This window comes from Grampus griseus (genome assembly GCF_964374135.1).
Source record: "Grampus griseus genome assembly, chromosome: 3".
Taxonomy (NCBI): Eukaryota; Metazoa; Chordata; class Mammalia; order Artiodactyla; family Delphinidae; genus Grampus; species Grampus griseus.
In genome coordinates, this window is record NC_139019.1 from 71,178,124 (window position 1) to 71,250,212 (window position 72,089).

At 35.7% G+C, this 72,089-nt stretch overlaps 1 long non-coding RNA gene across 1 annotated transcript; it reads left to right on the top strand.

Moving 5' to 3' along the window:
* The first annotated feature begins 1,012 nt into the window (after positions 1-1,012).
* Positions 1,013-9,320, top strand: LOC309820306. Its single transcript, XR_014296500.1, has 3 exons — positions 1,013-1,148; positions 8,039-8,090; positions 9,150-9,320. It is a non-coding gene; the product is annotated as an uncharacterized lncRNA (long non-coding RNA).
* Positions 9,321-72,089: the final 62,769 nt, after the last annotated feature.

Genomic DNA, 72,089 nt, shown 5'->3' on the forward strand with positions numbered 1-72,089 from the left:
TCAATCTCACTCTTTATCCCCTCATACAAAGCTGTTTTAAATGGACTATACCAACAGAACTAGAGGTGCTAACTAGATCAAACAGTTAATTCTGAAATTTTTGAAGGCTTTCTGTAACATTTTTTGGCTTTCTCATTTAGTTTCTAGGAAAATTTCATCACTGTTACAGTTAATTCAAATCCCAGCAAGACCTGGTAAGCAAATAACTTGCCAAGTTTTAACTCAAAGTACTCCTTAGCCTTTACCAAAAGAAGGACCAATTTGAGGTGTATTTCTATAATGGATGAGCCTTCTGCCTGAGCATCCCATTACCTCATTCATTTTAAAGTCAGTTTAGAACTCATGGACAGTGCCAAATTTACAGCCCTGAGTCCAGAATCCCTTTTTTAGTCTACAGAGAAGGCACTGCATAAGTTGTCTTGCTGCAAGTCTTCTGAGCTAGCCCCACTCCATCACATCCTTATTCTTGAGGGTACAAAAGTTTCAGACTCCTAGTCTATCCAATAATGTAAGTACCATTAATGATCAACAAATCTAGCTGCAACCTTGACTCCCCATCTGATGAGACATTATTGTATCACTAACAAAATGGGTTGGCAAAGGCAACCAAGCTCTAAAATACCCAAGATTCAAGCCACTGAATACCTTTGTGTTCACTCTATAACATATTAGTAATCAGGAAGTTCATAAAATATTTAATTATTTTAGATGTTCTTAAGAGCTATTCCCTGAGAGACTTGTACCCCTAAATGTGCAGAATCTAGGTTCAAGCAATGATAGGTTAGACCATCTTGTCTAAGAAGAAATGATGTCATGGTTGTTTAGGGAGTTAAGTCTATTTGTGTGCATACCCTGTCTATAATTAGCGTTTTCTGAGGGATGGGCTAAAACATTGCTGGGGTAGGATTACCTGTGCTATTTCACAGTATCACTGCTATTGTGGGGCTGGTTACATCATTCTGTCAAATGTCCTCATGCATGAGGGAACAGAGAGCTTTGGCCCCATCAGATGGCTTGCTTTTTGTCACACAAGTCTTGATCTTTGCTGTCTATGTTTTTTGTTTGTTTGTTTTTTCCTATCATTTTCTCTTCCTGAAAATATTCAAGTTCCCTCAAGGTGTTCAATGTGAACTTTGCAGGGACATCAGGTGGGTGATATCTGGGGTTGCTGTGCTTTTGTAAACAGAGTTAAAGCCATGCTCAAGGGGAAGTTCAACATTGAGAAGGACATCTATTTTCAAGTGTAGGGGCAAGCAATGGAAAACTAGGTCAAGGAACCTGAGATTTGAGAGGGGAGTACAATCCAAGAGTCCAGGAACAAATTTTTTTTAAATGTGAAGGGTGTCCAAGGCTCATTTTTAACAATATAGAATAGCATACTTCAAAGAGGTATCAGTCTTCTTGGAAGTATAGAGTTAGGACAGCCAAGTATGCCTTCCCTCTTTTCCACCTACCCATGCTGTTTTCATCCTTCACAGCCCAATTCAAATATCATCCATCTGAAGCCTTCTGAAACTCTCTTTCCTCTCAGGAGAATGAATCATTGCCTCTTCTGAGCTCTCTCAAGACTTGTTCAAATTGCTTACTTTGGAACTTATCATTTTAATATAGTTAGTTATAGATGTATCTTCTTGAGTAGAGACTAGGTATGGTATTTCTTTCCTCTTTATATTCCTAAAACCTAACCAATTCCTAAGATAGATGCATAATTTAGATTAGATGAATTGAATTCAAATGTTACTTGCATCCTCATGAGATCAGGTTATGCATATAATAGATCACAGGAGCTTTACTGAACCAGAGTTTATTTCCTACTTGATTCATTCCACTACTACCATAAAAGATGTGTTAGCATACCCTTGGACAAGATGAGAAATCTGTAAACAAACTGGATACAAAAAATACAACTAAACAAAAACATTACTGGAATTATCCTGGGTATATGGATCAAGTGAGGTGAGTTTCTGATAGAAGAGAAATTTACTTTCTGCAGCTGACTCGAGGAAGAGGTAGTAGGATGATGGTGGAAGAAATAATTCCATTGAGTCACCTACTGTGGAAGAACATTAAATATCTATGATAATTGTGACACCAATAACTTTTTCAAAGGCAAAGAATGGTATTTATATTACTATAGTGGCATCCGTGAAACATTTGGATAATTTTAGTTCAAGGTTTTAATCTTTCTGATTTTCAGAGCTTTCACAGTTGCAGTGCCCTGTCATGTTCGGGAAGGAGTGCTTATTCATAAAAAGCTGTATCTTCATTCTTTTGTCATTAGTAAAAATGGGTCATAGATCGTATCATGTTGCCTGTAACCTAGTTATAATTCTGGCAGGAGGGAAGTTTCAAAATCATTTCATATAGGAATCTTTAAAAACTCATTAGCATTTAATAATTATATTAATATATAAAGCATGAAAATCATGGAGCTAATTTCTGCAAAGATCGGCAGTGAATGTGCTCTGGAGAAGTTTTCTCTTTCAACTTTCTGGGAACAAAAGAGAAGGCAGTTCAGGCCTCTAATATGACATCCTATTTCAAATGCAGAAGAGAGAGAATTTCACAGAAGCCTCGCATCGTGAGTTAGCGGATTCTAAAATGAAAAGCAAGAATATTAGAGCAACATCTCAAAATGTGACTCTGGGCACTGGAGAAGCCTCTCCCCTTTGATTGATTTGCATTTCTGCCTATGTCTGAATTCATATTCCATAAGCACAGATGGAGGTGTGATAGATTTTTTTTTTTTTGAGCACATCTATTTATTCAGATACCGGATTCAGTCTCTGAGTAGAGAGATGGTAAAGGCTGCTGTGAGCAGATGGCATATAGGCACTATGACTTCAGAAACAACATTCTTTCAAGATAAGTGGCACATAATAATAATAATACTTAGCACATATATTACACCTTTGGTCTGCCAACATTAACTAATTAATCTTCAGTAGACCCCTGTGAGATAAGTAAGTACTTAAAATTATCTCTATTATGCAGTCAAGTCAACTAAGAATGTGTCTGCACATACTGTGGAAGAATTGGCCCAAGTTAAAGACCGGGTGGATCCAATTTGCATGGCTCTTTAAGATTTCTGCTCTCATAGCAGAGACTAGTATTTCTAGACATCCTGCTGTTTGAGGCACCAAGTAGATTTGAAGCAGGATATCAACTGCAAGACATATTTCATTCAGAAGGTTTCTGCAGCAGGGATCCGAAATAGGCCTGAAAAAGTTGAGTCATTTTTCTAAAGCTTGAGAGGCCACGGCTGGCCAGAAGCAGCTATGGAATTACAGAGTCTCTGCCTACTTCTCTTATTTAAAGCAGGCAATCTGACTATCCATATCTTTCAAAGACATTCTTTAAGTGATTGAACAAAATACAGAGCTCAGAGAACCCTGAAGTTTTCTCTTAGTATCTGCTGTATCTGAGTTTTTCCTACCATAAGTGCATTGAGTGTGCCCTATGGCTTTGACTAGGGGTTAATAACCCACATGAAAGGATGGTGAGCTTCTTGTGACACTGAATTTCTTAGATTTGAGGTTTTGATGCTGCTGACATAGAAGAGCAAAAGTGTATGTCCTGCGGGTCTGAAATTTGGAATTACTGGAATATACCATGATATCAAGAGGCCCCAGCCTCAATTTGAAATGTGTAGTAAAAACCTTTGCAAAAGTGGGAGTATTAATATCATACACACAAACTTATTACGAAAATTTAAGGAGAAAACATATGGAAAATGTCTCTCAGTACCTGACACACGATAGATAAACAAGTAATAGTTTAATCCTTAAACCACTGCTTCTTAGCAGCATGACTCTGGGCAAGTTACAATCTTCTTGACTCATTTTGCTCATCTACTAAATGGGGCTAATCCCACCAACCACAAATAACTTAAAGTCCCTAAAGCTATTTTGAGTTCTCTCAAAAGCGTAGAGGAGTCTTCATGACCTCATGATCATATTTTAAAATACTTTCATGTTTTCTATTGTAATATCTGTTACAGCATTCTTTGCATCTGAAGGAACCAACGCTTCACTTATAAACCTTGGGAGGTGATTGCCTTTGAGCTTCTACTTTCCTCCTGTCTATTTTAAACTTGTTCTTGTTTTATGCATGGGGCTTCAATTTCAAATGTCTTGAAAGGGTGGGGAGAGAGCATTAAGATGTGGGGCTGTTAAACATACAACAATAGCCAGTGATGCTGCCTAGAGGCAAGCTGCAACTGCATGCCCTGATTGTAGATACACAAATTGAAAGTCATTTTTAGCAAACATCACATCTGGGGCACAAGTATATTTCTTGGGTCATGAAAGATATTTCATTCACTGCTGACCATGCTCTTCTGTTCCCTTGGATTAGAATACTCTCTCCCTTCTCAATTAACAAGGTCCTTTCCATCTTTAAAAGCTCAGATTATATCAAAGTCCTCGCACGAAGTCATTCTTGACCTTCATGGTTCATAATGATCTCTTTTACTCACAATTCACAAGTTTCATCTTCTGAATTCTGAGCTTGGCATTCAGAATTTGGCATTAATGAATGACAATTCAGTTTGACATTAATGAATGGCATATGGTACCTATTTTTTATCCTACAGTACATCTTTGCATCGTTATCTTTTTAGGCTATGCGTACCTATGAATGAAAGGTGTTTATATAAATTAAATGAGCAAAAGCACATTGAACTGAGAACTATGTTGGGCCACACACAAACACAGAAAAAAATAATAAATATCAGTTAGTATAATTATTTTATCATTATGATACCTTGATCCTCAACTAGACTTTTTTGCCTGGCACAGAAAAATGATTATAAAGATATCTTACATGTTTATAACAACTTACAGTTTACCAAGCTATTGGTCAACCACTTAGTCCTTAGAAAATAATTAGAGGTTAAGTAATATTAGCCATCTCTGAGGGAGAAAGGAATTAAAGTTCGGAAAAAGTTATCAAATTAAACAAGGAAACTCAGCTAGAATATGAACAAACAGGAAATTCAGGGCTCCTGATTCCAAGACCAGTCCAGGGAAAGAATTCATCAATGATGGCAAATGTGCTCATTCAGCAGCCCTCTTTAATATAATCCCTAAACTGGCCTTTTTTTCCTTCCTGAGTCATGTGAGTTTTACAATATCTGAACTGGTCTGTAAATTATTTACAGGTCATATGTCTTCTATTTAGATTATAATTTTCGTGAGGGAAGGTGTTACACCAGGTATTTTTAACTTACCCCTAACCACTTGTCAGAGCACTCAGTACCCTTTGAATGTTCAATACATATTTTTAACACTTAGGACTTTAATTTTACTTTGACTACTAATTTGTCATGTTACCATTAAGGTAATCAGGAAATAGTTATTGCAAACATATTATCTGGATACAGTTTTTAAAAAGTAATTGCCAATAAAATGATGAACTAAAATATATAGTCTCTTGCGTTTTCATGAAATCTATTCCATTTAATCAGGTTATTTTCCTTAGGTTGAAAAATTATTAAAATATAAGTGAAGCACATTGGATGGTAGCTCTCAAACTTTCTCTGACAGCACAATCCTTGGAAATTATGGGATAACTTTCTGAAAGTCTACGAATGATTAATTCCATCTCGTTCAGAGTAATTTAGCATGAATGCTGGTGTGTAGCCTTGGAGATTTTACTTTGCTTATTAATATTAAGTTTAAATTAAAAGCGTAGAATGCAAAGTACAACCAAGACTACTGGTGTCCATCCATCAAAAGCTGGTATTTATGCAAGCATTGATGTGTTTGTACTTTAATATCTCTCCCTTACTTGTTCATTCATTGTACTCACTAGAATATGAGTTATTCTAGATACTAAACACTGAAAAATAATCATGAGATTAACGCTAAAAATAGGGGATATACTAGATAACAGTTTGATTATTCTCCTGTAAATTGGGAGAAAACAACTACTGCTCAATTTTGGTAATGAAGCACCAATTTTGATGCTCAAAGTTTGAAAACTCCTGCAACAGAAATTAAGGTAAATCTGAATTGTCGCTCTAGTTTTTCCTTTATTTGAAAGGAATCAATATACCGACTTGTTTATTTTTTCATTTACGTGTCACATTTTTCTCTTTGAATGCAAACCATGCACATTTCATAGAACTATAATTCTTTAAGAACATCTCCTTTCTTTTTTTTTTTTTTTTTTTTTTTTTTAAGAACATCTCCTTTCTTAACAAGTGGGATATAGGCCTGGGGGGTTACTAGAAAACTGGAGGTCATGACAATCATATGAAGGCCGTGGTCGATCTAATTTGCTATTACAATAGCTACAGTTGGGTGTAAAATTTTCATGTTTGCTGGATGTTAAAAATGTAAATCACATAAGCCCATAGATTGTGTCCAGAAAAGATAACAATTGTGAAGTTAAAGGCTCAGGTATAGATATAGATATAGCTATAGACAGAGAGAGAAGGGGAGTGTAATACAAGTCAGCAAGAATATTTTTCTTATCGGCCATAAAATGTATATATGAACATTCTACTGCTATTCTGACAGTGACAGAAGGAAGATTGGAGAACAAAAAATTATGATGCAACTAAAGGAGCACATTTAGTTTTCCCTCCTTTTAGAAAATGTCCCTCATTCATTTTATCCATCAGTTCTAGGAAAGCTTTCTTTTCAGAGCATTTGTTCTCAGCTTTAGTGAAGCTATACAGGTGGTGCTGCCTCAGCAGGAAACTGTCTTCTTGCTGAGGGGCCGCCAATTATTTGTAGTGAAACTAAAACAGAAGAATAAATATTACATGTTGATGGATACTTGTCAGGAGAGGGAATGAGGTGCTTTCAATGGGGCTTGTCAGACACAAAAACCTTCAGCAAATCTGCATTTTCAATGGCAAAGTGGCTAGAATTCTCCAGCTGCTCCACTGGTGAACCTCAAGATTTATCTCATAAATTTAAATTATAGATGACATAGCACTGGAATGGAAATAGATGACACCTTTAAAAATAAATCTAGTGTAACATTTGGGAAAAGGAATCACACATTTCAAAGGGGAAAAAATAAATTTCCAATGTGCCAAAACAGAGCTTTTATTTATTGTCCTATTTACTATTCTCTGTCTAAAATTAGCATCTCTCTTACTTTTCCTTTCAGTCCCCTTTATAAGACATGCTGTGGAGAAGCTCTGGAAGTTTAGTGCAACTCAAGGAGTAAGCCGGCTGTAACTATAACAAAAAGCTTGCCAAGGTTGAGAGCCAAACTGGCAAGGTTTTCTGTCATGTCAGCGTTTAAGTATTATTGCAATGTTATCGTATCACTGAAGAAAGGGGAGCATGGAAACAGCAGAGCCAAATGCAAAGGAACATTTGAAGGAAAGTGTGTACCTAGCTTCAATAGAGAATTTGGCAGTAGTGGACAGGGTTTAGCCTTAATAGGAACCAGTCAGTTCAACTTTGATCATATGAAATTGCACTTTTAAAATTTATTCCAGGAGATCTTGATTCCAGCAGTCTTTCTGAATCAGATAGTGGTAAAGAATAATAAAGAATGTAACTCTGAAAACCTACAACACCAGATGAAGACTTGCCTGTGTTAAAAGGAAATTTCCACTGGTCAGAGCAGGAAGAATAAATTTCTCTTGAAGGGAAATTTCAGAGCAATACATTTGAGATGTTTTTCCCCCTTTCATGTATTTATTCACATGACCAGGTAAAAGTCAATGAAAATTTGGACATTTGTCCTGAGAAACCACAACAGAGTTCATGATTTGAGCAAATATTTTACCAATATTAGAAGAGTCAATTGAGAAAAACACAAAGGTGAAAGCAAGCGCCAGAACAAAATGAATAACCTATCACTAACATTAGCATGTTTACCGAGGTAGGGGGGACTTTCAGCAATATTTTGATCATTCCATTCTAGGTATTATGAAAGATGTGCTGCACTAGATTGGAAACTTTTTTTTTAAAAAAAAACTAAGTGAAATTCAGAGGGCGAGGCACAGAAACATGAGCTCTCCGGAAATAACTTTTCCTTCGACTATTGATGGTTTCTCTTTTCTTCTCAGGTCAGCCATGGAAGGACACATAAACGATTCAGGGGATTTAAAAATTGAAGCGGTGAGTTTAATAGCTTTACCCACATTCACTATTTGCCTCTCTTGCTTTCCAATTCCCTGTAGCTAGAGTCAAATACATTCTCACCCAGTGATCAGTGTTGGTTTTCAAGTGACACACTGCATGTGGAGCTCAGGAAAACCAAACACCTACAGGAATGTGTTGAAGAAATGGGATAGCAAGGGCGCCAAGTGACTCAGTCTCTGCTTCCATTCCCTGGGGTTTATCAACTTTGTTAATGGGGCATATGTGCTGAGAATTATGTAACGTTAAACATGGGGAACATTTCCTGGAGACATTTTTCATTCTTCCTCAAAGCCAATTCATTGATAAGTCTAGTGTCCAGGTAAAACACCACCCTCTAGTGTACGTCTCTAAATAATGCTGCTGTGACTCCTCGGATGATAGTAAGCATTACAGTGAAGGTCATTTCCTATTAATTAATCCATAGGGCAATACACACAAGGATGCACTGAACAGTAGGTGATATATAACTCATTGGTGTGGTCAAAGTAACTGTTGGTTTGCAGTCAAAATGAAGCAAACAGTTGGCTAGATAAAAAGAATCCAACAGAAGCTCATCAATTTCACAAGTATTTAGTGAGAATTTGGTATGGGGCAGATGTGCATGGTATGTGTTCAATGACACAATAAGGATGATAATCGCTTAAACTATGAATTGGAAGAAAAGTATTCCAAGAGTTGAACATCCTCTGAGAAATCCCCATGATGCCTGCTCTTTGGGAAAATAATGTAACTTGCTGGGGTCAGGGTGGCAATCAATTACCTAAAGAAAATTAAAATGTACTAACAGAAACATAAAATTGTTTCTCAGAAATCCTCAAAATAATTGATGACTAAAATGTGAATCATCCTAGTTTATAAGGAGAAAAATAAATTTATAAAAGTCTAGATTAGAAGCTTTTTTGATGTTATATAGCCTGATTCCATGTGAAAAAAGGAGTAGATGGAGCAATTAGAAATATTCTACAATCCTCTGGCATGGAAGATTACTAGAAAATCCTGTGAATATATTTGACATTATTCTCTTCTCTTAAACAGAACTCAAAGAAACTGAACTCTTTTGATGAAAATATCCGTACCTCCTTTCTACACTCGTGAACATCTCAGGAGACTTTTTTTCTTAATATCTTCCAGCCTAAACTGTTGAAAGTGGATCTAGTCCGGTACATAAAGATGTTGAGCATTTGAGAGTGCTAAAAATTCTGCCCACAGGACATGGAATATATCAAATTCATCCACATTTTCCCATATACATTTCCCATTCCCAAAATGCCTTATTAAAACTCTTCTCATTGGTATTTCCCAGTGGAATCAGGGAAAACCTAGTATCTCCAACTAACAAAAACATCATTGTTCATCAATACCATCTTTCAGCTATCACCAAGTTATTTAGACTTTTTGCTACCCGAAAATCTTCCCTCACATACCCACAACTGTGATCTAATTGCCTCAGAACATTCTTGGAAGAAGCTGGAATTTACTTAAAGACCTGTATGTGTGTGCAAGTGCACATGTTACCCAAGTTTTCATCAGCAGAATGCAATGTGCTCATGTAGAAAATATCCCCCCCAAAGAAAAAGATAGTGACTTTGTCCTAGAAATTGTTTTTTTTTTTTTTTTTTTGCGGTACACGGGCCTCTCACTGTTGTGGCCTCTCCCGTTGCAGAGCACAGGCTCCGGACGCGCAGGCTCAGCGGCCATGGCTCACGGGCCCAGCCGCTCCGCGGCATGTGGGATCTTCCCAGACCGGGCACGAACCCGTGTCCCCTGCATCGGCAGGCGGACTCTCAACCACTGTGCCACCAGGGAAGCCCTGTCTTCTTTTATAATTAAGAAAGAAACACAATTAATCAGCACACTGGAAGCCAGAAGACCCAAGTCCTCATCCTGGCTCTGATTCTAACCAGCTGTATGAGTTGAGAAAAATAACTTTACTTCATAGACCTCAGATTCCCAGTTCTAACAATATGTGGATAGGACTGAATGAGTGCAAAAACCCTTTCAAGTCGTAACAGTCTATGACGTATAAGTAGTTTAATAGTTTATGACTTATAAGTATTAGTAGTTTGGCTCTCTAATTAATATTAAAATTACTTTGGAAAATTTTAAGTTAATACTGGCTATAGTCAGCATCAAATTATGTATAACATCTAAAAGAAAAACCTTTAAATAAATAATTCCACCTAATGTTGATGCCTCCTTCTGTTGGTCTAATGCTGTGTAGCACTGCGGTTAGTAGGACAAGATATGAAATGAGGTTGCCTGGATTGCAACAGCAGCTCTACTATCACTGGCTACATGACCTGAGTTATTTCACTTCTTTGTGCCTTAGATCTCTTACCAGTAATGTGGACATAACATAGCACCTCCTTTACTTTATAGGGTTGTTTCGAGAATCAAATGAAATTAAACATATAAAGCTGTTAGCAAAGAGTTTACACAGATCGAGAATCCAACAATTTTTAAATTATTACTACTACTCTAAAAAAGACTAGAGAAAAAGATGAGAAAGGAAAATATACTTCAATTATTATTTTTAATAGAATTTTTGAAGGAAAATTTTTTGTGATTTTTTTTTAACCACATCAAATGGTTAACAATTTTTAATTGTATCTCTACAATGCATTATCAGCGATTAGAAACACAGGTAGCATCTGGCCAATATTATAGTTCGTACTATGTAGGAGAGCATGTTTGAACTCACGGGGAAGGTTCATTGAGACATAGGTAAGCTGTCAAGTATAGGTAATGGATAATAAATTAGCTATGAGGGCATTCGTCATAAAGTCAACCTTTCTCACTGCATTCTCAACAGCACATCAGTAAGAGTAATTTTGAACAAACAGCAGCCACACAAATATCTGCTACCACACATACCAAATGAAAGTGGGAAGAAAGGAACATTATAACTGTGGTGAATATAGCAATCTACCCCAGGAAAACTATATTATTTAATTAATCCACCGATGTAGTTTGACAGGCTCTTTAAAAATAAACAAAACAGTGCATTCTGAAATTTATCAAGTGATTTTTTTCAAATAAATATCCATGCTGTGTTTCAATATTCTTTAAATCTTGACATTTATGTTGAGTTATAAACTTGCTATGAAAATGGAAATTTGGATTTCTCAAACGAAAGCCTTTTGGAGTTGATAAATAATTCTCACTGCAGCTTCATAGATTCTCTCCAAACTTCAAGTCCAAATGTCAGAGCTAGAGACTATGAAGACTGATAAAAGTAGAGGTTTTGTTGATGTTTTCTATCCTATTACTGTTCTTATAAAGGTTTTTGTTCCAACTGAATACAGCACATCATATGGTCTCTAGTTAGCACTGGCAGAGAAAAAATGAATTCTCAGAGTTCAGAGAGACTAAATAGAGATAATATGGCATGAGGATATCAGCTTCTGCACATCTATTTCTTATATTCAGTAGTGTGCATAAAACTAAGTGGGATTTGAGTAGATAACATTATCTTAAAAGGGTGCAAAAACACCCTGAAACTAAATTAATATTTTGAGAACTCTGACAAAAATGAGGAACAGAGGCCAAACCAACACTACTTAGCAATCAACAAGAGTTGTCCTCGTATTCATCGGCTCTACTGGGCACATTTAGCACGATTGATCAGGCTAACTTTGAGAAGGATCATAAGGATATAAAGACTCCTCCAAAGCAGTAGGAAAATGAATAGCTGAATGGAGAAAATTGTACCACACATCTTCTTGCCCTATTACTGTTAACGCCAGCAGTCACAATCAGTAGTTTATTGTATAGGGCAATCTTGTTGATTAGAAACTGGATTAAACTTCATCAAAATGGAATGGCATGTAACTCAACCCTACTATTCCTACAGAAATAACTTATGCATCTTTAGAGACATTTTTATTTGCAGCACTATATTATGTAATAAAAATTGGCTTTGGGAATGTATATAGTGTCTTGTCAATCACTTCTGCCATTAGTTTCTTGAAGGAGCTAGATAACAAATCAGCAAAAAAAAAGTTTCACTTTGGCAAAGGAGACATTTCTATGTTACTTTTACTTAAAAGTTTTGAAATATTTGTCTTGAAGTCCAATTGCTTTGTCATATTGTTTGCACTATCTTCATATCAGGAGGTAGACACTTTACTAAAGCCTCCTGTATATAATTCTTAATTTAATGATCTAAAAGAAACTACCCTAAAGAAGTGGAATAATGCGCTCAAAGTTACCCAAGAGGTCACTCTGTGGGAAAACAGTGCAAAGCCAAGAAGTTTAAAGTTCAGGCTCAGCCACTAACTCCTTTCTCTGACATGAAACATCAGTTCATTACCCCCAGTCCTGACCCAAAGAGCAGAGGATAAAAAAATTTAGTTGCTTAGCAACAGGATTGCAGAGCAAATTTGTTTTAATGCTGCTTCTTGAGCTGATCACTTCAAGGTCCTTGTAGATCATGCAACCTCTAAAACCAGCAACTCTCCATAAATACTAACTTAGATCAAAATAATGTTGATATTCAAATACTAAATACAAAGCCATTTCAATAACAATATTATAATAATTATAGCAATTATTATTTAATGAATATTGATATATGACTATGTTAGATACTATTTTAAGTGCTTTGTATATCTTAACTTGTAATGTAGAAAATGGAGAAGAGATAAAAATTGTATATTGTAAATATACTGAGTATTTAAGAAGAGATGGCATATATGCATGAAGAAATATATATTAAAAAAGCAAAAAAAAGATTATTGGGTTAATACATAAGGGAAAGAGTAAGACATCAACAAATGTATATACCTTTTCATTTAAAAATATATATGAACACTTATGTAAGCTTTCCTTTCAATGATCTTAAAGCATTTAATTACACTTTCTCTTTCAAGTTTTTTGAAGGTTGAACACATACAAGTATGTTTTTCCTTATATAAAAAAGTAAAAATATCCACTTATGATAGAAAACTCTCCAGAAAGTTGGCATAGAGGGAACATAACTCAACATAATAAAGGCTATATATGACAAACCTACAGCTAGCATCATATTCAATGGTGAAAAGCTGAAAGCATTCCCTCTAAGATCAGGAACAAGACAAGAATGCCCACTCTCACCAATTTTATTCAACATAGTTAGGGTAGTTAGGGAAGTCCTAGCCACAGCAATCAGAGAAGAAAAAGAAATAAAAGGAATCCAAATTGGAAAGGAAGAAGTAAAACTGTTACTGTTTGCAGATGACATGATACTATACATAGAAAATCCTAAACACACCACCAGAAAACTACTAGAGCTCATCAATGAATTTGGTAAAGCTGCAGGATACAAAATTAATGTACAGAAATTGTTGCATTTCTAAACACTAATGATGAAATATCAGAAAGAGAAATTAAGGAAACAATTCCATTTACCATAACATCAAAAATAATAAAATACCTAGGAATAAACCTACCTAAGGAGGCAAAAAACTTGTACTCCAAAAGATGAAAGAAACTGAAGACAAAAACATATGGAAAAATACACCGTGTTCTTGGACTGGAAGAATCAATATTGTTAAAATGACCATACTACCCAAGGAAATCTACAGATTCAGTGCAATCCCTATCAAATTACCAATGACATTTTTCACAGAACTGGAACAAAATTTTTTTTAAAAATTTGTTTGGAAACATAAAAGACCCTGAATAGTCAAAACAATCCTGACAAAGAAGAACAGAGCTGGAAGAATCATGTGCCCTGACTTCAGACTATACTATAAAGCTACAGTAAACAAAACAGTATGGTACTGGCACAAAAACAGACACATGGATCAATGGATCAGGATAGAAGCCCAGAAATAAATCCACTCACTTATGGTCAATTAATTTACAACAAATGAGGCAAGACTATACAATGGAGAAAAGACAGTCTCTTCATTAAGTGGTGCTGGGAAAACTGGGTAGCTACATGTAAAAGAATGAAATTAGAACATTCTCTAATACCTTATACAAAAATTAACTGAAAATGGATTAAAGACCTAAATGTAAGACTGGATACTATAAAGCTCCTAGAGGAAAACATAGGCAGGAGCACTCTTTTACATGAATTGCAGCAATGACTTTTTGAATCCAGACTTAAAGGAAATAAAAGCAAAAATAAACAAATGGGACCTAATTAAACTTGTAAGGTTTTGCACATCAAAGGAAACCATAAACAAAATGAAAAGGCAACCTACAGAATGGGAGAAAATATTTGCAAACGATGTGACTGACAAGGGCTTAATTTCCAAAATATACAAACAACTCATACAATTCAATATCAAACAAACAAACAAACAACCCAATTAAAAATAGGCAGAAGACCTGAATACACATTTCTCCAAAGAAGATGCACAGATGGCCAAGAAGCACATGAAAAGATGCTCAGCATCACTAATTATTAGAGAAATGCAAATCAAAACCACAATAAGGTATCACCTCACTCTGGTCAGAATGGCCATCATCAAAAATGTTGATAATAAATGTTGGAGAGGGTGTGGAGAAAAGAGAACCCTCCTACACTGTTGGGAATGTAAACTGGTGCAGCCACTATGGAGAACAGTATGGAGGTTCCTTAAAAAACTAAAAATAGAGTTACTATATGATCCAGCAATCCCACTCCTGGGCATATATCTGGAAAAGATGAAAACTCCAATTCAAAAAGATACATGCACCCCAATGTTCACAGCAGCACTATTTACAATAGCCAAAACATGGAAACATCCTAAATGTCCTTTGACAGATGAATGGATAAAGAAGATGCGGGGTATGTATATATACACAATGGTGTATTACGTAGCCATACAAAAGAATGAAAGAATGTGCAGCAACATGGATGGACCTAGAGATTATCATACTGAGTGAAGTAAGTCAGAGAAAGACAAATATCATATGATATCACTTATATGTGGAATCTAAAAAAATGATACAAAGGAACTTATTTATCAAACAGAAATAGACTCACAGACATAGCAAACAAATTTATGGTTACCAATGGGGAAAGTGGGGGAGAATTAATTAAGGAATGGGAGTAACAGATACATACTACTATATATATAAGATAAACAACTAGGACCTACTGTATAGCACAAGGAACTATATTTAATATCTTGTAATAACCTATAATGGAAAAAATCTGAAAAAGAATACATTTGTATAACTGAATCACATGTATATATGCGTGTATACTTTGCTGTACACCTGAAACATTGTAAATCAAATATAATTAAAAAACAGTAAAAAAGGGAAAGCTTAAAGATCATAAAGTCATTGCCTCTTCTTAAAGCAAAAAATTAGTCATATAACTAGCTCATGAGTTTCAGTTTAATGTTCCTTTCAATTTGTTATATTTACAAACCAGATGTTATGTGTATGAGCCTGCGTGTGAAATTTCAGCATCATAACTCAACTAGTACAATGGTAACATTGCAGAGACAAATAAATTGTATTAAAATCAAACTGCTAAGTAGTTATTTTACCAATCCAGCTGTTTAATAACCATCAATTACTTGGGGCTCACTCTGAGGGTTTTGATGACTGAGTTTCACAGAGAAAGGACAAGGAACACAGCCTCCTCAATTTTCTTACTCAGAGAAGCACAATGTAACAATAGAGCACTAAAGACATTCAAGAAAAATGAATGAGTACAGATATATCAAAATTTAGCATTTTCTATTTGTAATTTTAATGTTGATTTACTTATTTAAAAACATGAAATTATTTCATCATTGCTAGAAAGACTACCAACTTCATTTATAACTTCTTTAAGTCTAATTGGTTGTCCCATTAAAGGAAGAGGGTCCTGTGGTCTTTAAGATCCTGTAGATTTACTTTGGGGAAAAAAAGTTCACTGTGAGAACAATAGTTCCATACACCACAGATGGAAATTTAAATGTGGTGTGATACTGCACATCAGGAGCCAGCTAAGGTAACTGTGTTGCAATCTGCGAGTTACTCTTGTGAAAGGATCCCTTGGCATTTTCTTAACAAGAGCAGAGTGTTAATGCCAGTATTTTGGCTTCTTTCCATTTTCCAGTGTGTGAGCTGCAACCACCAATACTTTCTATATTTCACATCTCAAATGATTTTAGGGTTATATAATTCACATTAATATTTTTTCTCAGACATACACTTCAGTGATGGCAACTCAGACCATATTAGGTGTTTATGAGATTCCTAAGGAAAAATTTTGTTCTGCTCTTGAGCTACAGTAACATCAGTCTTATGTCTTTTTTTTTTTTTTTTAACCAAGGTCCTGATTTCATTTTCTCACATTATCCAGCACTTAATCAACTCAAATGCTTTCATGTAATTGAACCAAATTCAAAACAGGTACAAATAAAAGCAAAATAGAGGAGACTAGGTAAAAGATCACCCACTGCAATGTAACACAATATCTGGTAGCACACTGGATTATTTATCTTCAATTTTTTTTTTTTTTGCATAGGAAAATAAAATGTATAATATATACTTGTACACTATAAAAATATAATTTATTTTGTCATCTTATCAACACTTTCAATGCTCTTTAATGAGAGCAAGCAAATCATTGACACAATGATTTGTTTAGCACGTAAATTTCAAAGATAAAATGTTTTGAAGATTAAATCTGAAAGTCATATTTTTGAGTTAATTTTAAATATCAGTAATAAAAAAGCTCAAGTAATATCAGAAGTTGATATTAGGCTTCCACTCTCCACACTGGCTTGTAAGAACTTTGGAAGTCACCATTTCATCCTAACCACAAGTGAAAAGCTGAACAAACAAAAATCAACAACTCTTTTTAGATCCATAAAAGAAGTGATGTCACAGGGAAAACCACTGTCCTAAATATTAGAGAGATAGACACACAAAACCATAGTGTCACAACCCACTGGAGAAGAAACCCGAGAGCAAAATATCTGTAGGAACCAGTGGGAGGTGTGGAGAGGGGAGGGAAACCCGACCTGTAACTGACAAATTACTGGAGGCTCAGTCTGGGTAATTCAGAATCAAAAACTCCAGGGGAACCCAGTCATTGGGGTGGCCCCTCACTTCTGTGGGTTGTGTCTCCAGGAGTTCAACCTGGATCTCTCTGTGAATATTTGAGAAAAACCCCCTCAGGCTTCCAGCAGGGAGAGGAAAAAGGACCATTTTGAAATACACCAGTGCATTCTGTTCTTCTTAAGGAGGTCTGCCCTAAGGCGAAACTGTTTAACCAGAATCTGACCTGCTGGGGTTCTATCAGGGGCTAACCTGACCTGAAGGTAGGGAAATGCCCAACTCCATCCAGCTGTAGCTGGATTGTTTAGGCAGTGAAACTACTTTGTACTACAACGGTGGATATACGTCATTATACACTTGTCCAAATCCATAGAAGGTACAACCCCAAGAGTGAATCCAAATGTAAACTGTGATCTTTGAGCAATTGCAGTATGTCAATTTATATTTATTCATCAGTTGTAACAAATGTACCAGTCCTGCGGGGGATGCTGATTATGGGGGCAGTTATGCACGTGTGGAGGCAGAGGGTATATGGGAAGTCTCTGTCCTTTCCCTAAATTTTGCTGTGAACCTAAATCTGCCCTAAAAAGTAGTCTGTTTCTAAACAAATTTGATACAGTCTTAAACTTGCTTTTTAGTGATTTTGTTATCCAGTCATTCCCATAGTTATATTATTTGATTATTCTCTTTTAAAATCAGTCTATTTATTTTATTCTCACTGCGTTTTATTGCTATTATTTATTTACTGAATGCTCACTTGTGTTTAGTACCTAATGCACATAATACCATTTAATCATTCACATTCACATGTCGAAGTAGAAATTATCATTGCCCTTTTACAGGTGAGGAATCTTAGGTTTAAAAATTTAGTTAACTTGTTTAAAACACATAGCCAAGAAGCAACAAAGTCTGTTACATCAGAGTCTTAACCACATTATACGGTTATTAGTAATGATAAACTATATCAGACCAAATCCCATGAATATTTTTTTTCTGAAATAATTCTTCAGAATTGTTTGCTATACCTCTGTAAAGCTACCTTCCCCAGAACTTCTGAATAAAATTATTAATTTCTTTTCTAGAATAAATTACAGTTGAATCAAGGGTTTCAAAAGCTGGGTGAAAGTTTCTCATTTTTATTTGACTTGTTATTGTTCAATGTTTCCTGCCAAGATTTTGGGACAGTCAGGGGCTATATTTAAGGGTATGATGATATCTAGACTGCTGGTTATAGGCGTTAGATAATCTAGAAGAACGAGGTGATACTATTTAAATTATAATTATTGACAAAAAGTTACCCAAATAGTACATTGTCATAGTCAAGGGACAGAAAGAAATTAAAGAAAGTAGATCAAGTCAAAGCTGGAGGACATGGATATACATACACACACGTAGATGTGTACAGATAATAGATAGATAGGTAGCTAGATAATAGATATACTTTAAGATGAACAGATACTCTAGTCTTCTGGAGTGAAGAACCATTAGCATAGTCATAAATTAATAATCTGTTTATATTTATTTTATAAGGGAAAATAGTGAATAGCATTTAGAAGACTGTATGCCATTGTTACAAGCATCAATATGGGAAAATATTGACTCAGTCTTTTCCATTAAATGCTTGATTTGGTAAATTGTATTATAATTCTGAAAATCAAACCAGCATTAAAGACTACAAGGAAGTCTTAAGTCCAGACCAACAAATGACTAGTATTGATAACCTGAGTATTATTGAATCATATTTTGTTCCATTTATAATTTGTTATCCTTACTAAACACATGGCTATGGCCCTTAGCTATGACAGACATAATGAGGCAGATACAGAGTAAAGAAAATAAAATTTTTCTATTAAAAAATGGGAGAAAGAAGAGAGGGATATGGGAGTTCAGGTGGCTATAAAATAATCAGATTTAGGTTGGCTTCAACTTTTTTAGTGCTTTCATTTTGTGGACACAATAAAATATACTGAAAATAGTATGGCATACTTTGAAAACACAGAAGCATTGTTGCACATTCAGTTCCAAAGAAGCAGGGCAGGATAATTTAAGAAGAGGCAAAACAGTTACATTTTAAAGCCACAGGCACCCTAAGTTTATTCCTTATTAATGGACTGAAACTTCTTATAGAGAAAAATAAAAGAGGGGGCTGGCAAACAAGAGGTTTAAAATAGGCATTTTCAGAATACTACCATAAAGAGAGAGATTGCTATAATTTAACCACTGAGTTGAAATATGAAATCCTTACAAGTGCATTTTTAGGCTGCTGATCCTGATCTCCTACAGACCAATTAAAGCTAAATAACTGTTGGTATGACAACCTCAGGGAGAAACAAAAGACTTCACTTTATTTAACTGAAGCCTCAAAGTTGTTCTTCAGAACAGAAAATAAGCAGGGGTGGCTATAAATTGTGGTAGTTTATCAGATCACGTTGGATAATGCCATGTTTTCTTCTAATAATGTTATTAAGACACAATGGGTCATGGAGGGCTAACCCATGCACATCATTGATTTTTGCATTTCAGCTGTCTTTAATCCAAGAATTGATTATCAAAGCCAAATTGATTATTTCATTTATATGAATAGTCAGTAAGGCATTTAAGCACCGTTTCAAATCCATATATTTCTTATGTATAGCTTTACTTTTATGTCTCAGAAGGAGATGTGTTCAAAGGTCTGATGGACAAAGCCCATGTACATTTAATTTAAAAAAAACACACTTGCAAATGGTCACATTTGATCTACGTAAAAGCTGCTACTACTGATCATATGGAAATTAAGGTGTCTGTAGTCTTCATTGCTTTAGTACAGATATATTACACTTGATTGTACTGAGATATGATTGATGTACAATAAAATGCACATATTGATGTAGAATTTTACGAGTTTTAACATGTATACAATGTGAAATCACCACTGCAATAGAGGTAATGAAAGTATACATTACTCCTCCCAATTTTTTATGCTCCATTGTAATCCAGCCCTCCATTCCCTCTCCCTGACCTGCCATCTCTAGTAAACCACTTACCTGTTTTCTGTTATTACAGATTAGTTTGCCTTTCTAGAATTTTATATAACTGGAATCAACAGAGTAAGTACTCTTTTTTGTCTGGTTTCTTTCACTCAGTATAACTATTTGAGATTTATCCATTTTGTTGTGTTCCTTTTTATTACTGAGTAGTATTCTATTTATGAATATACTACAATTTGTTTATATATTTACCTGTTGATGATCATTTGGATTTTCTGTTTTTGCCTATTACAAAGAAATCTGCTATGAACATTTCTGTGCAAGTAATTACATAACTATGTGCCATCATTTCTCTTGGGTAAATACCTAGAAATGGAATGGCTGTATCATATGGCAGGAATACATTTATTTTTTTTTAGGTTCCAAGCTGTTTTTTAAAGTGGTTATACTATGTTTTATTCCTAATATTCATGTATAGAGGTCAAGTCATTCTACAGCTTCACCATCACTTGGTGTGGTTTTTCTTTCTAATTTTGACCCTCCCAGTGGGTGTACTACTATGTCTAACTGCAGCTTAATTTGCATTCCCTAGCGACTAATGATGTTGAGTATCTTCTTTAGTGAATTGTCTGTTCACATCCTTTGCCTGTTTTTTAATCTGGTTGTTTATTTACATATCATTGAGCTTTGTGAATTCATCACCTATTCTGAACACAAGCCCTTTATCAAGTATGAGTTTTGCAAATATTTTTCCATGTCTATGGCTGGTCTTTTCATTCTCTTAAGTGTCTTTTGAAAAGTTGAAAATTTTAACTGTGATTAAATCTAATTTGCAAATCTTTTATATTATGGATTGTGCTTTTGTCATATGTTAGAAATATTTACTTAACCCAAGTGACAATGTTTTGCTCCTGTTTTCTTCTAGCACTTATACTTTTCCCTATTTTATTTAGGTCTACAATACATTTGCATTAAGTTTTTATATATGATATGAAAAGTAAACGTTCGTTCTCTCTCTCTTTTGTTTTTTGGGTGTGTGTGTGTGCGCGCATGTGTGCTTGCATGCATGTGTGTGTGTGTGTTTTGATCATGGCTGTTCAATTCTTCCAACACCATCTGTTGAAAAAAATGATCATTTACCCTTTTGACTACCTTGCCGTCTTTATCAAAAGTCAGTTGACTATATATCCGTGGGTCTACTTCTGGATTTTATATTGTGTTCCATTGATACTTCTGCCATTACCACACTATCTTGATTACTGGAGACTTACGTTAAATACTTTTATCAACTAGAGTATGTACTCCATTTTGTTTTCAAAGTCGGAAAAGCCAAAGTCATTTTTAGCTATTTTAGGTCCTGCATTACCAAATAAATTTATAACGTTTGTCAACATCTTCAGCCTAAGCCCTGGCACCATTTGTCAACTGATTTCATGAAATAAAAAGGATGACAATATGAATTAACAACTTTTAATGTTATTCATCTTGACCTGACTCCACTTTGCTAATATGACTTATTTTATTATGCCTATTGTGATGTCCAACTCATAAAATTTAATCAAAATTGTATGTTGTTTCAAATTAAGGAAATGTTGTGAATATAAATGTAATTTCTTTTTGCTTACCTGAAAAAAAAAAAGCATCAAAGTATAATCTTTTCAGGTAACATATAACAGCTAATGGCAACTGGGATGTAATAGCAACACCACCATTCTTTTCTTTTTTTAACATCTTTATTGGAGTATAATTGCTTTACAATGGTGTGTTAGTTTCTGCTTTATAAACACCATCATTCTTAATTGGTATCACAGGGGGCTGACTTCTCAAGCATAATTATATGTTATCTTAAATCCCCAAACATAGAAACAGTCAACAGATTGCACCCATGTGCTGTTAAGGTTTTGTTTTTTTTTAAGTTCCCCTTAATTTACAAAGGTATAGATGTTGCATATAATACAGGTTAATATAAAGGAAAACTGCAGACCAGCTGTCTCACTGTGGTATGGTATATACTACAGGAAAAGCAGCCTATAGTTATAACTTGAAAATTACATTTTAAATCGTGTTACCAAACAATTATAATTCTTACTCTGGGGAATTATCAGGAATTTTTAACCTCTTAACATGTCAGAGATAAATGGCCAACGACAAACAACATCCATGTTTTCACCAGTAACATAAAAAAACTTAAGTTCTACATAATTTCTAAAATAGCTAAACAGTTTACTTAGATAAAAGTTAATCCTCATATTTTACATGAGGATTTAGACAATTAGCTAGAAACTCATAAACAGAATATCTCTGGGCCTGCTAAACATTATTCTGAAAATGGTCAGAATAATTGCAATTTAAGTGTTTTTCTTAAAGCAATGTTGAATTCTGCTCCATAGAATTGAGACCTTCACTATTCTAGACAAATCTTTTGATTGTGAGAAAAATAAACCTACTCAGACCACTTTGAGGAAAAGGGAAGTGGAACCAGGAAGCCATCGAGGATCAAGGTCACTCTAGAGGCCTGCTCCTGTTTGCCATGTCTGTCTGTCTGTCTCTCATTTGCCATATATTCTCACTCTCATGGCTTCTTAGATTCCCTTTCTAGACATTCTACACTGTCCTCTCTACTTTCTTAGAGCCTCCAGATCTTTGCTATTTATTTTATTTGAACATGCTCTCATGAATGTTCAATGACCCAGCTCTTCTTCCTCAATAGTATCCTTTACATTAGTGAGGCAAGGGTTATAGGGGAAAATTATTAGACGATATTATGTAAAAATAGGTAACAACAACAGTACATGTAAATCTGCATTGTCCTCTAGAAGATATTCTAGGTCATTTCTTGAGTATCTAGCATCTATATTAATGGGGGAAAAATGTAAAATGCAGGGTTTGGGATAATTGTCATGTCACTATTGCTAGTGAAGTGGTAGACCAAAATAAGACATCAAAATATGTAGGACGTGTCAAAATTTCCATAAGGTCCTGAATGAGGTGTTTTAATTAATGCAATTTTATATGTCTATATAAAATGTATTGATTCCTTTAAATTATTGATACTACTTAGTGTTTCAGGCATAACACTTAAGATTAAAGAATGAAACTCTATACTGTTACATATGCCACATGAGTGGACACACTGTCCATTCTGAGGTGATCTAAAAGCACTGAAACTGTATGCTTCAATAACAAAGATCATGTTTGCTGCATATCTTTGGGTGACTTTATATGATATCATGTTATTATATGCTAGATTTTGTTTTATCCACTTTGGCTGTCCATGTGCACAGGACACAACTTGTCCCCAACTAGGTTTAATTGGCTGCTGCTGATTCACTACTGTTCACAGACAGAAAGAGATACTTCCAAGGTGGCTTCCTATGAAAGATTGTGGAAACTTTAAATTTTCCCTGAAAGCAACTGTCATGGCATAATTATGGCATTCATAATAAAGTAAGACGTAAGTAGAAGCAAGGCCTTAAAATTCTAGAATGGTACCCAAGTATTAAATTAATGCTAGGCAGGAAAGTCAAACCCTGTATCAAATATTTTGTACTCCTGTTGGCTTAAGAAAAAGTGACCTCTCTTAATAGCTATAAACATTATCCCCATGGTAGTCAAGACCTAGGGTCTGTTCAGGATTTTTCTATTACTCCTCTTTTAAAACACAAGGTAGGAACAATTCTCTCCCATGTCTGAGGTTAGGCAATATCATGTGGCTTGCTTTGGCTAAAGAAATGTGAAAGGAAGTGATGCACATCACAGAAAGAAGCTGCAAGAGCCATGGAGTAACTCACTTTGTTCCGTTTTCCTGACTCCATAGTAAAGTATGTGAGGACAAAAAGTCTCCATTAACTGGGTCTTAGAGAAACTGTGATACAGTCTCCAATTAACCTGAAGACTTTTGCTTCACTCTGTTGAACGTGTAGTATGAGTAAGAAAAAAACGTTTGTTTTGTTTAAGCCACTGAGATTTTGAGATCTAGGGGCTACTGTTATCACAGCATTAGACTACTGAATCATACCACATAACCTCACGCATACCCTTCAAGGACATTCATCCAACAAAATGGAAAGACACTGTATCAAAAACAAAGATTCCAATAGAAGAGTAAACTGAAAACTAAAAGTACATCCTGGCTTAATAGGTAATGCAAGAATATTTGAGAAATGGAAAAACTACCTACATTTTAAAACAATTCTTAATCTTTCAGAAAAAGCTTGTGGGTTAAAAAAAAATTTTTTTTCATTCTTCGTGAGTACCTGGTACTCAACACTTTAATTTCTTAACAGTGACACTGAATGCTGGAACCCACGTACTTCATTTCTGGGACTACTTACATTTATCTTAAACCAAGAATCAGGCTTAAAAACAAATAAGTAAATTAAATAAATATACACAAAATATTGTAAAATACAATTCAAGAAGTGTCTCTCCACAATGACTCCTAACACATTAGTTATTTGTCCAGACAGGTAGATTTACCCATGTGGTACCTTTGAAAATGCCAAAAATCACAGGTCTGGCAGTCTCCTCCACCACTTGTAGAAAGTACATATTAGTTCCATCAAATAATAGTGGCTGCTCATACTGCTTGGCACTAATGACCAATCAGTTCCTTACCCCCTTATAATCTAGGTCATTTCTTAGACTTTCAGCCTTTTATATGTTTTAATAATATAAGTTTTGAAGTTTTATAGCTAATTTTGTGATCTACTTAGCTGTTCTATGTTCGATAAGAACACCTAAAAATACTATTAGAGTAAATAAAAGATAGAGCAAGAGATATATAAAGCAAAGATATCAAACACCTCTGCCCAGATAGTCTTCAGATTATGCAAGAGTTTTGCCACCTACTTTGAACTCTACATATTGGGGAAAGGTAGTTAAAATTTTTACAGGCATTGATCAGCACATAACTTGTTTTTGTTGTTGTTAGTGGAGTACTGCAGATAAATTCTAACAAAATAACATATAGATGATTTTCAAATAGAATACTCATCCGTTGTTCTTAACTATCGCATCTGTACATCTTCAGAAGCCACCCAGTGGTTGTATAGTCTATTCTAACCCTTAGGCATGACAGTCCTGAAAGCTCTCTGCCCATTTTAGTGAGGATATAATGATTTTATTCCTTTCAATGTCCTAAGTAATGCTTCAAATTAACAATACATTTTTCCTTGCGGCATCCGAGAGTATACTGTTACAAATCTTTCTTCACTACCCTTAGAACTTAAACCAGAACAAGTAAAATTTCTTCTATTATGTTCTTTTCACTTGTCATGTAGTAAGTGAATTTACTTTGCAGCAACATTAAACCATGGAAAGAGCAGACATTAGTGAGAGTATGTCCAAAAAATGTTTCCAGGATGTGGATTAATATCCAAGAAAACAATTAAAGCCTGTTTCTAGAGGTAAATTATACATGTACTATGCTGAACTCTGAAGAGGATGTTACTTTTAATGAAATGCATAGAAATCATGATATAGAATATAGTTTTAAAATTCTGAAAGCTCAAAGTCTTATTTGTAAATCAAGGATTGAACTTGATTATCATGCCTTTGCCAAATATTCTAGATTTGGTAAAAAGCCCCATCTCATTATAATTTCTTTTAATGTGATTTCTAATAATTTAAACAGTGTAACATCATACATAATACATGTCAATATACTGTGCCAATATAGGATGTGATATAGCTATACGCCTCTTTTATATTTAAGATGTTTGAACTCAATACATCCTGTTATCCAATGCAGCCAGGAAGACATTTGTGAAGAAAGTTAACTCAGTACTCTTTCCCTCAAAAAAAGAAAAAAGAAGAATTCTTCCGTTCTTTGGGTTTTAAGAACATTACCAAATGTATTAAGTATTTTCAATATAGCCACTAGAGGAAAAATCGTATCAATTAAAAGAGAAACATGTATTTTATGATAATAAATGTATTAAATTAAAGGTCAATTCAGTAAATAAGGGAAAGAGTAAACAGCAAAAATTGAAAAGATCTATGTAAAGATACATAGTATACATCTTTTCACTTATAAGTAAAATAATGATGATGACAAATATGATAATACTGATGATAATAACAGAAAGAAGCTTCTAGTCCTTTTAGGAACTTACAGTGCCTCTGGGGAAGAAAACCCCAAAACATTGCAATCAAATTTTAATGAGACTTCAAACCTTCAAAACGCTGTCAAAGAAGCTGCTCCCTTTCCTTACTTTTTAAAAAGGAACTGAGAAATGTGAAAGCTTAGAAAAAACAAAATATAGGCTGGCAGGAAGAAATTCCATCTTGTTGGGTCTCTGAAACAGCGGAGGACTGAACACTTGTAAACACGGTACCTTGAGCAATAGTTGCCTTATGGCTTGTAGTTTGAGGCCAAGAATAGCATGATAAACTTAGAATGTGTTTATCTCTTGGCAGCTTCATTTTACTTGCAAGCTGGGAGGGACAAAGACCAACAATTTTCCACCTACAAAGTGCATCTAAGCTGGCAGGCAGCTCAGTGAGTAAGTCAACTTGAACCTCCAGATCACAACTACTCTCAAAGACAGATGGACAATTTTGGAAAGGGGATGATTCAGCCAATATCTCAAGGCATTTATGGCTACAAAGTCCTGTAGTTGGGGGTTCTGGGGGGAGCTTTAATTTGGAGACTTCACATAAGTTTAGTGCTGTTTAAGAGACATGGTATGTGTGCACATTTTTATAATTCCATGTTCATTGCTAGTTGAAAACAGGTAGGAAGGTGGCAGCATTTTAAGAACCTGTGTTTACTCTCCAAAATAGAGAAAGCTATGCATTTTTTCCAAATACTGATTTTATTTTATTCCTTTTTTTTTTCACTTTCATAACAGTAAAAAGCACCATGTCTGTTTTATTCAACGGCTTAATGTCAACTGTTTAATGATTGATTATAAACCCAGGTAGACTTTTATGTTTTATCTTCAAATTACTTAATTTAGGATTAGTGTTAATTATGTGAAGTGTGGTTGGGAAAAGAGGTGCTTGGACGCTGTAAATTTGAAGACTGAGCAAAAGAACTTCTTGTTACAAGGTTTGAGACATCTGCCGAAGTTGGGTTATTTGTGTAGTAGGGGTGTTATGTTTCAGATTATAGAGATATTTTGAGATCATAAAACAAAACTCTTTTTTTAACCCACTGGATTCATATTTTTTGCTCTCCATACAATCCTCTTTTGCTTAAACACACAGCTGATTACCCAAGATGATCCTGAATCCTTGCAAAGTGCAAGTAAAATCTTTTGGTGTAGGGAGAGCCATTTTATGGATTCAGCATGGTTCTGATTTGACAACAAGTTGGACAAAAATTATACTATCAGAAGGAACAAAGAATGATCCTTCTCCTCTTCGTGAAACATTCCATGATTGAACAGAAAAGACCAATAATTTCAGAATGGAAATTAAATATGATCAACTGTTTATTCAACTCAAGAATATCTGTTAGAAATTTGTTCCATGTGGAATAAAACAAAAGGATTTTTCATACTTATCTTTACAAGTTATTAAAAAGTAGATTTATGAAGAGAAAAAGCAGTGACCAAAGCAATAAGCACTTAGAAATGTTAGAAGTAAGACTCTTAAGTAGTTCTGTAAATGACTCATCATGATTTCTTCCACAGTGGCAAACTAACATATTTTACACCCAGAATGAAATTAATGCAGTTGAGCCTACCAAACTCAAATTCCTTTGCCGTGCCACATGTCCAGAATAACTGTTTCCCCCAAAAAAGGTTCCCTGTGGACCTCCACCACAGCTCATGGGTAGTTATTTTTTCAGTTGCATCTTGCAACCCTTAGTTTGTTGAAGAGATCCAGCCCAATCCAGGCCAGTGTTATCTTTTTGCCTTTTACTCTGTACCCTGACTACTTTATTTGCTCTGTTTGAATAATACCACTACATGGAAAACTAACTTGATTAAATATTTTCTGAGAGTAGATTTCTAACTTTTACTAGCATGTCATTGGTGAACAGATATTTTAAGAAACTGATTTTTCTCTTGAGAACAACTTAATACATCTATTCTTTAAATTTTATAAGGATTTTAAAGCTTCAATTTGGATTAATAAATGGTCACAGTAGGACACATGGGATGCTGCTGAGTCCATTGCAATTGTGAATCAGAACTGGCATAAAGCCTTGCTGTTTAAGGTGAATCAGTCTGACCCAGAAAGCAACTATGTTTAATTGAAATTTGTCATTCCCATTGTCAAATCATCACTCTTTAAATATCAGTGTTTGAAGTACAATCAAATCTATTTTGTGGAATCAGAACTGCATGCTTTCTGAAAGAATTTAGAAGGTACTTCTGTCTTATTTGGTTTCCCCAGCACTCTTTGCCTTCCTTTCCTTTTTACCTCTCTATCCAAATACTGGAGAAGCTACAGCCTCAATATAAATAGGACTATATATCCAAAGGAGAAACTGTTCAAAATGAGTGAGAACCCAAGGGGAAAAATAAGGCAAGGTAATTCTAAAAAGAATTCTCAAAATATTTATCAACAACAAAAATGCCAGAATTTTAAGAAGGGTCAGTAATTTCACCCCCATACAGATATTCTAAATGCCCGAATGGATGTGTTCTCACAAAGGAAGGAATGTTGGTGATGATTCTAATGACCCCACAGTCCTTGAGGGCATACATTATAATGAAGAGACATAGAGAATCAGGAATTAGTAAGGAAAAGTAAAATGAACCAGAATAGGAAATAAGTGTTTCTCTTCTTTGAAAAAAAGAGGGCACACATGGATACCGTCATGGCCACTACACATTGAGAGGAAGAAGGAAACATTGCCCATATTCTGAGAACATGCAGTTCTGTCCAGGGAGAGAATATAAGAAGATGAAAAATGAGAAGATGCATTATCAAGGCAATTAATGCCAAAAGGATCCTGACCGCTTAGCAAAAGTGGACTTCTTTTATCTACCAAAACCTAAAATAATTTGTTGTTTCTAGCTTTTATTGTCGTAAGCTGGAACATACACAAAAGCTTTGAAATCTGAAAACAGAAAGAAAAATTTCCTTCTCTCCTCTATGCCAGGGGAGACATTCTGCCAACTACCTCTTAACTTAAAAGGGAGAATCCAGTCCAATGAGACTAAGTGAGATGACTGGAATGTAAAACATCACTGTCCAGTACAAACAGCCAGAGAACACTTTCCATTTAAAAGTGTCTTGCTGCTGAACAAACATAGCTAACTCCCTTGAAGATTATTTTAGGCCACACTGCCTTTGCACAAAGATTCCTCATGTTACATTGAGATGGTCCTTTCATTACATTGAGAACAGCCTATCTCTATTTGAGTGTGACAAGAAAATTAAGCCACTGAGGCAGATTCAAAGTTTGGCTCTGGACCATGCCATTGGAAGGACGTTCAAATGTTTACTAATGCTTTTCCTTGGCTGCGCAGTACCTGCACCTGTGTTTTATGCTAAGAAAATATTTCTGTCCCCAAGAATATTTAAGCTGCTTAAATTCAAAACACAGAAGACAACTGTAACTCTCTGTTAAGGACCTGATTATTCTACCTTTGTAGAGAATTCCAATCCAATTTTAGCTTCTTCCCACCCACTTTTTTCCTACATTCTCTTCCTACTCTTTCTCCCACCCACATTTTGGCTAATCCCCTGACCAGTAGGATTTCCACTGGAGCAGCCAATAAAAAAGAGATAAAGCAATCCAAGCATTTCATACAGAAATATATACCCTTTACGATTATGCATAATGGCCCCAAATTAAAGCAATCCCAATTTAATATTATGAATTTTGATTCCTAATATTAATTAGGTTCAATACTTTTCTCTGGACTCAAAATTTATCAGGCCAATCCCTGAAAGCTTATTCACTACAAGCAAATTCAATAAAGTTAATTTGTTGAAGGCTTAGTACTTTTACCCGCTAAACTTTAAAAACTAAATTATCACAGTCCATATTAGAAAGGATAGTTTCACCATCCCTACAAGATTTCTGTAAAGTTTTTAGTTCATCTTTCAATTTGTCTTTATAACAGCATCTTACGGAATATTCAATTCCTCTCTGCCCCAATACAAATATATATCCACAAAAAAATATCCATCCGGAAAATATTTTCATGAAAAACATTTTCATGAGGAATACATTTACATATTCATAAAGAATATAGTTTTGAATAGGCATTTGAATATATTCTTACACAGAAATAGATTTTGAATACAGTCTTATGAATGTATTCTTGTGACCCTCAGATTTTTCCCTCTCTCTGATCTGCCTCCTTTATTACATCTTGTTATTTCAATCTCCTCTTTCACTGCACATCAATCTGCCTCTCCATTCGTCACCTCTAAATCCCTTTCCAGTTTATCCCCTAGGTAGGATGACCAGACATCCTGGCCCAGAACATTCCTGTTTCTCCGCTTGTGGTAGGTAAAATAATACCTGTTAAATATTTTGGTGTCCCCTTTCCCTCTCAAATGATTTCTGGTTTGAACAGTGTCGTATGTGGCTCCTCTCTTGAGTGCTCCATCTCTTTCCTCTCCAGTCTGAGATTTGTTGTGTGATGGTAGTCCTAGCTCTCAACAGACAGCCTCTATTTTTTTGTTTTTGTTTTTGTTTTGCGGTACATGGGCCTCTCACTGTTGTGGCCTCTCCCGTTGCGGAGCACAGGCTCCAGACGCGCAGGCTCAGCGGCCATGGCTCACGGGCCCAGCTGCTCCGCGGATGTGGGATCTTCCCGGACCGGGGCACGAACCCGCGTCCCCTGCATCGGCAGGCGGACTCCCAACCACTGCGCCACCAGGGAAGCCCCAGCCTCCATTCTTTATTTCAGTTCCTTCCAGTTATAGAACCAAGTAGTCAAGGAGAGACAAATTAAAATTACTGAAAACACTGTGAGGAAAACAAAATGAAAACTGGCAGATAAAACATTTGGGGAAATATCAATGGTTAATAAAACTACTCCATGTAGTAAAACTTACTGTAAATGTTTTCAAACAGTTAAAAGAAACAAATAAATGTATCTGAGTAGATTCTTTAAATCCAATTGACATTTAGGAAACTGTCTTTCAGGAAATGAATCTAGAACTGAATAAGGAGAAGTAGGACAGGAAGAACGGGTAGTTTTTACATAACCCTTAGCATGACTGTGATATGCCCCTCTAGGAAAGTAATATCTCTATCCAACTAAGAGTTACTGCTTTAAAGCCTCTAAATTAAAGATACACAAGGGGTATAACATAAACTCATTCAATCTAAGACATCAATACCATCATTTAATGAATGTTTATTCTATGCTTGGAATTATGCTATGCAATTATCTTACTTAATCTTCAAAGCAACTCTTCCAAATAGATGTTACTATTTTCATGAAGAAACTAATGTTCAAGGAAGTTTTCTAACTTGCACAAAAGTGACACCCATACTATATGATGAAGGTAGGAAAGGAACTCAGGATTGCTGAACTCCATAGCTGATGCCCCTCACATTATGCAAAGAAAATCTAAGAGAGCTATGAAAAAAGCAATACGTATACATGAGGTATATATGATAAGTAAGTATGCTATGCAAACTTTAGCATTCATTTAATGATTAGAAAAATGCAAGACTTGCAGAAAAATCTTCATGAAAGAAATAAAGTAGTTTGTGGGTGGGTGACATTTTTGGTACTTAGAAAATGGAGGAAAGGCAAAGAGAATTAAGCATTTCTTCACTGCTGTGAGGCTAATAAAAATACTTAAAGCTCTTAGCACATTGTCTGGCATATTTTGAACACTAAAATATATAATTTAAATAATGTTTAAATAATATTAAAGTTTACTATATTAATATTAATAATACTATGACATAGTATGGGCTGGTAGGAAATATAATTAAGGTGGTTAGCATTCCCCAATAAATGTATTCTTACAAAGATTTGCCAGCAGAGTTTTGATGGAGTTACACCTCTTCATTTCCACAGGAATAGAATCAGGCTATATAGGCTTCAGCTCTTACAGATGTGAATAGGTATTTACTGATTAAAAGTGTTGTGACAAGTATTTTCCCATGTGATTTGTATGTTTTCAAACTCATGAAACACATGAATGTGTTTGTAGACACTTGCCTACATAAGTGTTAGGAATAGAGAAACTTTCATATTCAGAACCAACTTATCTGGGAGCAAGGAGAAGAATTCTTATTACTATAGCTTTATCTCTATAGTAGGTTAAAAAAAAAGAGAGTTGGGAAGATTAAAATCACCAGGAGCATTAAAAACAAACAAAACAAAACTTGAATTTAGATATTATTTTACGATTTGTTTTCAAAATTTACTGGGGAATTAAAGAGCTATAAGTTTTGTCATGTGATGTGTGCAAAAGTGGAAAACATGCAGTAAATATTCTGAAAGGAGTCTTTTTCACAAAAATATTGTATATATCTGCACACAATTGCTTAAAAGCAGAATGGGACTTATGGACTCTAACTTTACTCACCCAGATAAACATATTTAACCCCTTTTAAACAAGGGTAGGGGTAAATATTTTCTCTTAACACCTAAAAAATTTATTCTTCAACATTAAAAGTAATTCTGGATCTTCCATAAGATTTTGATTTTCTTACCATTAGTATGATAAAATAACCTGATTTTTAAAATTTAAAATAGCCTCTTTTGAAAACTCTAAAATTTCTCTTTAGATATCAAGTGTCTCTTCAAATCAATATTTTGATAATTTAATTTAAATGAATCATAAACATATGGATTAGCTTTCACTGAATGACACATGATATTAAAAATCAAGGCAAAATGTTCTTGGCATAACATAGTTCTGTTTGAGCTTATAAAAATGTTTGAAAAATACTAATTATGTATTTTTCAATATTATAAAATATATCTGGGTGTCTCCCAAAGTGTGAACAAATGAAGTTTTCTTTTTCAATTCTTTTAAGTATCAAGAACAGTCTCAAAATGTAAATTCTATAAACATTATATTTTTACATTCAATATTTCTCTTGCATCTTTGAGCTGCATTTTTTTCAATTAACTTTTTTTTTACTTTACTCGTTTAAGTTAATTACTGAATTTAATTATTCAACTAATAAATAGCATTTATTGGTTTTACCCCAAAAGGTTTACAAGAGTGACTACATATTTGATGCAGAAAACTTTAAATGTTCAAACATTTGAGAAATGTTAAGAAAACAGAAATGTTCAAAGAAAGAAACATAACATCAATACTGAACATCTAGGTAGAGGTAACCATTGTTAACATGTAATTATGTAAACATCAAATATGTGTGTCTTCCAGACAAATATACACATATAGTGTCCAGTCACACTACAACTTACAGGAATATTACTATAGGTACTGAGCAAAAAAAGAAAGAAAAAAGGTATCAGAAAGGAATGGCAAGTAAAGCAAGGAAGTAAAGAAGTAATAAAAGGGAGGAGAGAAAGAAGGAAGAGAGGGAAGGAGGGTGAGAAAAAAATAATGGTTTGCCAAGTTGAGGTAACTGACCTGCCATTCCCCCTAAGAGCATTCCTGGAATAAGCATGAAATGGGAGAAACCAATCCATAGTCTTAGATTCTGATGCCCACTCCAGGGAGCTGTTGTTTATGCTTTTTGTCATTTAGTAACTTGCCTGGAGCAATTATGTAGAGTCTGTCTCTCCCATAATGTGCCACCACTGAGGATTGTCTGGCGTTTCTTAAATTATTGTTTTTATTCTTAAGTCTGGCATCCTAGAGATCACCCCTATGTCAGCACGTCTTAGTGGTCAGCCAATTATTGCTCAGACTTTGTGTTTGAATACCTTGGGCCTGTAAGCTTTCCACACTTTGCCATTAACCTGTATTTTTTAATTTCTTATTTTCTGAAGCCAATATACTATGCTTATTCACATAAAGATTCTAAATAAAACATTAGATTGACAAATGGAATATAGTAATATATATATACGTTTGATAAATCATTGAGTTATACAGCTCTATTTTGTATACTTGCTGTATGCTTATGTATTTTACAACGAAAAAAGTTATATTTATTACCCTGACTGTAGTAATGATTTCATGAATATAGGTATATACATGGCAAAATTTATCGTTATACATGTGATACATACACAGTTTAATGTATATCAATAACAAATAATGCAATGTCAATGATAAAGCTATATAAAAAAGGCTAAGATGTATTATTTCTTTAAAAGGAGCCAGTACTGTGTGTTGGGTGATAATCATATGATTCTTCAACTTTAAGAAATAAACTTCCTGGCCTCAAAATAGACTTCATCTCCCTAACTAGTTTCTGCTTTATTTTGTAGGTAGAAAAAACTTGAACTGCACCTGGAAAGGCTGGGGTATGCAATATTTTTTTTTAAAGACTTGATTAACACCTGCTTAAATATTTTCTTCCAATTTTTAATTAAACAGTTAAGGTAGGACTTCATTTCCAGATATACAATCAGACCAAGTCTGAATAAAACTCTACAGCTGCTAATTTCCCTTTCCAAAGAGAGAGTTAAATACCAAAAGGTTCTTAACTTTCTAAAAAGAGATTCCTTCACTTTATAAAGGAAGCAAAAACCTCAGAATAGAAAAAATATGTAAGTAGAGAAAATAATCGCAACCAACTTTTGATGCTGAAAATTACAAACACATATTTTTCCACTCATTCTAGGAGAGTTGTCTAAAGATTCCAAAATAAAATTTAGTCAATAAAATAAAGTGAGCAGGTTTTTCCCAACATATCAACTATTAGTACTACTTTAGAATACATGGTGTTTTTAACACCTAAAAACAATAATATTAATAAATTAAATTGCAAAATTCTAGTCTAGCCATCATTAAGGACTTTATTATAATTCCTCAATTAACTTTCAGCATCACTCAGATTCTAGAAGGCAAAGTGAAAAGATATATTAAGGCATTTATACTTTAAGTGTACAATACTTAAGTTGATATTTATAAAATAGTTATAGCTATAATATTTTCATAAGCATATTATCAAATTTCTTGCCTCACTTTCTGATTTGCAGAATTTTAGGCATTTTTTCAGTCCCCTGACTAGTTAATTTTCTTTTTAAATAGTGTATACCTGTAAAGAAAAAGAGGAAGAAAGAGAAAGGGAGGAGAGAGAATGACAGAGGAGGGAGGGAAAAGGGAAAGAATAAGAGCACCTATGTGATATCATCACAGAATCCTAGCAGTTTTAAGGCTAATGGTCCTGGTTTAGTTAGAAGAACAACTCTTTGCTGGTAATTTTCAATGCACATAACAAAGATCAGTACTAGCTACTCCTTGTGTATATGTAGATTGTCACTTGGGAAGGAAGAGTAAGATTAATGCTTTTGTTAGAGAGGTGGTCCACTCAATTCCGAAGTCAGATTGTGTGTTTGAACTGTGGCTCTATTTCATACTTGCTATGTGACCCCAGGCAAGTCACTTAATCACCCTGTGAATCAGTTTTCTCATGCATAAATTTGGGTTGTTAACCAGGCATACTTCATAGGGTTGTTATGAGGATTAAATACGTTCATATATTGAAAGGGTTCAGAACATTGCTTGGTATGTTTTACATGAATTTCTGTACTATTAGTTTTTTATTATTATTATACTTATGTGAGTATTTTCATTGCTTAAGTACAAAAATCCGTATTTTTATTTATGTTGAGTGCCCATTTCCTTAACTTTAAAACTTCATCTATCCTACCCACGAGAGTTAAATTGCTATATAGCTTCATGAAGCTGCATCACAACATACAATTTATACAGGAGTTATTCCAAGAAATAGCAATTTATTCCACTATGGCACTCAAAACGTATACATTAATCCAGATCCAAAATTCATTGAAATAATAGCATAAGAGTCTTATAATATTCAAAATTAAAGCAACTTCAGTGAATCACAGAAGAGTTTATAAACATATCAAATCTTTCATCAAAAGTTCTTTTCAAGATTTCTAAAATAACAAATTAATGCCATCCTAAAACTTATTTATATAAATACCCTCCACTAAAATATTAATTTTTAATGAATTTCAAGTGACATAATAGTAAATGTTATCATATGTTATCAGTACAATAACCATCTGGGCAGATTACGAGTTACCAATATAATGCTTTAGTGAAGAGCAAAGAATAACACTGGAAGCCTAGAGAGGTCATGAAATAGTTGGGACTTTCCAGTCATCATCCATTTACACTAATTTCAGTATTACTCTCTAGTAATCTGTGAAAATGAAGCTTAGAAAAGGTTAATTTTTTAGGAATAATATAGTAAGAAAAAATTAGGACATTAAGCAAAATAAGAATGGCTGAAGAAAGGAAAGTATTAAGCATACCAAAATGTGCCTGATTGCTTCAATGAAGACTGCATAGAATTTTAGTGAACGATGCCAGTATTCTACCAAGATTCATTTAGTGGCAGGCACACATATCCCCAGCTGCTGGGAATGTTAGCTACTAACGGCTCATGGCTGCCTTCTTCTCTGGAGAAACAACCTTACCATGTGAGAGCCATGTCATCAAAGAGGTGCCCTCCCACACCTCATATTTAGCACATGGCACATCTAAAATCAGGTACAACATGAATCCTTTTCTTAGGCTCTGCTTCTACAGAAACCAACATAAGAGACCAACCATTTTCATTTCCTCCTTAAAATCAATCAAGAGGAAATATATCTAGGATTTAGGTAAGCTACAAGAAGCATTACTTTATGATCATTAGTCCCTACTAAAGCAGTAAATCAACTTTTTCTATCATTATTATTTCAACAAGAATAAATCTTTTTGTAGTGCTGGAACACATGAACTCCATGGCCTTCTATGCATGGAAGTCTAAGAGTGTGTGTGTGTGTGTGTGTGTGTGTGTGTGTCTGTATCTGTGTGTTTATGTGTATATGTAATATGATTTCTGTACCAGAACTGCGTATAATATACACATGTGCATGGCATTTTGCTGTGTGGTCCACTGACTGATATCAACATATTTAAGTGCGGAAATTCAGAAGAAAATGAACTCAGAGAAGTGTGTCAGCATTACTTAAAGCTGGTTATTTCAAAGAGTTAATTTTCTGTATTTGCTATTCTTAATGGATCTAAGAATTTTGTAACTTGGATAGAATAAATTAGGATATATCTTTGTCATCCAACAAATATACCTGGAGGAATGTGGCACCCTTTCCCAGGACTGGTAAAAGATCCAGAGATATTTTATAGGTATCAAGTCAACTCTCTATAGGGCTAAACTTAAAACTGCAGTTCTTTTCAGAATTTAAAATAAATTTTAAGGATAAATTAAATAGACCTTTCCTCTTTTACTACATATTCTGCTGAACTGTTAAAAATTGAGATAGTCTTAATCTGAAAAGTTATAATTCTCAAGGAGCTTGACATTTTTGACATTTTCTAAGATTCATGTAGGTAAATTCTGTATTGATACCTGTATAGATTAACTTTCCCCCAGGTTACTTAGGATGACAGAATAGATATTAAGAGAAGCAAATTCTGATCATGTTTTTTGATTTGCTTGTCTATTGACTCAAGAAATGATAAGAAATTGCTATGCTGTCATGAATATAACCTCTCATATCTGCACTTATTTCACCTCCCACAGGATTTTATTAAATGTGGCACATGGTCCTGTTGGTATACACTGTCAGTTAGACAAGCAGTTAACTGATAGAATTCCTCAAGACAATTAGGGCCTGTAGGATATGAGAGTGAAAAACAGGCAGAACGCTTGTGGCTGTTTCCCATTTGGCCAAACCAGCATTCACTCCATGTCTCTTTTCTCTCAACACATTATAAACAGAATGCTATTGTGTATGTATGTGAAGGGAAGAAGGGATTATTGGATATTCAAAGTGTTCTAACTTCACTTATTTTTGGTCCAACCTGCAACTGAAAAATGTCTAGCAGTTTTCAAACTAAGGATGCTGTGGCTAAGGAAGGACTATTTAAACAGAAATAGAAAAATTCTCTTGATTCTGAAATGGGATATTTGGAAACATGAGGATAATCTATGGAAGCTAGTACACAGACAGGAAAAGAGTGGTAAGGGAGGACGACAGAGAAAAGGGAAGGAGATTGAAGGTGAGGCAAAGAGAAGAGGAAAAAATCTAAACTATGTCTAAAAGTGTTGAGGCACATGATATTTACTGTTACTGAGTTCACTGAGGAGTACCACTGAGGAGTACCACTGAGGAGTACTGTGTTAAAAATTAACAAGACAGGTCTGACTGGATTTCTGGAAGGCCCATTAGATGAGTTAAAAGGGGAGGGGGCTTATAGTTTTATAAGAAATATCAAGCTTCAAAAATTCAAGGAAAAAAAGGGATACAGATTTAACTTAGAAGTCATATCATACTTGGCAAAAAAAAAGCAAAGAAATATGACAAGTTCATTAGTTTCAAACAAAATTCTCCATCAAATTCCCTCATTTTGGTAACATTTTAAGAATTAAACATCATTTAAATTCATGACCTTAGAATTTCTGTTTAAAAGGGTTTAATACTCATGAGGTACCTTCTCCAAATTCTCTAAGGTATTAAAAAATACCTAGAATATGTATTTCAAACCTTGAGATTTATATATATATATATATATATATATATAAATATATAAAATAATCACAACATGAAGCCCTGTGTTCAATCTATTAGCAGAGTTTTTAAGGACTCTGCACTAAAACCAGATGGATGGAGAAGGTTTATAAACAAGTACAGTAAGCTGTGTGTGTAGCTGCTGCAAAGAGAGGAAAGCTGCCCAAATGAAGTAAGGTTAGAAAACTTTTCTCTCCCTCACCACACACATTCTACTTAACTCTGAAGTTAAGTTCAAGAGAATTATGACCTGAAAATTAGACATCCATTTTTCTAATAAAAGATGCTCACCCTTAGACTGAAAGTGAGGGGATAGAAAAAAGTATTTCATGCAAATGGAACTTTAAAAAAGCCAGAGTAGCAATACTTATATCAGACAAAGTGACTTTAAAATAAAGGCTGTTACAAGATGCAAAGAAGGACACCACCTAATGATCAAGGGATCAGTCCAAGAAGAAGATATAACAATTGTAAATATATGTACACCCAACATAGGAGCACCTAAATATATAAGGCAAATATTAAAGGGCATGAAAGGAGAAACCATCAGTAACACAAAAGTAGTAGGGGACTTGAACACCTCACTTACACTAATGGACAGATCATCCGGACAAAAAATCAATAAGGAAACACTGACCTTAAATGACACATACTAGAGGCTAAAACAACATTATAAAGCAACCATACTCCAGTAAAAATTAATGAAAAAAAACCTGACACACAGGACCACACAGACTTAATAGATATATATAGAGAGAGGATTCCAGCCCAAAGCAGCAGAATACATGTTCTTTTCAAGTACACATGGAACATTCTCCAGGATAGATCACATGCTAGGCCAGAAAACAAGCCTTGGTGAATTTAAGAAAACTGAAGTCACATCAGACACCTTTTCTAATCACAATGCTATGAGACTAGAAATCAACTACAAGAAAAAAAGTACAAAAACACAAACCCATGGAGACTAAACAATACGCTACTAAACAGCCAGTGAATTACTGAAGAAATTAAAGGGGAAATCAAAAAAATACCTAGAGACGAACAAAAACTAAAACACAATGATTTGAAATCTATAAGACGCAGCAAAAACAGTTCTAAGAGGGAAGTTTATAATGATACAAGCTTACCTCAGGTAATAAGAAAAATCTCAAACAACCTAACCTTACACCTAAAGCAACTAGAGAAAGAAGAAAAACAAACCCCTAAGTTAGTGGAAGGAAAGAAATCATAAAGATCAGAACAGAAAAAATAAAATAAAATATAAACTAAAAAAACAATAAAAAAGATCAATTAAATTAAAAGCTGATGTTTTTGAAAAAACAAAATTGATAAACCTTTAACCAAACTTATCAACAAAAAAAGGAAGAGGGCCCAAATCAATAAAATCAGAAGTGAAAAAGGAGAAGTTACAAATAACACCACAGAAATAGAAAAAATCATAAGAGACTATTATAAACAAATATATGTCAATAAAAAAGGCAGGGAAGATAGCAGAAGAGCAAGATGCAGAGATCCCCTTCCTCCCCACAGATACACCAGAAATACATCTACACGTGGAACAACTCCTACAGAACACCTACTGAACGCTGGCAGAAGACCTCAGAACGCCCAAAAGGCAAGAAACACCCCCACGTACCTGGGTAGGGCAAAAGAAAAAAGAGAATAAACAGAGACAAAAGAATAGGGACGAGGCCTGCACCAGTGGGAGGGAGCTGTGAAGGAGGAAAGGTTTCCACACACTAGAAGACCCTTCGCGGGTGGAGACTGCGGGTGGCGTAGTGGGGGAGCTTCGGAGCCGTGGAAGAGAGTGCAGCAACAGGGGTGCGGAGGGCAAAGTGGAGAGATTCCCGCACAGAGGATCAGGGCCGATCGGCATTCACCAGCCCGAGAGCCCTGTCTGCTCACCCGCCAGGGTGGGCGGGCGCTGGGAGCTGAGGCTCAGGCTTTGGTCAGAGCGCAGGGAGAGGACTGGCTGCGTGAACACAGCCTGAAGGGGTTAGTGCACCACGGCTAGCCGGGAGGGAGTCCAGGAAAAAGTCTGGACCTGCCGAAGAGGCAAGAGACATTTTCCTCCCTCTTTGTTTCCTGGTGCAAGAGGAGAGGGGATTAAGAGCGCTGCTTAAAGGAGCTCCAGAGACGGGCGCGAGCCGTGGCTAAAAGCGCGGATCCCAGAGACAGGCATGAGACACTAAGGATGCTGCTGCCACCACCAAAAAGCCTGTGAGTGAGCACAGGTCACTATCCACAACCCCCTTCCGGGGAGCCTGTGCAGCCTGCCACAGCCAGGATCCCGGGATCCAGGAACAACTTCCCCGGGAGAATGCATGTTGCACCTCAGGCTGGTGCAAGGTCATGCAGGCCTCTGCCGCCGCAGGCTCGCCCCACACTCCGTACCCCTCCCTCCCCCCGGCCTGAGTGAGCCAGAGCCCCCGAATCACCGACTCCTTTAACCACGTCCTGTCTGAGCAGAGAACAGACGCCCTCTGGCAACCTACACGCAGAGGTGGGGCCAAATCCAAAGCTGAACCCCGGGAGCTGTGCAAACAAAGAAGAGAAAGGGAAATCTCTCCCAGCAAACTCAGAAGCAGCGGATTAAATCTCCACAATCAACGTGATGTACCCTGCATCTGTGGAATACCTGAATAGATGACGAATCACCCCAAATTGAGGAGGTGGACTTTGAGAGCAAGATTTATGATTTTTTCCCCTTTTCCTCTTTTTGTGAGTGTGTATGTGTATGCTTCTGTGTGAGATTTTGTCTGTATACCTTTGCTTTCACCATTTGTCCTAAGGTTCTATCCTTCCTTTTTTTTTTTTTTAACTTTTAAAAAAAATTTTTTCTTAATAATTTTTTATTTTAATAACATTTTATTTTACCTTACTTTATTTTATTTTCTTTTATCCTCTTTCTTTCTTTCTACTTTTTCTCCCTTTTGTTCTTAGCCTTGTGGATGAAAGGCTCTTGGTGCTGCAGCCAGCAGTCAGTGCTGTGCCTCTGACGTGGGAGAGCCAACTTCAGGACACTGATCCACAAGAGACCTCCCAGCTCCACATAATGTCAAATGGCAAAAACCTCCCAGAGATCTCCATCTCAACACCAACACCCAGCTTCACCCAACGACCAGCAAGCTACAGTGCTGGACACCCTATGCCAAACAACTAGCCAGACAGGAACATAACCCCACCCATTAGCAGAGAGGCTGCCTAAAATCATAATAAGTCCACAGACACCCCAAAACACACCACCAGACGTGGACCTGCCCACCAGAAAGACAAGATCCAGCCTCATTCACCAGAACACAGGCACTAGTCCCCTCCACCAGGAAGCCTACACAACCCACTGAACCAACCTTAGCCACTGGGGACAGACACCAAAAACAACGGGAACTACGAACCTGCAGCCTGCAAAAAAGAGACCCCAAACACAGTAAAATAAGCAAAATGAGAAGACAGAAAAACACACAGCAGATGAAGGAGCAAGATAAAAACCCACCAGACCTAACAAATGAAGAGGAAATAGGCAGTCTACCTGAAAAAGAATTCAGAATAATGATAGTAAAGATGATCCAAAATCTTGGAAACAGAATAGAGAAAATATAAGCAACATTTAACAAGGACGTAAAAAAACTAAAGATGAAACGAGCAATGATGAACAACATAATAAATGAAATTAAAAATACTCTAGAAGGGATCAATAGCAGAATAACTGAGGCAGAAGAATGGATAAGTGACCTGGAGGATAAAATAGTGGAAATAATTACTGCAGAGCAGAATAAAGAAAAAAGAATGAAAAGAACTGAGGACAGTCTCAGAGATCTATGGGACAACATTAAACACACCAACATTCAAATTATAGAGGTTCCAGAAGAAGAAGAGAAAAGGAAAGGGACTAAGAAAATATTTGAAGAGATTATAGTTGAAATCTTCCCTAATATGGGAAAGGAAATAGTTAATCAAGTCCAGGAAGCACAGAGAGTCCCATACAGGATAAATCCAAGGAGAAACACGCCAAGACACATAATAATCAAACTGTCAAAAATTAAATACAAAGAAAACATATTAAAAACAGCAAGGGAAAAATAACAAATAACACCCAAGGAAATCCCCATAAGGTTAACAGCTGATCTTTCAGCAGAAACTCTGCAAGCCAGAAGGGACTGGCAGGACATATCTAAAGTGATGAAGGAGAAAAAACTACAACCAGATTACTCTACCCAGCAAGGACCTCCTTCAGATTTGATGGAGAAATTAAAACCTTTACAGACAAGCAAAAGCTGAGAGACTTCAGCACCACCAAACCAGCTTTACAACAAATGCTAAAGGATCATTCTCTAGGCAAGAAAAACAAGAGAAGGAAAATACCTACAATAACAAACCCAAAAGAATTAAGAAAATGGTAACAGGAACAAACATATCGATAATTACCTTAAATGTAAATGAATTAAATGCTCCCACCAAAAGACACAGACTGGCTGAATAGATACAAAAACAAGACCCATATATATGGTGTCTACAAGAGACCCACTTCAGACCTAGAGACACATACAGACTGAAAGTGAGGGGATGGAAAAAGATATTCCATGCAAATGGAAACCAAAAGAAAGTTGGAGTAGCAATTCTCATCTCAGACAAAATAGACTTTAAAATAAAGACTATTAGAAGAGACAAAGAAGGACACTATATAATGATCAAGAGATCAATCCAAGAAGAAGATATAACAATTGTAAATATTTATGCACCCAACATAGGAGCAACTCAATACGTAAGGCAAATACTAACAGCCATAAAAGGGGAAATCGACAGTAACACATTCATAGTAGGGGACTTTAACACCCCACTTTCACCAATGGACAGATCATCCAAAATGAAAATAAATAAGGAAACACAAGCTTTAAATGATACATTAAACAAGATGGACTTAATTGATATTTATAGGACATTCCATCCAAAAACAACAGAATACACATTTTTCTCAAGTGCTCATGGAGCATTCTCCAGGATAGATCATATCTTGGGTCACAAATGAAGCCTTGGTAAATTTAAGAAAATTGAAATTGTATCAAGTATTTTTTCAGACCACAACGCTATGAGACTAGGTATCAACTACAGGAAAAGATCTGTAAAAAATAAAAATACATGGAGGCTAAACAATACACTACTTAATAATGAACTGATCACTGAAGAAATCAAAGAGGAAATCAAAAAATACCTAGAAACAAATGACAATGGAGACACGACGACCCAAAACCTATGGGATGCAGCAACAGCAGTTCTAAGAGGGAAGTTTATAGCAATACAATCCTACCTTAAGAAACAGGAAACATCTCGAAAAAACAACCTAACCTTGCACTTAAAGCAAGTAGAGAAAGAAGAACAAAAAACCTCAAAGTTAGCAGAAGGAAAAAAATCATAAAGATCAGATCACAAATAAATGAAAAAGAAATGAAGGAAACGATAGCAAAGATCAATAAAACTAAAAGCTGGTTCTTTGAGAAGATAAACAAAATTGATAAACCATTAGCCAGACTCATCAACAAAAAAAGGGAGAAGACTCAAATCAATAGAATTAGAAATGAAAAAGGAGAAGTAACAACTGACACTGCAGAAATACAAAAGATCATGAAAGATTACTACAAGCAACTCTATGCCCATAAAATGGACAACCTGGAAGAAATGGACAAATTCTTAGAAAGGCACAACCTGCCAAGACTGAATCAGGAAGGAATAGAAAATATGAACAGACCAATCACAAGCACTGAAATTGAAACTGTGATTAAAAATCTTCCAACAAACAAAAGCCCAGGACCAGATGGCTTCACAGGGTAATTCTATCAAACATTTAGAGAAGAGCTAACACCTATCCTCCTCAAACTCTTCCAAAATACAGCAGAGGGAGGAACATTCCCAAACTCATTCTATGAGGCCACTATCACCCTGATACCAAAACCAGTCAAGGATGTCACAAAGAAAGAAAACTACAGGCCAAAATCACTGGAACATAGATGCAAAAATCCTCAACAAAATACTAGCAAACAGAATCCAACAGCACATTAAAAGGATCATACACCATGATCAAGTGGGGTTTATTCCAGGAATGCAAGGATTCTTCAATATACACAAATCAATCAATGTGATACACCATATTAACAAACTGAAGGAGAAAAACCATATGGTCATCTCAATATGCAGAGAAAGCTTTCAACAAAAATTCAACACCCATTTATGATAAAAACCCTGCAGAAAGAAGGCACAGAGGGAACTTTCCTCAACATAATAAAGGCCATATATGACAAACCCACAGCCAACATTGTCCTCAATGGTGAAAAACAGAAAGCATTTCCACTAAGATCAGGAGCAAGACAAGGTTGCCCACTCTCACCACTCTTATTTAACATAGTTTTGGAAGTTTTACCCACAGCAATCAAAGAAGAAAAGGAAATAAAAGGAATGCAAATCGTAAAAGAAGAAGTAAAGCTGTCACTGGTTGCAGATGACATGATACTATATATAGAGAACCCTAAAGATACTACCAGAAAACTACTAGAGCTAATCAATGAATTTGGTAAAGTAGCAGGGTACAAAATTAATGCACAGAAATCTCTTGCATTCCTATACACTAATGAAGAAAAATCTGAAAGTGAAATCAAGAAAACCCTCCCATTTACCACTGCAACTAAAAGAATAAAATATCTAGGAATAAACCTATCTAAGGAGAAAAAAGACCTGTATGCAGAGTATTATAAGACACTGATGAAAGAAATTAAAGATGATACCACCAGATGGAGAGATATACCATGTTCTTTGATTGGAAGTATCAACATTGTGAAAATTACTCTACTACCCAAAGCAATCTATAGATTCAATGCAATCCCTATCAAACTATCACTGGCATTTTTCACAGAACTAGAACAAAAAATTTCACAATTTGTGTGGAAACACAAAAGACCCCGAATAGGCAAAGCAATCTTGAGAACGAAAAACAGAGCTGGAGGAATCAGGTTCCCTGATTTCAGACTATACTACAAAGCTACAGTAATCAAGACAGTATGGTACTGGCACAAAAACAGAAATATAGATCAATGGAACAGGATAGAAAGCCCAGAGATAAACCCATGCACATATGGTCACCTTATCTTTGATAAAGGAGGCAGGAATGTACAGTGGAGATAGGATATCCTCTTCAATAAGTGGTGCTGGGAAAACAGGATAGGTACATGTAAAAGTATGAGATTAGATCACTCCCTAACACCATACACAAAATAAGCTCAAAATGGATTAAAGATCTAAATGTAAGGCCAGAAACTATCAAACTCCTAGAGGAAAACATAGGCAGAACACTCTATGACATAAATCACAGCAAGATCCTTTTTTACCCACTTCCTAGAGAAATGGAAATAAAAACAAAAATAAACAAATGGGACCTAATGAAACTTCAAAGCTTTTGCACAGCAAAGGAAACCATAAAGAAGACCAAAAGACAAACCTCAGAATGGGAGAAAATATTTGCAAATGAAGCAACTGACAAAGGATTAATCGCAAAAATTTACAAGCAGCTCATGCAGCTCAATAACAAAAAAACAACCCAATCCAAAAATGGGCAGAAGACCTAAATAGACATTTCTCCAAAGAAGATATACAGACTGCCAACAAACACATGAAAGAATGTGCAACATCATTAATCATTAGAGAAATGCAAATCAAAACTACAATGAGATATCATCTCACACCAGTCAGAATGGCCATCATTAAAAAATCTTGAAACAATAAATGCTGGAGAGAGTGTGGAGAAAAGGGAACACTCTTGCACTGCTGGTGGGAATGTGAATTGGCAAAGACACTATGGAGAACAGTATGGAGGTTCCTTAAAAAACTAAAAATAGAACTACCATATGACCCAGCAATCCCACTACTGGGCATATACCCTGAGAAAACCATAATTCAAAAAGAGTCATGTACCAAAATGTTCAGTGCAGCTCTATTTACAATAGCCAGGAGATGGAAACAACCTAAGTGTCCATCATCAGATGACTGGATAAAAAAGATGTGGCACATATATGCAATGGAATATTACTCAGCCATAAGAAGAAACGAAATTGAGCTATTTGTAATGAGGTGGATGGACCTAGAGTCTGTCATACAGAGTGAAGTCAGTCAGAAAGAGAAAGACAAATACCACATGCTAACACATATATATGGAATTTAAGAGAAAAAACAATGTCATGAAGAACCTAGGGGTAAGACAGGAATAAAGACACAGACCTACTAGAGAATGGACTTGAGGATATGGGGAGGGGGAAGGGTAAGCTGTGACAAAGTGAGAGAGTGGCATGGACATATATACACTACCAAACGTAAAATAGATAGCTAGTGGGAAGCAGCTGCATAGCACAGGGAGATCAGCTCGGTGCTTTGTGACCACCTAGAGGGGTGGGATAGGGAGGGTGGGAGGAAGGGAGATGCAAGAGGGAAGAAATATGGGAACATATGTATATGTATAACTGATTGAGTTTGTTATAAAGCAGAAACTTACACACCATTGTAAAGCAATTATACTCCAATAAAGATGTAAAAAAAACAACTATATGTCAATAAAATGGACAAACAAGAAGAAACAAATTCTTAGAAATGTACAATCTCCTAAGACTGAACCAGAAAGAAATAGATAATATAAACAGACCAATTACCAGTAATGAAAATGAATCAGTAATTTTCAAACTCCCAACTAATGAAAGTCTAGGACCAGATGGCTTCACATGTGAATTATACCAAACATTTAGAGAAGAGTTAAAACCTAAGCTGAAACTATTCCAAAAAATTACAGAGGAAGGAGCACTTCCAAACTTATTCTACGAGGCCACCATCACCCTGATACCAACAGCAGACAAAGATATCACAAAAAAGAAAAGTACAGGACAATATCACTGCAGAACACAGATGCAAAAACCCTCAAAAAAATATTAGCAAACAAAATCCAACAACACATTAAAAGGATTATATACCATGATCAAATGGGATTTATCCCAGGGATGCAAGGATTTTTCAATATCTGAAAATCAATCAATGTGATACACCACATTAACAAATTCAATAATAAAAACTATATGATCATCTCAATGGATGCAGAAAGATCTTTTGACAAACTTGAACATCTATTCTTGATAAACCTTCTCCAGAAAGTGGGTAAAGAGGGTACATATTTCAACATAATAAAAGTCATATATAGGAAAACCACAGCTAACAGCATACTCAACAGTGAAAAGCTGAAAGCATTCCCCCTAAGATCAGGAACAAGACAAGGATACCCATTTGCACCACTTTTATTCAACACAGTATTGGAAGTCCTAGCCATAGCAATCAGAGAAGAAAAATAAATAAAGGAATCCGCATAGGAAAGGAAGAAGTAAAATTGTCACTCTTTGTAGATGACATGATACTATATGCAGAAAATTCTAAAGATGACACCAGAAAACTACCAGAGCTCATCAATGAATTCAGTAAAGTTTCAGGATACAAAATTAATATACAGAAATCTGTTGCACTTCTATACACTAACAATGAAATAGCAGAAAGAGAAATTAAGGAAACAATCCTCTTTACAACTGCATCAAAAAGAATAAAATACCTAGGAATAAACTTACCTAAGGAGGCAAAAGACCTCTACTCTGAAAACTTTAAGACATTGATGAAAGGAAGTGGAGATGACACAAACAGATGGAAAGATATATCATGTGCTTGGATTGAGAGACTCAATATTGTTAAAATGGCCATACTACCCAAGAAAATCTACAGATTCAATGCAATCCCTATCAAATTACCAATGGCATTTTTCACAGAAGTAGAACAAAAAATTTTTAAATTTGTATAGAAACACAGAAGACCCTGAATAACCAAAACAATCTTGAGAAAGAATAGAGCTGGAGGAATCATGCTCCCTGACTTCAGACTATACTATAAAGCTACAGTAATCAAAATAATATAGTACTAGGACAAAAACAGACATATAGATCAATGGACAAGGACAGAGAGCCCAGAAATAAATCCACACAGTTTGGGTCAATTAATCTATGACAAAGGAGGCAAGAAAGTACAGTGGAGAAAAGACAGTCTCTTCAATAAGGGGTACTGGGAAAACTGGACAGCTACATGTAAAAGAATGAAATTAGAACATTCTCTAACTCCATATACAAAAATAAATTCAAAATAGATTAAAGACCGAAATGTAAGACTGGCTACTATAAAACTTCTAGAGGAAAACATAGGCAGAACACTCTGACATAAATCACAGCAATATTTTTTGGGATTCATCTCTTAAAGAAAATAAAATAAAAAAATAAACAAATGGGACCTAATTATACTTAAAAGCTTTTGCACAGTAAAGGAAACCATAAACAAAATGAAAAGACAACTTACTGAATGGGAGAAAATATTTGCAAATGATATGACAGATAAGGGATTAATATCCAACCTATATAAACAGCTTGTACAACTCAACATCGAAAAAAAAAAACTGATTAAAGTATGCGCAGAAGAACTGAAGAGACAGATTTCCAAAGAGGAAATGCAGATGGCCAATAGGCACGTGAAGAAATGCTCAACATCACTAATCATCAAGAAAATGCAAATCAAAACTACAATGAGCTATCACCTCACACCTGTCGGAATGGCTATCATCAAATGTCTACAAATAACAAATGTTGGCAAAGATGTAGAGAAAAGGGAACCCTTTGTACACTGTTGGAGGGAATATAAATTCATGCAGCCACAGTGGAAAACAGGATGGAGGTTTCTCAAAAAAACTAAACACAGAACTACCATATGACCCAGAAATTCCATTTCTGGTCATACATCTGAAAAACCCAAAATGCTAATTGGAAAAGATACACTCACCCCAATGTTCATAGCAGCATTATTTACAATTACCAAGATATGAAGCAACCTAAGTGTCCATCAACAGATGAATGGATAAAGAAGATGTAATACCTATACACACACATACACACACACACACACACACACGCACACACACACAGTGGAACACTGCAGAGCCATGAAAAAATATAATAATGCCATTTGCAACAGCATGGATTGACTTGGAGGGTATTATGCTAAGTTAAATAAGTCAGAGAAAGACATGTACTATATGATATCCCTAATAGGTGAATCAAAAAAATACAACAAACTAGTAAATATAATAAAAAAGAAACAGACTCACAGATATAAAGAACTAGTAGTTACCAGTGGGGAGAAGGAGGGGGGAGGGGCAATATAGAGGTAGGGGATTAAGAGGTACAAACTGTTATGCACAAAATAAGCTACAAGGATATACTGTACAACACAGGGAATATAGCCAATATTTTATAATAACTGTAAATGGAATATATCCTTTAAAAATATGTGAGTCACTATACTGTACAGGTATAATTTATGTAATATTGTATATCAACTATACTTCAGTAAAAAAGTTGTTTCTCCTGAGCAAGTTAAGATATCCTTCTCTAAGTATTCTTCATATACTTCCATTTAGTGGTTAGACTCTGATAACACAATTGGGCATAAAGAAGATGGGCACTGAAAGTGGAGTTTCGCACCCTGAGAGGCATGAAACTATTGAGAGCCCCAAAAGAAATTTTGTAGAAATTTTAGTCTATCTTATATTGAGTTGATCCAGAACATACAAGAACCAAGCAGTGAAGTATGGTTTCCTTCACTGTGCAAAAGCTTTTAAGTCTATCTTATATTGAGTTGATCCAGAACATACAAGAACCAAGCAGTGAAGTAGGAGAAAGTTCTCAATTCAGCACAACAGATCCTGAGAAAACTGAGATCATTCTGTTTATCTTTCCTCCCACTTTATTTAGCAACAGTATTACTAAACATAATTAAATGACTACCTAATTTTCTATTAAAGCTCACTGAACCAAGTTCTTATCTGTTTATTTACATCAAAATTTTCAATCACTGTGTCATGATACACTGATTTGGAGGAAAACAGTGTTGCCATTCTTTTGTGCCAGAAAGTATGTAAATCCTGCAATCTATTTTATCCATACAACCTCATTAAACATTATTGTGTGGAATTTTTGTACATGTTAACATTAACCTCATCTGTGGTGACCAAGAAAAAGAGCCACTGGAATCCATGGTAAAAAAAAAATTTTGTGTGTGTACATGTCTCATTATAAACAACTCTGATACTTCCTTAAAGTAAGTTCCAAGGATAAGAAGGATTGGGACAGGTTGAAAATATTTAATATACAAAATGGACATTTCTATTTCTTTTTTGGGGGGATTAATAATTTATTGATATTCTTTATTTTTTATGAAGTTGTGGGGTTTGTGGGAGGATGAGAGGAGGCTTATCTTTTTCAGAATTATAATAATTGATCTATTATATGTATTAGAAATCTATTTCTCAGTTTATTGAAAACGTTTGTTTTCAAGTTAATTAAGTTTCAATCTTTCTTTTTTCTGGTTATCTATTTTATATACAGCAGTGTGTATATGTTAATCCCAACCTCCTAATTTATCCCTTCCCCTCCCCTTTCCTCTTTGGTAACCATAAGTTTGTTTTCTATGTCTGTGGGTCTGTTTCTGTTTTATAGATATGTTCATTTGTATCTTTTTTTTTTTTTTTTTAGGTTCCACATATAAGTGATATCATATATTTGTCTTTGTCTGGCTTATTTCACTTAGTATGATAATCTCTAGGTACATCCATGCTGCTGCAAATGGCATTATTTCATTCTATTTTATGGCTGAGTAATATTGCATTGTAACATACATATACACCACATCTTCTTTATCCATTTTTCTGTCAATGGACACTTAGCTTGATTCCATATCTTGGCTATTGTAAATAATGCTGCAGTGAACATTGGGATGCATGTATCTTTTACGAATTATAGTTTTCTCTGGATATGTGCCCAGGAGTGGGATTGCAGGATCATATGGTAGCTCTATTTTTAGCTTTATAAGGAGCCTCTATACTGTTCTCCATAGTGGCTGTACCAATTGACATTCCCACAAACAGTGTAGGAGGGTTCTCTTTTCTCCACTCCCTCTCCAGTATTTATTACTTATAGACTTTTTCATTATGGCCATTCTGATCAAAGTGAGGTGATACCTCATTGTAGTTTTGATTTGCATTTCTCTAATTATTGATGTTGAGCACTTTTTCATGTGCCTGTTGGCCATCTGTATGTCTTTTTAGAAGAAATGTCTATTCGGGTGTTCTGCCCATTTTTTTTTAATAGATCTTTATTGGAGTACAATTGCTTCACAATACTGTGTTAGTTTCTGTTGTACACCAATGTGAATCAGCCATATGCACACATATGTCCCCATATCCCCTCTCTTTTGAGCCTCCCTCCCATTCACCCTATCCCACCCCTCTAGGTCATCGCAAAGCACTGAGCTGATCTCCCTGTGCTATGCTGCTGCTTCCCACTAGTTATTTCACATTTGGTAGTATATATATGTCGATGATACTCTCACTTCGCCCCAGCATTCTGCCCATTTTTTGATTGGGTTGTTTGTTTTTTGATATTGAGCTGTGTAAGCTGTTTGGATATTTTGGAAATTAATCTCCTGTTGGTTACATAGTTTGAAAATATTTTCTCCCATTCTGTAGGCTGTCTTTTCATTTTCTTTATGGTTTCCTTTGCTGTGCAAAAGCTTCTAAGTTTAATTAGGTCCCATTTGTTTCTCTTTTTATTTCTATTACTCTAGGAGATGGATCCAAAAAGCAGCAAAAGCAGTTCTAAGAGGGATATAAGCTTACCTCAGAAAACAAGAAAAATCTCAAAACAACAACCTAACCTTACACCTCAAACAACTAGAGAAAAAAGAACAAAAAAAGGCCCAAAGTTAGCAGAAGGAAAGAAATCATAACATTTTAAATCTTTTATATTGGGTGATGAATTGTTTTTGATTGTGGGTTCTCCCTTTGGTTTAATTCCTATATGTAAGCAATTCCTTTCCTCAGAGATCAGATAAATACCACCGATATTTGTTTTTACTTCAAGATTTTAATTTTTCCATTAAATGTTTTTATCTGGAATTTCTTTTGATATACTGTGGAAAGTATGTATCTCTTTTAGTTCTATTATTGTTCAAATAAATATCCCAGCACAATTAATTGAACTATATCCTTTCTGATTTTAAATGTCATAATTATCAGTCTCCAAATATACATATATAAAGTTCCTTCATGGATCTGGCAGGGGGAGAGGAAGAGTAATTATTGTGAATTAGGCCTAGAATGTTCTCCATAACAATGTCCTACTATAGGTGGAAAAACTAGCTTTCTTCTCTTAAAAAATATATATATTAGACTTACATTCTCCATCTTCCAAGTCTTCTTTAGTTCCTTTAATTATTCTATAATGTTACTCCTTTCTTCTTCACATTGTGAGAGAATTTCTAAATTTTTTTCTATATTATTCATGTAATTTCTGCAAAATCCTCAAGCTTTATATTGTTCTATCACATAGTATATAGGAGTAATGTTTCTGCTATTCCACATTTCTATGCTTATAAAACTTGGCACACAAATCTAGAATTTCCTAGTTTTAAAATATTGCTGATTGTCAGTAATAATAGAGTAGAAAATATTTTATTATCTTCTTCTCAGGAGTAAATTCTGAATTGGCTCTCAGTGACATCTCTGTTATGGTCCTCTTTTCTATATATCTACTTTTTTTTTCCCATTGGTACATATATTTTTTTAATTTATTATTGGTGTCTTTTTATTGAAGTATAGTGGATGTACAATGTTTCAGATGTATAGCAAAGTGATTCAGTTATACATATATATATTCTTTTTCAGATTCTTTTCCATTATAGGTTATTATAAGATATTGAATATAGTTCCCTGTGCTGTAGTAGGTCCTGTTGTTTATGCATTTTATATATAGTAGTGTGTATCTGTTAATGCCAAATTCTTTTTAAAAACTCTCAAATTTTATTCATTTGCCCTAAATTTCTGTGACATTATACATTCTTCCCCACTCCCATCATTTTAAAACTATAGTCATTTTAATGGATATCTGTATGAGAAAGGGGGTGGAAAAAGGATGCAGGCAGGATTGAGTAATAATTCAAAATTGGTTAAAACATTTGTATTTTTAAAAACAACATATCAGCTGACTTCAAACTTCTCAGTAACACTGAACACAAGAAAGAACTGAAGCACTACAGTGGAGTGTAGCAGCACGAGCTCTGCTTTCAAGTCCAGGTTCTACCAATTATTACTTTTATAACCTTGGGTGAGCTACATATTCTTTCAAAGTGGCATCATCTATAAATTAGGACAATAATACCAGCCTCACAGAGTGATAGCAAAGCTTAAATGATACTGAGTACATAAACGACATAGCACAGTGCATCATAAATACCATATGTTATTAAATATAAGATTTCAAGGATTGTAAAATACACCATTATTTTATCTACTATTAAGTAAGGAAGTAAAAGACTGTCAATTAAACTGTGACATAATGCCTTAATGATAATCCTAAGTGACAATCCATCACACCAGCCTCTCATTTGCTTTGAAATTAATTTCAGCTACACCAAGGTTTTTGGCAGTTTCTCATGCTTTCATTTGCATTCCTTTGAGTGTGATAGACAGTATTTGTGCACAAAAATCTATAATAAATAACTAATAGAGTTCAGTCCTCTACTTTAGGGTTTTGTCCTTTCTTTGATCACTGAAAGCATTTTGTTTAGTCTATGCAAAAAAAAAATAGAATTATAATCATTCTTCCAATAATTAGTATTTCTGTATTAACATCAAATTGATGCCTTACCTCTCTGATCTATGACTTTCTTTATATTCAATAACTTCTAATTGCTGAACTTGTGTGTAATTCTTTTGAAGACATTTGACATAGAATTTAAATTCAATATGTGCAGTAACACCAATAAATGCACTTTATGGAATTGATGACAAATAAAGAATTGTGACCAAATTTGTGCATGAGTAACAAAACTGTCATTGCCACCCCAAGTGCCACTCCAAAGAGCCACCCCAAAGTGACTGTATGAGCTTGTTAATTACTACAAGTTTCATCACAATTTCACAAATATTAAAATATAAAAATGTACCTTTTAGAATTGATGAAATATACTCAGTAAATATTAACAATTTGTATTATTATAAATCATGGAGAGCAAAAGTTTGTGTTCATAAAAATCTTATATCCATTCGTATTTTAAGTTTTTTGAAAAACATCAGAAAAAATACATTCAGATGAGCAAACATCCAAACATGTACCTACTACCTACTGTTTTTTATGAAATAGATTACTTAAAAATTATATTATAAACTGTGATATAAAGCCATATGATAGAATCTTATTCAGCCATAAAAGAAGAAATATCAATTAACATGAAAAGACAAGACAAACCTGAAATGCATACTGCTAACTGAAAGAAGCCAGTCTGATACAGCTACGTACTGTCTGATTCCAATTACGTGAGCTTTTGGAAAAGACAAAAGAATAATGAAAGTAAAATATATGGAATCTGAAAAAAAAAAATCGTTCTGAAGAACCTAGGGACAGGACAGGAATAAAGACGCAGACGTAGAGAATGGACTTGAGGACACGGGGAGGGGGAAAGGTAAGCTGGGACGAAGTGAGAGAGTGGCATAGACATATATACCACCAAATGTAAAATAGATAGCTAATGGGAAGCAGCCACATAGCACAGGGAGATCAGCTCAGTGCTTTGTGACCACCTAGAGGGGTGGGATAGGGACAGTGGGAGGGAGACGCAAGAGGGAGGAGATATGGGGATACATGTATATGTAGAGCTGATTCACTTTGTTATACAGCAGAAACTAACACACCATTGTAAAGCAATTATACTGCAATAAAGACGTTAAAAAAAATCAGTGGTTACTAGGGGAGTGAGGTGGATAAGATTGAATAGGTAAAGTACAGGGTATTTTTTAGGGCAGTTAAACTATTCTATATGATACTATAATGGTGGATATATGGCATTATGCATTTGTTAAAACCTACACAATGTTAAAGAACAAATGATGAAAATAAAATCATTTAGGAGATAGAGGTATCCTAGGAAGGAATGTAGACTGACAAGAGAACCTAACTGTACTACAAGAGAACTGACAAGAGAACCTAACTGTACTACAAATGTATGAAATAACCTCACCTTTAGAGGGTGGGCATAAAAAATCCTGACCTAAATTACCTTGAAAATGAGTGCAGTCTATGAAAGAAACAACAAAAGAAAACAAAAGAAATGTGATTATGTATGTATTCCACTCTAGTGACAAAGTTGTTTCCAACCGTGGCATTGATTAACAATTCTGATAGTGCTATACATGTGTACATGTGTACTGCAATTGAACAATTTAGGAAATATCTGGTAGGTAGTGGAAGAAAAATTTCTCACTGTTGGACTAGAACTTTACAGATAAGCAAGGGAGGAGGCTAGAATGATGCATGTGGTAATGGATTAGAGTTGGAAATCTCAGAATGGACTCATGTTTAGCTCAGTACAGGTATGTATGGTTACATATGCAAAGTATATATACACAGGTTTGTATATGCAAATATGTTTCCTTACTCTGTCAGTTGAAAGGGCCTAGAAGAAATCACACTCCAGTAGCAATGAACACACTAAGACCTAGATCTTGGTTTTTAATACCAGTCTCCAATAAAAGTAACCAGCGTTCCTTAGAGAAATGGCTGATTCAAGGACAAGCTGGAAATATTTCAGATGAATGTGAAGCATGTTGTGGTTCTATAAAGTGAGGTTACTTGGCAGGAAAAAAAAATCCTACATTTCTGAAGTATGTGAAAGGGACATAGGAGCCAACTGAAAGAGCTCCCAATGGCCTAAGATGGACACTTTGATTGACAAAATAAAGTAGCATTGGATTATAACCTAAAGTATGAAGTAAGTATCCATAAGTTCATACTGATATAAATAAATGATTGGATAAATACACAAGTGGGGAAGGGATTAGACAAATCAGTGTTACAAAATTCTAAATAATTTATGTAGATATTCTGCCCTTAAAAAGGGGAAGCATAAATTCCCACCCCTTAAGAATAGGCTACACATAATGAAAAAACATAAGCAGCTTTACAAACGTTTTATAAACCTGACAAATACTACCTCAGTTCAAGGTCAACATGAATAGTGAAAAATCATATTGGCAGTATACATCTGTGATGGTTAGTTCTGTGTCAGTTTGTTAGGCTACACTCAGTTATTTAATCAAATACTCATCTAGGTATTGCTATGAAGGTATTTGGTAGATGCAGTTAAAAAATCTATAATCTACTGACTTTAAGTAAGAAAATTACTCTTGATAATGTGGGTAGGCCTCACTGAATCAGTTGAAGACCTTAAGAATAAAAACTTAGGTTTCCTGTAGAAGAAATTCTGCCTCAACGTTGCAGCATCAACTCCTGCCTGAGTTTCCAGCCTGTGAACCTGTCCTACAGATTTCAGGCTTGCCCATGCTCACAACTGTGTGAGCCAATTACTTAAAATAATTCTCTTTATACAGATCCTCTTGGTTCTGTTTCTCTGGAGAACCCTGACTGATACAGTACCCTTGATATGATGTGATGAAAACAGCACTTCATCTCTGTGGTCTTCCTCTCAAAATCCGTAACTCCATTTGAATCATCAGAAAAACATGAGGAAAATTCCAATGGAGGGACATCCTACAAAATACTTAGCCAATACCCATCAGAACAGTCAAGGTCGTCAAAAACAAGGAAAGTCTAAGAAAATTGAGCCTAAGGAGATACGTTCCTTTTACCATTTTCTTAATTGTTTTGGGTCTGTTTTTGTAGGTCTTTTCCTTCTCTTGTGTTTCCTGCCTAAAGAAATTCCTTTAGCATTTGTTGTAAAGCTGGTTTGGTGGTGCTGAATTCTCTTAACTTTTGCCTATCTGTGAAGGTTTTAATTTCTCAGTCGAATCTGAATGAGATCCTTGCTGGGTAGAGTATTCTTGGTTGTAGGTTTTTCCCTTTCATCACTTTAAATATGTCCTGCCACTCCCTTCTGGCTTGCAGAGTTTCTGCTGAAAGATCAGCTGTTAACCTTATGGGGATTCCCTTGTATGTTATTTGTTGCTTTTCCCTTGCTGCTTTTAATACTTTTTCTTTGTACTTAATTTTTGATAATTTGATTAATATGTGTCTCGGCATGTTTCTCTTTGGATTTATCCTGTATGGTACTCTCTGTGCTTCCTGGACTTGATTGACTATTTCCTTTCCCATGTTAGGGAAATTTTCAACTATAGTCTCTTCAAATATTTTCTCAGACCCTTTCTTTTTCTTTTCTTCTTCTGGGACCCCTATAATTAAAACGTTGGTGCATTTAATGTTGTCCTAGAGGTCTCTGAGACTGCCCTCCATTCTTTTCATTCTTTATTCTGCTCCCTGGCAGTTATGTCCACCATTTTATCTTCCAGCTCACTTATCCATTCTTCTGCCTCAGTTATTCTGTTACTGATTCCTTCTAGAGTATTTTTAATTTCAGTAATTGTGTTGTTAATCACTGTTTGTTTGCTCTTTAGTTCTTCTAGGTCCTTTTTAAATGTTTCTTGTATTTTCTCCATTCTCTTTCCGAGATTCTTTATCATCTTTATTATCATTACTCTGAATTCTTTTTCAGGTAGCTTGCCTATTTCGTCTTCAGTTATTTGGTCTCGTAAGTTTTTACCTTGCTCCTTCATCTGTAACATATTTTTTTGTTGTTTTATTTATTTATTTATTTATTTTTGATGGGTGGTGCTGTATTCCTGTCTTATGGTTGTTTGGCCTGAGACGTCCAACACTGGAGTTTGCAGGCAGTTGGATAGAGCTGGGTCTTGGTGCTGAGATGAGGACCTCCCAGAGGCCTCACTCTGATTGATATTCTCTGGGGTCTGAGGTTTTGTGTTAGTCCAGTGGTTTAGACTCAGAGCTCCCACCACAGAAGCCTGGGCCTGCCCTCGGCCTGGGAACCAAGGTCCTGCAAGCTTCATGGCATGGTAAAAAAAAAAAAAAAGAAGAAGAAAGAAAGAAAAAAGAAAAAAAGAAGCAGTACAATATCAAAGAATAAAAAACAAAATAAAATTAGAATGATAAAATATATATTAGGGAAAATAACACTATAATTGAAACAATTGCAACAGGGTAAAATAAAACCACAACAGAAAAAAAAAATGATGGGGGGGGGAACAAGCCAAAAGGGGAGATCACTAACAAAGTATAAAGAATAAAATAAAATTAGAAAAATAAAAGATTTATTAAGAAAAATAAAAATATAAAAGAATCAACAACAATGAATCAACAAGGTAAAAGAAAACCCCAATCTAAAAGAGCAAAAAAGGAAAAAAAAAAAAAAAAGCCTTGGCTATAGGGGCGGAGTTTAGGCACCGGCTGGAACTTAGGCAGGGGCGGTGTTTAGGGTGAGGCGGGGCCTAGGCAGGGCGACGTTTAAGCGTGGGGTGGGGCCTCTGCTTAGGACCTGCCGCAGAAAGGAAGAAGCCGCATGTGGAAAGGAGGGCCTCTGGAGTGTGGAGTTCCGGAGTCTGGAGGTACGGCCCTGGGTGAGGGTGTGTGGGTGGGGTTTAGGCCCAGCGTGTTGGAAGGGGTCTCAGAGGATGTCTCTGAGTGCAGAGGTAGGGCCCTCGGTGGGTGTGTGTGTGGGGTCCTGGGCTCTGTGCAGCAGCAGGGAGCCTCTGAGGGCAGAGGATTAGGCCTGGGAGCCCAAGAGGCTTCCCAGTGCCTAAGTGGACAGGGTAAGCACTGGCCACGTTTCCTTCAGTTCCTTCACGCCCCTCCCCCACCGTCTCCTCCAGGTTCTCCCCCTGTCACCTCTGGACCCCCAACCGTGGGTGGGTCCCGCTGGATGTAGGAACCCCTTCCCTAACCCAGCCGCCCCTCAGGGGTGCCAGTCCCAGAGGTCCGGCCTTTACTTTTGCTCCGCCTTTCCTCCTTCCCACTCCCTCTGGACCTGCGTGGCTGGAGGGGGCCTAGGTGGGCAGAGGATCAGGCCCCGGATCTCAGCAGGTTCCTGGGGGCCCAACTGGGCAGGGGAAACCTGGCCACACCTCCTTTTCATCCTCTGCCCTCCCAATGGTCCCCCAATTTCCCCCTTTGGGCGTGGGATCCCTTCCCCGCCCACAGCCACCCCTCAGGGTCCCCAGTCCCCTCCAGCCTCCACTTCTCTTCCCCCTTCACTCTCCCCATGCCCCACACCCTACCCAGTTTCTGGGGATTCCTTCCATCCCCTTAGTTGTCCATGGTCCCCCACCAGTGCCTGGTAGGTGCCCTAGTTTTGAGACGCGAATTCTGTTTCCTCCTAGTATGCCATCTTGACTCTGTCCTCTTATTATACATTTTAAAATGATACAGCCTGCCCCAACAAATTCAATGTACAAATGACCATTGTTATTTCATTTAAATGCTTATGTTCTTGAATACTCTATTAGAAGCAAACCTAGTACCTTCCTATTTAGGACCATCATACACTTCAAATGCTCTACCTCGTACACCAAACAGAAGAAGCCATACAAACATCAGTTCAGTACTTCCATTGTGCTTACTGACACAATGTTGCTGTTCAAGACTGACCCTGCAGCTGTCAGGTTGCTGCTCAGGTTCCCCTGATTCTTGGATACCCTGCAAAGCATGCTATACCTACGTTGTGCCAGAGAAGCCCTCCTGAACAACATGTTACGGCAAATATTTCACTTCATGTCAGCATAAGACTTTTGAGGTCTGAAAACATTATAGACAAAAATATAAGGGAAATACAAAAACAAACAAACAAAACAAAGAAAGAAAATAAGGTAAAGTCCATGAAATACGCGAAGGACGCAAGCACCCTACCTCCCAAATACACACACATGCATGTGCGCGCACACACACACACACACACACAACTACTGTGCATATGGGAAAATGCTTAACCTTTTGGTAAAAAGACAAAGTTATGTGCATTCTTTCATTTAGCAAACTGGTAAATATTTAAAAAAAATAATATTCAGGGGACTTCCCTGGTGGCACTGTGGTTAAGAATCCACCTGCCAACGCAGGGGACACAGGTTTGAACCCTGGTCCGGGAAGATCCCACATGCCACAGAGCAACTAAGACCGTGCGCCACAATTACTGAGCCTGTGCTCTAGAGCCCGAGAGCCACAACTACCGAGCCCGTGCACCTAGAGACTGTGCTCCGCAACAAGAGAAGCCACTGCAACGAGAAGCCCGCGCACTGCAACGAAGAGTAGCACCCACTCACCGCAACTAGAGAAAGCCCGCACACAGCAACAAAGACCCAGTGCAGCCAAAAATAAATAAATTAAAAAAACATTCAGTTGTGTCAAAGTCCTGGTGAAATGGACAGCGTCACGTCCTGCCACAGAGTGTGAACTAAGAAGATATTTCTGTGAGGCAAATTGGAATATGTATTTAAAACCTTTAAAGTGTTCAAATGTTCTGTGAAAGCAATGTCTAGAAATCTGTCTTATGGACAGATTTGCAATGCACCAAATGACTAAAATACAAGGTATTTATGATATAGTATTTTTAAGAATAGCAAAACTACGGAAAACAATCTAATTGTCTAGATGAGACTACTAGGGTCTTCAAAGGTAGAAGACCCACTGGTGATATCATTTTCATTGTTTTCAATTTACTTTTACTTTTCACTATTTTGTTTTGTTGTTTTTGTTGTTGCTTATGAGTTAAAGGTTGAAATACATGAATACTGTCATATGTATGTTATATTTGCCAGTGTCACCTTAAACATGTCGTGGTAATAGCTACAAAAGAATTTAATGATAGCATAGAAACAACTATATTATAAAGTTAGAATTGAAGGTAATATGATTTATTAGGTTGTGTTTAGGTGCATCACTTACTTTCTTTAGCCCTTGGTTTTCTTATCTCAAAACCAGGAAGTAACTACTCCAAAGGCTTATTAAGAGGATAAAATCAAAGAAATTTTAAGTGCTTATTTGACAGTATTTCTCATAAGAGGAACCCACTGCAAATGTACCACATTCAGTTAGTAGAGTTAAATAATTAGTCATATGGATGGATACTGGTCATGAGGACTGTTTGGAGAAACTAAATAGGAAGGAGGAAACCTCAAATGATAGCTTTTTGTCAACTTAACGGGGAGATGAGCAAAGAACACAGTTGGAATTTGGCAAAGTAGAGCAGATCTAGTGACACTTGAACTGTCACCATGGCATGTAACTTCCCTTCTACAGAAATATTATTTTAAGGGAAAAAAAATGTCAATGCATTAGGAATGGAGCAATGAGTGATCTACAGATACATTTGTAGCTCTACCTTGAGCAAAGGAAATTGGGACAGCTTTATGCAACAAGGTATAAGAACATGAAAAGAAGAATTTGTGTTATATATTAAGTGTTAGGTATAAAAGACTAAAAATAGGCCTATGTGCTCAAAGCATGGCAGATCTATTGTATATCTTACTGACTGTTTACAGAATAAATAATAAACTGATTGTGTTTCCATGTTGTCTCCTCTGTCCTGTCTGGTGACACTGCTAGATGAAAGAAAACTTCAAAAATGTATGAACATAAAATGCTACAAAACAACATTTTTATTAATTTAATTGTTCATTACAGTATTGCTTATAATAATACTATAAATATCATTATTACTATTATTAAATTTCATCTTTCTGTTATTGGACTAGTCTCTTCTAAATCAAAGTCAAAGGCAATGAAAAAGCTATGCCACTTCTAGTTGTTAGTGTTGCTTGCAGATCACCCTGGTTTCTCATAACCACCAGCATTGCTAACTACATTGCTTATACTGCATCGCAGACACCCCATTATCTAAATATTTCTACCTATCTTTGCCTTCCATTCATTGGAATACATTCATTCTTTGTTCTTTTCACTCAGGGACCCTAAAGTAAGGTAGCTAATCTGATAAACCACTGAATCAGCACAATTACATGAATGTACGGCCTTTCCTCAAGGATGCTGTGCACATTTTAATAAAACTTTTCTAGATTTCATGACAAGAGAGTGGTGAGAATAACTTGCTAGTAGAAGAAAAAAGTTGTCTACCCACTTTGCCTAAATGTAAAATCAGCCCAATATATGACCATCCAGATCCAGACTGAGGCACATTACCCAGCTGTTGGCTGGGTTAGGGGGATGCTGGGAGCTTAGATGAGGGTAGAGCTCTGGAGACACAGATAGAAGAGGCTGAGACCTTGAATTATTGCAAGAAACAGAATTCCATGAAGTGCACTCCCCCAGTCCACCATTGCCAGCACTGTTACTTCACTGTGACCTGTGATGTGAATGAGAACTGAAGACAGAAATTCCCCTACTGGCACTAAGGAAGCAAACTGCCATGTTGTGAAGAGAGCCACATGCAGAGAATGGCAGGCAGCCTCTAGAAGCTGACACTGCCCCCCAGCTTACAGCCAGCAAGAAAATAGTGACCTGGTTCTATAGCCGTAATGAACTAAATTCTACCAACAACCAGTGAGCTTGGAGAAAGACCATAAGTCTCAGAAGCATTTGTAGCCCTCGCCAATCACTTGATTTCAGCTTGGTGGGCAGAGAACTCATCTACGCCATGTGCAGACTTCTGACCTACAGAACTGTGAGATAACACTGTTTGTATTGTTTAAGCTGCTAAGTTTGTAGTAATTTATTATGGCAACAATAGAAAACTAGTACAGTAGCTAAGCACATGTCATATACATACACAGTAGATAATATATATGCTTTCATTACCAAATAATGAGAAGGGGTAACAATGTACAACAAAACCATGAAATACAAGCATGTACTAAAAAAGTTTAGTATTTTATGCAAGAAAACAAAATGAAACATTATTTCCTTTTTTTCATCAATGGTATAGCAAGAGCTGCAGACATTAATAGCCTAGTAAGTGTAATTTCAGAAAAAAAACAAAAAAACAAAGCCCTGTAATCCCTTAAATGTTGTCATTAGTAATCACTTGCAGTTACTGATACCTATGGTATGCTGATTATCTTACACATACCATTTTATTTAGTCTTCCTGCTATCTCTGAAGTGTAGGTTTTCTACATCCTATTTTGCAGATTAGAAAGCAGAGGTTTAGGGGGCCTAGTAACTTACTTGAAGTCACACAGGTTGTTAAAAATAGACAAGAATCAAAACCAACCTATCAGACTCCAAATCACTGATCTTTCTACTGCACTACATTGCCCATAATAACTTTGTTTTAAGCCTTCAATCAAAGTTAAACTACAAACACTAATGGAACATGACTATAATATTTACATTAACACAAACTAGAAACAATTTTGGAAGCATCAGTAACTAATATATGTATAGCACCTTCACAAAAGATTTCTCACTGATCTCAGGAGATTACCTGTGAGGCAGTTAGGGTAGGTATTATTAATTTACCTATTTTACAGATAAAAGAACTGAGGTTCAGAGAGTTATACCTAACTTGCCACAGGCCATGACACTGAATGACAGTATTAGGTCTCAATTTCACATCTTCTCTTCAAATATAGAGCTTTTTCTCCAAAGTGAGACAGGTATACGGCGGGGGTGGGGGGGCGGGGAGGGGTATGGTTGTAACGGGGAAGAAGGATGCAGAAATGGTGCTAAAGGGGATTGCAATCATCCAACCCACCTACTTCTTAAGTTTCAAAGCATCAGTCCCAGTCATGGCTAGTCTACAAGGCTAGGGCACTTATGTGCCCAAATAGAAAACATAAAATTTCTGCTGTGACTATGAAAAGAAAAAGCTACATGGTCTGGTACTTTGAATCCACCATATTTGCATATAAAATAATAAGCACATTAGATCACTTTTATTTGGGATAATGAATCGTTCATTTCATAAGAATTGTCTTGGAAAAAAATTCCCAGTGCTATGTTATGATTTTAACGGTTAAATCTCTTTTTTTATGAGTACTCAATTTTTCCACATCTTTTCACCTGACATCATTTGTAGAAATACAAAGAGAGAATAATCACAACTAGAAACAATACAGCTTTCTCCACTGTACTGATTAACACTCTATAATGGCATTGATAAGAATGGAGTGTTCAATCATATATTTTGGCAGTGAATTATGGTTAATAATATCACAAGTACTGTGATAACATTATAGAAGTAAATCCTATTTCTAATAAGTGGTAAAGCTTAGTTAAATGCACTGTCAACAATGTTGTCAATTAACTGTAAATTACTAGTGCCAAGGTAAAGGCGAGCTGTTTGTTTCTCAGCAAACAGTTCATTGAGAAGATTGTTGCAATTATAAATCTCTCACGTCCTACTACATTGTCTTACTAGAGGTTGAATAGTCATTAATATCTTACAGAGTCGAGGTTTTGCCGCAATTGTTTAATAGCTATTTTGCAATTATAAGCAGCATACTAGTTAAACAAAATTAGAGTCCACCATTATTTCTGTAATGAATTGGAAATATAAAAAAACATGTAACTCTCTGGAAGTCCAAGCATACTTAGTTCTCCTTAGCCTCCCATGGAGTGAAGGGTTAATACATTAAGAAATGCAGTATAGTTACACTAATTATTGTGTATGGGTTCTCGATAAGTGACTTGCTTTAGTTTTAAATCCCAAATGGCTAGTACCTCCATGTGATTCTCTTAGGACTCTAGAAGGCACATTTTTATTTCTCATGTGCTAACATACTGTGGATATACTTATCTTTAACAAATGGACTTCTTGAAAAATTAAGTACACTAAGAAACAAGTGCATTTTGGATTCAGAATATTAATCCTAAGGAAGTCCTCTTTTTTTCTTCTTTGTAATCATATAATTATTTTAGGCTTACTGTGATTATATAAAATTAAAATTAAATCATAATTTTAAAAGATGCTATGATTACTGTGATTATTTCAGTGCATGGAGTACTTAATCAGTCCCAAGCTTAATAACACAATGGGTGCTATCTTTATAACACAACACAACAACAAAAAAAGATGTTTTCAAATCTTGGATTTTTCACACACTGACAACTTAGAAGGTGCTGAAGAATACACAAAATGTAGACAACTCAAACCTAATATGGAAACTGCTACCATTTTAATTTGAAATTCAATTTAGGAATTTATATGCTCTCACCTCAAATGTTTCTTTCTGTAGAAGCTGCCTTTGTCCACCTTATGTAAATTATTCTCCCCATTTGTGCTCTGTCACATCAACTCATACAGCAAATATGTCACATCACTGTATAACATAAAATTTGCAATCATCATTTAAATAAAATAGAAGGTACATGTTTATCATTGATGCCCTCTTTAGAATATAAGCACCAGAATTCTGTCACGTTAACCACTGTATTTCCAGTGCCCCATATGAGCTCGGTGTATAGTACATTTTAATAAATAGATGTTAAATGGATAAATTAATGAATTAACGAATAAGGGTGTGTGGCCCCAGCTTTTGCAATCCGCCATCAATCTAGAGAGTAACAACAGCTGGGCCTGTAATGAATACTTTGTGAATGGATCAGTCCTGCCCGGAATTCTACTGATCAGCTTCCGTCATGAAGCACGTCTGAGAGCACCTCGGTGATGAGGGTAGGGGTGTACCACTTATTACACACACATCAGAGCTTGGCTGGAAAAAAGTGCAACACCACATCATGAAGCTCGTTACCATGTGAAGCAGAAGCACAATTCATCATAGCATGTAAAGGGGCAACCAGGGGTACAATCCAAAGGGATGACTTTACATGCTGAGAATATAAAAGAACTGCTGATCATGAATCTCTCTATTCCATTCTATCCTCGCACAAAATAGAACATTTAAGAATTAACAATAAGCCTGACTCATCTTGAGGAAATTCTCAAGAAAGAGTCCAAGGAATAATTAATGTAAATCTAATATAATTTTACTTTCTATCCATACGAACCAACTTCCCCAGAATATTTCCATACTCGAGGTGATAGAGAATTTGCCATCAAAGTTTAAGGAAACAGGAAAGAGCAGAATCACAGACGAAGATCTTAGAAAGATTTACATAAAACCAACAGTGCCATATGATCTGGAGGTATTAAAGAGAGCTGTTTCCTGCTTGGATTCTCAACAGCTCCCTCCTTAATGATATTTAGGATCTATTTCATATTACAGACATATGTTTGTCTTATTTCCTCCATGATTCTCTTGTCCCTGGAAGCAGTTTCTGTGCCTTGCCCTAAAGATGTTACTGCCCTATGTTGCCTTGTGCTGGGTGCACCGTAAGTAGTTGCTAAATTATGTTGAAATCTCCTTTGCAATTTGCTTTTACGGATAAACATGGAAAGTTATTTAATATAGAAAAGTCACTGGTTATGATAGAACCACCACAAATCATTCTTTAAAGTTTCCCCCCCCCTTTGGCCATTTCCACATAGCAGCTAGGAAGTGTAGATGATCAGGACACTTAAGAACAAGCTCTGCCTAGATTAGATGATTAGACAGAAAACTAATCCAAATTACTAATTATATGTCCAACAGCACTTATATGTTATATGGCACTTTGTACTGTATAAAAAACCTATTTCTCACTAGTTGTAACCATTTCATACTTGGAACCATTCTCAAATTTATCATGTGTATTGTGTGAATTGGACCAAAATGAAATGGACTTAATATGGGGCCATTAGAAGTACCTATGTATTCAATGAAAGAGTTAAAATCTCCAAAAAGAAATGCGTTTCTCAAAGCCAAGGACAGAAATAAATATGTATGTAAAATTTCTGTGGTACAGAGAAAACAATTAACAATTTCCACTGCCATTTGGATACAAAATGGACTGAAGAAAAGGATAAAAGTGGTAGCTGAACATGTTATATGGAAGAATTAGAAAAGCTAGAATTTAAAAGTTTCCTTCATCAACTAGTCCACAGTAACTCACAGATTACTAACAACTTATGCAAGTTTTACATGCCTATTCCATCTGCTCTTCATTTAAAAAAAAAAAAACTTGTCACCATAGCAACTGCCACATGCCATGGTATTTATGCTGCATCTGATGTACAAAGCATGGTTTGTGTAGGAAGGAGTGTGTGTATGTATATGATGTGGCAGCTGTCGTCTCTGCCATTTTGTTGCTGCTCTAGAATAAAACAAGTAGTGGTTATGAATACTCATTTGAGTAGTGATACTAGTGCTCATTTAACTAAACCCTCACATGCACACCAAAGTGCTTATCTAATCACACTAGTCTGCTAACATGACTGACTTTAAAGGGTTGCTGAAAGAGAAAACCCCAATTTTTATCCTAATTTTTAAAAGTAGACTTAATACAACTGAAGTTCCTTTTTTTTTTTCTTTTTAAAAGAGCCAATGACTTTTTTCTGTAAAATTACAATATCTATTAGCCCTACTAGCTAATGGCATTTATGTCTTGGTAAGATCCTCTGCAATAAATGTTTAAAAGATGTCCCAGTTCCTTTGTTGTCCCATAATTTGTTTTGCAGTCGAATTACCAGAATTCAACTGGACATAAGATAAAGCTTGTAAATCATGGTAGGTCCTGCTAACATAATTCTCTACCCTTTATTTTCTTGCTGACTTCTACCACAGAAGTTGAAAATGCTAAATACCTGCTTTCCATTGTCTTTCAAAAGCTAAACGCTTAAAATTCCAGCTTCCCTTGCAGCTAGAGGTGGCCATGTGATACAATTCTGGCCAATGAGATCTAATCAGAAGTCTGTTGCCTTATATCTGGGAAAGCTTCACTCTCCTGAATAGAAAAGTGACAGACTCTACTAGCAAAACCCCTTCACCAGTCTAACTGCAATTAAAGTTTCAATGATTATTTTGCAATGGAGCAACAAGCATGATAGAGTGAAAGGACAGAAGAAGCAGAAGTTTATTTTGGCATGGTGGAAATGCTACACAAGCCCCTTCATTCCTACTACCACACCTCCTCTTATTTACAATAAATAAGTATCATTATTACTTAGGCCACTGTAATATTTTCTGTTACTTGCAGGTGAAGGTATTCTTATCTGACACAGAATTATTTTTATTCTACAAAGAATGCACTGTATTATTTTTATGTTAATAAAATAGAGCCTATTCTAACCTATTCTATTTTTAGAGATTATTGTTTGTTGAGAAATTATACATGTGAGAAAGATAAGCCATAAACTGTATTTCATGCCCTTGATTCTCTATTTGATAAAAAGCTGGTGCTGCAATAAAATGGGTAAAATCTCAGTTTAAGAAACAAAAAGAACTGAGCAAATCTAAAAACCCAATCAAATTATAACCCATGTTTCTGAACTTAAAAAAAAATCAATTCAGCTTGTGGATGTTTTCTAAGGTATTTATTTGGCATTTTAAACTAACCGCAATGGAAATTTTTAACATTTCAAGATAGATTTTGAGGTCTGCTTCCTCGCTTGGATTATTTCAAGAAACAGACTGACAGTATGTCCTTTTTGATGCCTAGCTAAACTGGATCAAAGTTTTAGCCCCGATTCTTTGAATGTTACACACGTTCTGAAGGAAGACTAGAGACCAGACAAGCATTCAGGTAAGGCGTCAATGGCATCCAAACCCCCTTAGTTGAAAACAGCTTTTGTTTTTCACCTTTCGTAAAGCTTAATACACTGTATTAAGCAATATTTTACAGTAATAAGAGTTAAAATAGCTTACTACACATCAAATACGAAAGAAGACTAAGGAGCTAGTAGTAAGATGAGAGCATCAGAAACAGGAAACTAAGCACAAATTATAGATAAATCTCCACTAGTCAAGACAAACTCTGCTCCTCCCACCTCTTTCCTTCACATACACCAGAGATCCTATCAGCTATAAGGAGATCCAGTTAAACTGAGAATATCTAATAATAGGAAAATCCACGGTGTCCTCTATTGCATATTCAGTGGCAGTGAAAGAGCAACATGATAATCAGAGAGTAGATGGAAAGCAGATGGTTCAGAGCAATAGTATACACATTGTTCTTCTAACTTTCATATGTCCAATTTCAAAATATTTGGTTAAATGACAAGTAAGATGTACAGTTATATAGTAAAGGCCCCAAATCAAGAAATATTGCCCACTTAGAAAATTTGATCTATGCCCAGGATAGATCAAATTGAAAATACATATAAATGAAAAAATTTTTAGTCTTAATGAATTCACAAATTTCATTCATTTATCCATCCATTCAATCATTCACTTATTCATTCAACAGAGCTACTGATCCCTCTAGGAAAAAAAACTTTAGCCCTGTTTAGAATTATTCCTCTCCCTAAAAAATGGCCATCCATTTTTTAAGGTACAGTAAATAAATAATTTTAATAGCTTGGAAAACCTTCTTTATCTTTAAACTCTGTTGAACATTTTAGTAAAAATACCAGGTATTTTTGCTTTCTTAAATCCAGAGTGTCAACAAGACTATAGCTAGTGAAGCAGACTATTTTTCCCACTCTATACAATTTTATTCTAACCTAAATTCAACATTAAGAGAAAAATTCATGGGGTGGTATGAAATAGGACATAATTCGTTAAAGGATTCATCAACTTGTAATGGATTCACTGTTATAACTATTGTTGAAACCTTCCTTTGGACGTCCAAGCAAGAGTAGGCAGCATATACATACACTGTTGGATATACATTAGCCAAGTTTATAAAAACCTCTCTCTCCCTCTAATACACACACACACACACACACATTAAAGTGTATGTATACTGCCAGATGGAATTTCAGGTGCCTACATCATCACTGCTATTATTAAATTATCTTTTGTGATGATACCTCAGGTAGTCAGGAGTGTTGCAAGAAGGAGTTAGGAAAACATCTTCAGTTTTTAAAGCTATTAAAATTTCCTGCAGGTGTGTTTGGAAGAAGCACAGCACAAATTCACTTGCACACTATGAGGACTAGAGACTATGCAGCCCATCCACAAGGGGCAATTAACACAAACAGTGTAGGGCAAGGAACAGCCAGAGTTGCAAACTAAACAGAACTTGTATCCCCCAATTATATTGCAATGCACAGATGTTTATTCCACAAACTAAATGATACCGGCAGTTTGGGGCTATGATATAATTCTATAGGGTCTACCTTTCTAAATACTTACTTTCTACTGATCTTATTTTTCCCTAGTTCTCAAAATTGTGTTTTCTTTTTTCTCTGTCATGTGAGCCTATTAAAAATAGATAGCTAGTGGGAAGCAGCCACATAGCACAGGGGGATCAGCTCGGTGCTTTGTGACCACCTAGAGGGGTGGGATAGGGAGGGTGGGAGGGAGGGAGACGCAAGAAGGAAGAGATATGGGAACATATGTATATGTATAACTGATTCACTTTGTTATAAAGCAGAAACTAACACACCATTGTAAAGCAATTATACTCCATAAAGATGTTTAAAAAAAAAATATGACGAGCCTTACTCACCTACTTGTTGCAGCATAAGCTTCAATATGCTACATCTGCTATAGAATTTCTTCCCGCAGTCACTTCAGTGAAAAGCTTTTGGGAGTGTATTAATAAAAACCTTTCTAAGTTCTAACTCTCCCCTCTCCCCCCAAGTATTATATGTGTGTAAGAAGCTTTAGCTCTTACTCTGGATACAAATCAAAGCTGATTTCAATTAGCCCCAACACCAGTGATCCAAAGAAAAGCTGGTCCCCCCGCCCCCAGTTTAGTGGTGCTTAAGTCTGTTTTTAGAAGAAAACTTAAAATCCTTATTCTTTCCCCACATTCCAGAATATCTCATGAGTCATTTCAGAAGTAAGAAAAGCACAGAGAATAACTTTGGCTGCCATACCAACCTGTCATTTAAGAAAGCTACATTAATCAATAACACCTGAACAGTTCAATTACTGAATAAGAAAGGCAAAGAAATGGAAAAAAGATTAATAGGTCTTCCCCCAAATTAGACCCCTAAAATCAAAGAGGAGCTGCAACCTATGATGATTTGAAAAGACTATTACTGCTTGAGTTAATATATAATTATCAAACCCTTTTATTTATTTTTTCCACATACAGCAGCCAGTTTCACTGACCATTTTCGTGCTCAGAGAATTTTTCACCTTTGATTAATGACACTTAATAAAAATTCCAGCTAGTTGCAATGAAAAGAAAGAGTCACTTGAACCAATGGTGAGTGTCTTACAGAGCTAGGCTAGCAAAGGTTAATGGCATCATTACTCAGGTCTTTGGAGTACACATATCCCTCTCTCAGAGTATGTTAGGCATGCTGGATAGTGCATTAACCCCTTCCAAACTCTAGGTCCATGGAACTGTTCATTTTGAAAGATAATTAATTATTATTTATAAATACATGCCATTTTTTCCTTGAAGGATTTTTGGATATTGCAATGACAAATAAAAGGGAGGAGAGTGAATCATATCCCAGAGGATGACAATAAAGAGGAAAAAAATGCTTCAGAAGAACAAAACGCAAGTCCCAGTCCACAAGGCAAGTATAAACCAATTATCT